Source organism: Aquarana catesbeiana, linkage group LG09 (genome assembly GCF_042186555.1).
Source record: "Aquarana catesbeiana isolate 2022-GZ linkage group LG09, ASM4218655v1, whole genome shotgun sequence".
NCBI classification, from domain to species: Eukaryota; Metazoa; Chordata; class Amphibia; order Anura; family Ranidae; genus Aquarana; species Aquarana catesbeiana.
In genome coordinates, this window is record NC_133332.1 from 321,695,041 (window position 1) to 321,767,129 (window position 72,089).

The 72,089-nt window shown below is 50.3% G+C and overlaps 2 protein-coding genes and 1 long non-coding RNA gene across 3 annotated transcripts in view; 1 reads left to right on the forward strand and 2 right to left on the reverse strand.

The window, feature by feature from the left end:
- Positions 1 to 1,329: 1,329 nt before the first annotated feature.
- On the reverse strand, positions 1,330 to 27,145 carry LOC141107328 (uncharacterized). Its single transcript, XR_012235868.1, has 3 exons — positions 27,047 to 27,145; positions 2,549 to 2,647; positions 1,330 to 1,406 (listed from the first exon to the last, which is right to left on the reverse strand). It is a non-coding gene; the product is annotated as an uncharacterized lncRNA (long non-coding RNA).
- A 10,416-nt stretch (positions 27,146 to 37,561) lies between these two features.
- LG09HXorf65 (linkage group 09 CXorf65 homolog) lies at positions 37,562 to 47,555 on the forward strand. Its single transcript, XM_073600994.1, has 5 exons — positions 37,562 to 37,586; positions 37,847 to 37,933; positions 38,654 to 38,788; positions 39,132 to 39,200; positions 47,464 to 47,555. Exons 1-5 carry the CDS (start codon positions 37,562 to 37,564, stop codon positions 47,553 to 47,555), a joined length of 408 nt encoding a protein of 135 aa, XP_073457095.1.
- A 15,435-nt stretch (positions 47,556 to 62,990) lies between these two features.
- Positions 62,991 to 72,089, reverse strand: part of FOXO4 (forkhead box O4) — an 18,508-nt gene continuing 9,409 nt past the window's right edge. The window contains 4 exon segments of the mRNA XM_073600806.1: positions 62,991 to 63,044; positions 63,046 to 63,330; positions 63,332 to 63,571; positions 63,573 to 64,028. Of these exon segments, the coding sequence (XP_073456907.1) occupies positions 62,991 to 63,044; positions 63,046 to 63,330; positions 63,332 to 63,571; positions 63,573 to 64,028 (1,035 nt within the window).

Here is a 72,089-nt window from a genome sequence, read left to right on the forward strand (position 1 = left end):
AGGCAGTGGTGGTCTTGGAGGTGTGTTTGGGGTGGTTATCATGTTGGAATACTGCCCTGCGGCCCAGTCTCTGAAGGGAGGGGATCATGCTCTGCTTCAGTATATCACAGTACATGTTGGCATTCATGGTTCCCTCAATGATCTGTAGCCCCCCAGTGCTGGCAGCACTCATGCAGCCCCAGACCATGACACCCCCACCACCATGCTTGACTGTAGACAAGACACACTTGTCTTTGTCCTCCTCACCTGGTTGCCCCCACACACGCTTGTCACCATCTGAACCAAATACGTTTATCTTGGTCTCATCAGACCACAGGACATGGTTCCAGTAATCCATGTCCTTAGTCTGCTTGTCTTCAGCAAACTGTTTGTGGACTTTCTTGTACATCATCTTTAGAAGAGGCTTCCTTCTGGGATGACAGCCATGCAGACCAATTTGATGCAGTGTGCGGCGTATGGTCTGAGCACTGACAGGCTGACCCCCCCACCCCTACAACCTCTGCAGCAATGCTGGCAGCACTCATACGTCTATTTCCCAAAGACAACCTCTGGATATGACGCTGAGCACGTGACCTCAACTCCTTTGGTGGACCATGGCGAGGCCTGTTCTGAGGGGAACCTGTCCTGTTATACCGCTGTATGGTCTTGGCCACCGTGCTGCAGATCAGTTTCAGGGTCTTGACAATCTTCTTATAGCCTAGGCCATCTTTATGTAGAACAACAATTCTTTTTTTCAGATCCTCAGAGAGTTCTTTGCCATGAGGTGCCATGTTGAACTCCCAGTGACCAGTATGAGAGAGTGAGAGCGATAACACCAAATTTAACACACCTGCTCCCCATTCACACCTGAGACCTTGTAACACTAACGAGTCACATGACACCGGGGAGGGAAAATGGCTAATTGGGCCCAATTTGGAGATTTTCACTTAGGGGTGTACTGACTTTTGTTGCCAGCGGTTTAGACATTAATGGCTGTGTGTTGAGTTATTTTGAGGGGACAGCAAATTTACACTGTTATACAAGCTGTACACTCACTACTTTACATTGTAGACAAGTGTCATTTCTTCAGTGTTGTCACATGAAAAGATAGAAGAAAAGATTTACACAAATGTCACTGAGGGGTGTACTTACTTTTGTCAGATACTGTAAATCCTTTGGAAGGATTTCAGCAATAAAAGCACAATAGCGTCCCCTCAATATTAGTGATGATGTCATAAGAGAAATACCTTTTTTTCCTCTGCTACAGTTGAATAAATCGGGCCCCACGGTGCCCCATAGTGATGACATCACAGAACATTGCGGTGAGAAGAGAATGGATTTCTGTCACTTACATTGTCACTTATTCCGGCCTGAGCCTGAAATCTTTGGTTGACATAGGTGGCGTACAGCGCGGCGCTCGCATCAGCCTAGAAATACAACCAATGAATAGGGATGAGCGAACGTGCCCGATCTGTCAAATCCTGTCTGAAAATTTCCTATTTAAAATTAGACATGTGCATGACGAAAAAATGTGTCTTGTTTCGTTTTGATTCGTTGATCTAGTCATTTCGCTTCGTTAAATTCGGTTGATTCGTTCAATTCGTATTCGGGATTCGTATTCAGAATTCGTGTTATCCATTTTCAAATTTTCTTCAAATTTACCGATTTTTTTTTTGTTTCGAAGCGTTCAAACCGATAAATTTTAAATCGGTTGAATCGAAAAAAAATATTTATTTTTTTTTAATCGAATGTGGCAAAATGAACAAATAGAACAATTTTTTTAATCAAATGATTACAATGACTCTTTGAATCACCTTTTGGCTTAACAAAAAACAGAAATTATTTCCAAATGGTCCTCTAATAACACACACAGCCTTTGATTTCAGAAATATGTTTACAGCTTTGAATTCAAATGGAATGCGATGTGAAATTCAATTCAAATTTCAATTTGAATTTTGGAAATTGCAGTGCCAGGTTTTAGACCATGGGCGGGTGCAGTGTCTAGTTTTGGACCATGGAGGGTGCTGTTCGTGGTTTTGGACCATGGAGGGGGGGGGTGCAGTGCCAGGTTTTAGACCATGGGCGGGTGCAGTGTCTAGTTTTAGACCATGGAAGGTGATGTTCCTGGTTTTGGACCATGGGGGAGTGCAGTGCCAGGTTTTGGACCATTGGGTGGGGGTGCAGTGCCAGGTTTTAGACCATGGGCGGGTGCAGTATCTAGTTTTGGACCATGGAGGGTGCTGTTCCTGGTTTTGGACCATGGGGGGGGGGGTGCAGTGCCAGATTTTAGACCATGAACGGGTGCAGTGTCTAGTTTTGGACCATGGAGGGTGCTGTTCCTGGTTTTGGACCATGGGGGGGGGTGCAGTGCCAGGTTTTAGACCATGAACGGGTGCAGTGTCTAGTTTTGGACCATGGAGGGTGCTGTTCCTGGTTTTGGACCATGGGGGGGGGAGTGCAGTGCCAGGTTTTGAACCATGGGGGGGGTGCAGTGCCAGGTTTTAGACCATGAACAGGTGCAGTGTCTAGTTTTGGACCATGGAGCTTTTGGGTTTCCACTCTTACTTACATTTTCTTGCCATTGAATATTGAATTCTGCAGCAATTTTCTGCAGATATTCGTCAACTAGGAATCTCGGCGGAGCCTCTACACCGAGCTTCTGTATTACCTGCAGATAACGCAAACACCAGCAGACATTTTATTACCATAATAGACAAGAATAAACACCAAAACATCCATATAAAACATTTAAAGCTTAGGTATGGATATGCTTGCAGCTTCCCCTGGGAGCCCAGAGGTGTGGCACATACAGTACATATATACATTAGTCCAAGCTGGTCCAATTTAGCTATGAAAAAATATCTCAACCATCACACGCATTTGCTTTTTTCCCCAGTGAAACCCCACCTCCAGCACACACATTGGACTTTCCTCAGTGAGATCTCACCATCAGCACACACATTGGTCCTTCGCCAGTGATATCCCACCTCCAGCACACACATTGGTCTTTCCCCAGTGAAACCCCACCTCCAGCACACACATTGGTCTGTCCCTAGTGAAACCCCACCTCCAGCACACACATTGGTCTTTCCCCAGTGAGATCCCACCTCCAGCACACACATTGGTCTTTCCCCAGTGAGATCTCACCACCAGCACACACATTGGTCTGTACCCAGTGAGATCCCACCTCCAGCACACACATTGATCTTTCCCCAGTAAAAAACCCACCTCCAGCACACACATTGGTCTTTCCTCAGTGAGACCTCACCACCAGCACACACATTGGTCCTTCCCCAGTGAAACCCCACCTCCAGCACACACATTGGTCTGTCCCTAGTGAAACCCCACCTCCAGCACACACATTGGTCTGTCCCTAGTGAAACCCCACCTCCAGCACACACATTGGTCTTTCCGCAGTGAGATCCCACCTCCAGCACACACATTGGTCTTTCCCCAATGAGATCCCACCTCCAGCACATACATTGGCTTTCCCCAGTGAGATTCCACCTCCAGCACACACATTGGTCTTTCCCCGGTGAGATCTCACCACCAGCACACACATTGGTCTGTATCCAGTGAGATCCAACCTTCAGCACACATATTGGTCTTTCCCTAGTGAAACCCCACCTCCAGCACACACATTGGTCTTTCCCCAGTGAAACCCCACCTCCAGCACACACATTGGTCTGTCCCTAGTGAAACCCCACCTCCAGCACACACAATGGTCTTTCCCCAGTGAGATACCACTTCCAGCACACACATTGGTCCTTCCGCAGTGAGATCCCGCCTCCAGCACACACATTGGTCTTTCCCTGGTAAGATCTCACCACCAGCACACACATTGGTCTGTCCCTAGTGAAACCCCACCTCCAGCACACACATTGGTCTTTCCCGAGTGAGATCCTGCCTCCAGCACACACATTGGTCCTTCCCCAGTGAGATCCTGCCTCCAGCACACACATTGGTCTTTCCCTAGTGAGATCCCACCTCCAGCACACACACTGGTCCTTCCCCAGTATGATCCCACCTCCAGCACACACATTGATCTTTCCCCAGTGAAACCCCACCTCCAGCACACACAATGGTCTTTCCCCAGTGAAACCCCACCTCCAGCACACACATTAGTCTTTCCTCAGTGAGACCTCACCACCAGCACACACACATTGGTCCTTCCCCAGTGAGATCCCACCTCCAGCATACAAATTTGCCTTTCCCCAGTGAGATCCCACCTCCAGCACACACATTGGACTTTCCTCAGTGAGACCTCACCACCAGCACACACATTGGTCCTTCCCCAGAGAGATCCCACCTCCAGCACACACATTGGTCTTTCCCCAGTGAGATCCCACCTCCAGCACACACATTGGTCTTTCCCAAGTGAGATCCCACCTCCAGCACACACATTGTTCTTTCCGCAGTGAGATCCCACCTCCAGCACACACATTGGTCTTTCCCCAGTGAGATCCCACCACCAGCACACACATTGGTCTTTACCTGGTAAGATCTCACCTCCAGCACACACATTGGTCTTTCCCCAGTGAGATCCCACCACCAGCACACACACTGGTCTTTCCCTAGTGAGATCTCACCTCCAGCACACACATTGGACTTTCCTCAGTAAGATCTCACCTCCAGCACACACATTGGTCTTTCCGCAGTGAGATCCCACCTCCAGCACACACATTGGTCTTTCCCCAGTGAGATCCCACCACCAGCACACACACTGGTCTTTCCCTGGTGAGATCTCACGTCCAGCACACACATTGGTCTTTCCCCAGTGAGATCCCACCACCAGCACACACATTGGTCTTTCCCTGGTGGGATCTCACCTCCAGCACACACATTGGTCTTTCCCCCAGTGAGATCCCACCACCAGCACACACATTGGTCTTTCCCCAGTGAGATCCCACCTCTAGCACACACATTGGTCTTTCCCAAGTGATATCTCACCTCCAGCACACACATTGGTCTTTCCCCAGTGAGATCCCACCACCAGCACACACATTGGTCTTTCTGCAGTGAGATCCCACCTCCAGCACACACATTGGCCTTTCCCCAGTGAGATCCCACCTCCAGCACACACATTGGTCTTTCCCCAGTGAGATCCCATCTCCAGCACACACATTGCTCTTTCCGCAGTGAGATCCCACCTCCAGCACATACATTGGTCTTTCCCAGGTGAGATCCCACCTCCAGCACACACATTGGTATTTCCCCAGTGAGATCCCACCTCCAGCACACACATTAGTCTTTCCCCAGTGAGATCTCACCTCCAGCACACACATTGGTCTTTCCCCAGTGAGATCTCACCTCCAGCACATACATTGACTTTCCCCAGTGAGATCCCACCTCCAGCACACACATTGGTCTTTCCGCAGTGAGATCCCACCTCCAGCACACATATTGGTCTATCCCCAGTGAGATCCCACCTCCAGCACACACATTGGTCTATCCTCAGTGAGATTCCACCTCCAGCACACACATTGATCTTTCCCCAGTGAAACCCCACCTCCAGCACACACATTGGTCTTTCCTCAGTGAGACCTCACCACCAGCACACACATTGGTCCTTCCCCAGTGAAACCCCACCTCCAGCACACACATTGGTCTGTCCCTAGTGAAACCCCACCTCCAGCACACACATTGGTCTTTCCCCAGTGAGATTCCACCTCTAGCACACACATTGGTCTTTCCCCGGTGAGATCTCACGACCAGCACACACATTGGTCTGAACCCAGTGAGATTCCACCTCCAGCACACACATTGGTCTTTCCCCAGTGAAACCCCACCTCCAGCACACACATTGGTCTTTCCCCAGTGAAACCCCACCTCCAGCACACACATTAGTCTTTCCTCAGTGAGACCTCACCACCAGCACACACATTGGTCCTTCCCCAGTGAGATCCCACCTCCAGCACACACATTGGCCTTTCCCCAGTGAGATCCCACCTCCAGCACACACATTGGTCTTTCCCCAGTGAAACCCCACCTCCAGCACACACATTGGTCCGTCCCCAGTGAGATCCCACCTCCAGCACACACATTGGTCTTTCCCCAGTGAAACCCCAACTCCAGCACACACATTGGTCTGTCCCTAGTGAAACCCCACCTCCAGCACACACAATGGTCTTTCCCCAGTGAAACCCCACCTCCAGCACACACATTGGTCTTTCCTCAGTGAGACCTCACCACCAGCAAACACATTGGTCCTTCCCCAGTGAAACCCCACCTCCAGCACACACATTGGTCTGTCCCTAGTGAAACCCCACCTCCAGCACACACATTGGTCTTTCCCCAGTGAGATTCCACCTCCAGCACACACATTGGTCTTTCCCCAGTGAGATCTCACCACCAGCACACACATTGGTCTGTACCCAGTGAGATCCCACCTCCAGCACACACATTGGTCTTTCCCCAGTGAAACCCCACCTCCAGGACACACATTGGTCTTTCCCCAGTGAAACCACACCTCCAGCACACACATTAGTCTTTCCTCAGTGAGATCCCACCTCCAGCACACACATTGGTCTTTCGCCAGTGGGATCCCACCACCAGCACACACACTGGTCTTTCCCTGGTGAGATCTCACCTCCAGCACACACATTGGTCTTTCCCCAGTGAGATCCCACCACCAGCACACACATTGGTCTTTCCCTGGTGGGATCTCACCTCCAGCACACACATTGGTCTTTCCCCCAGTGAGATCCCACCACCAGCACACACATTGGTCTTTCCCCAGTGAGATCCCACCTCTAGCACACACATTGGTCTTTCCCAAGTGATATCTCACCTCCAGCACACACATTGCTCTTTCCCCAGTGAGATCCCACCTCCAGCACACACATTGGTCTTTCCCCAGTGAGATCCCACCTCCAGCACACACATTGGTCTTTCCCCAGTGAGATCCCATCTCCAGCACACACATTGCTCTTTCCGCAGTGAGATCCCACCTCCAGCACATACATTGGTCTTTCCCAGGTGAGATCCCACCTCCAGCACACACATTGGTCTTTCCCCAGTGAGATCCCACCTCCAGCACACACATTAGTCTTTCCCCAGTGAGATCTCACCTCCAGCACACACATTGGTCTTTCCCCAGTGAGATCTCACCTCCAGCACATACATTGACTTTCCCCAGTGAGATCCCACCTCCAGCACACACATTGGTTTTCCCCAGTGAGATCTCACTTCCAGCACATACATTGGCTTTCCCCAGTGGGATCCCACCTCCAGCACACACATTGGTCTATCCTCAGTGAGATCCCACCTCCAGCACACACATTGGTCTTTCCGCAGTGAGATCCCACCTCCAGCACACATATTGGTCTATCCAAAGTGAGATCCCACCTCCAGCACACACATTGGTCTATCCTCAGTGAGATTCCACCTCCAGCACACACATTGATCTTTCCCCAGTGAAACCCCACCTCCAGCACACACATTGGTCTTTCCTCAGTGAGACCTCACCACCAGCACACACATTGGTCCTTCCCCAGTGAAACCCCACCTCCAGCACACACATTGGTCTGTCCCTAGTGAAACCCCACCTCCAGCACACACATTGGTCTTTCCCCAGTGAGATTCCACCTCTAGCACACACATTGGTCTTTCCCCGGTGAGATCTCACCACCAGCACACACATTGGTCTGAACCCAGTGAGATCCCACCTCCAGCACACACATTGGTCTTTCCCCAGTGAAACCCCACCTCCAGCACACACATTGGTCTTTCCCCAGTGAAACCCCACCTCCAGCACACACATTGGTCTTTCCTCAGTGAGACCTCATCACCAGCACACACATTGGTCCTTCCCCAGTGAGATCCCACCTCCAGCACACACATTGGCCTTTCCCCAGTGAGATCCCAGCTCCAGCACACACATTGGTCTTTCCCCAGTGAAACCCCACCTCCAGCACACACATTGGTCCGTCCCCAGTGAGATCCCACCTCCAGCACACACATTGGTCTTTCCCCAGTGAAACCCCACCGCCAGCACACACATTGGTCTGTCCCTAGTGAAACCCCACCTCCAGCACACACAATGGTCTTTCCCCAGTGAAACCCCACCTCCAGCACACACATTGGTCTTTCCTCAGTGAGACCTCACCACCAGCAAACACATTGGTCCTTCCCCAGTGAAACCCCACCTCCAGCACACACATTGGTCTTTCCCTAGTGAAACCCCACCTCCAGCACACACATTGGTCTTTCCCCAGTGAGATTCCACCTCTAGCACACACATTGGTCTTTCCCCGGTGAGATCTCACCACCAGCACACACATTGGTCTGAACCCAGTGAGATCCCACCTCCAGCACACACATTGGTCTTTCCCCAGTGAAACCCCACCTCCAGCACACACATTGGTCTTTCCCCAGTGAAACCCCACCTCCAGCACACACATTGGTCTTTCCCCAGTGAGATTCCACCTCCAGCACACACATTGGTCTTTCCCCAGTGAGATCTCACCACCAGCACACACATTGGTCTGTACCCAGTGAGATCCCACCTCCAGCACACACATTGGTCTTTCCCCAGTGAAACCCCACCTCCAGGACACACATTGGTCTTTCCCCAGTGAAACCCCACCTCCAGCACACACATTAGTCTTTCCTCAGTGAGATCCCACCTCCAGCACACACATTGGTCTTTCCCCAGTGAGATCCCACCACCAGCACACACACTGGTCTTTCCCTGGTGAGATCTCACCTCCAGCACACACATTGGTCTTTCCCCAGTGAGATCCCACCACCAGCACACACATTGGTCTTTCCCTGGTGGGATCTCACCTCCAGCACACACATTGGTCTTTCCCCCAGTGAGATCCCACCACCAGCACACACATTGGTCTTTCCCCAGTGAGATCCCACCTCTAGCACACACATTGGTCTTTCCCAAGTGATATCTCACCTCCAGCACACACATTGGTCTTTCCCCAGTGAGATCCCACCACCAGCACACACATTGGTCTTTCTGCAGTGAGATCCCACCTCCAGCACACACATTGGTCTTTCCCCAGTGAGATCCCACCTCCAGCACACACATTGGTCTTTCCCCAGTGAGATCCCATCTCCAGCACACACATTGCTCTTTCCGCAGTGAGATCCCACCTCCAGCACATACATTGGTCTTTCCCAGGTGAGATCCCACCTCCAGCACACACATTGGTCTTTCCCCAGTGAGATCCCACCTCCAGCACACACATTAGTCTTTCCCCAGTGAGATCTCACCTCCAGCACACACATTGGTCTTTCCCCAGTGAGATCTCACCTCCAGCACATACATTGACTTTCCCCAGTGAGATCCCACCTCCAGCACACACATTGGTTTTCCCCAGTGAGATCTCACTTCCAGCACATACATTGGCTTTCCCCAGTGGGATCCCACCTCCAGCACACACATTGGTCTATCCTCAGTGAGATCCCACCTCCAGCACACACATTGGTCTTTCCGCAGTGAGATCCCACCTCCAGCACACATATTGGTCTATCCCCAGTGAGATCCCACCTCCAGCACACATATTGGTCTATCCTCAGTGAGATTCCACCTCCAGCACACACATTGATCTTTCCCCAGTGAAACCCCACCTCCAGCACACACATTGGTCTTTCCTCAGTGAGACCTCACCACCAGCACACACATTGGTCCTTCCCCAGTGAAACCCCACCTCCAGCAAACACATTGGTCTGTCCCTAGTGAAACCCCACCTCCAGCACACACATTGGTCTTTCCCCAGTGAGATTCCACCTCTAGCACACACATTGGTCTTTCCCCGGTGAGATCTCACCACCAGCACACACATTGGTCTGAACCCAGTGAGATACCACCTCCAGCACACACATTGGTCTTTCCCCAGTGAAACCCCACCTCCAGCACACACATTGGTCTTTCCCCAGTGAAACCCCACCTCCAGCACACACATTGGTCTTTCCTCAGTGAGACCTCACCACCAGCACACACATTGGTCCTTCCCCAGTGAGATCCCACCTCCAGCACACACATTGGCCTTTCCCCAGTGAGATCCCACCTCCAGCACACACATTGGTCTTTCCCCAGTGAAACCCCACCTCCAGCACACACATTGGTCCGTCCCCAGTGAGATCCCACCTCCAGCACACACATTGGTCTTTCCCCAGTGAAACCCCACCGCCAGCACACACATTGGTCTGTCCCTAGTGAAACCCCACCTCCAGCACACACAATGGTCTTTCCCCAGTGAAACCCCACCTCCAGCACACACATTGGTCTTTCCTCAGTGAGACCTCACCACCAGCAAACACATTGGTCCTTCCCCAGTGAAACCCCACCTCCAGCACACACATTGGTCTGTCCCTAGTGAAACCCCACCTCCAGCACACACATTGGTCTTTCCCCAGTGAGATTCCACCTCTAGCACACACATTGGTCTTTCCCCGGTGAGATCTCACCACCAGCACACACATTGGTCTGAACCCAGTGAGATCCCACCTCCAGCACACACATTGGTCTTTCCCCAGTGAAACCCCACCTCCAGCACACACATTGGTCTTTCCCCAGTGAAACCCCACCTCCAGCACACACATTGGTCTTTCCCCAGTGAGATTCCACCTCCAGCACACACATTGGTCTTTCCCCAGTGAGATCTCACCACCAGCACACACATTGGTCTGTACCCAGTGAGATCCCACCTCCAGCACACACATTGGTCTTTCCCCAGTGAAACCCCACCTCCAGGACACACATTGGTCTTTCCCCAGTGAAACCCCACCTCCAGCACACACATTAGTCTTTCCTCAGTGAGATCCCACCTCCAGCACACACATTGGTCTTTCCCCAGTGAGATCCCACCACCAGCACACACACTGGTCTTTCCCTGGTGAGATCTCACCTCCAGCACACACATTGGTCTTTCCCCAGTGAGATCCCACCACCAGCACACACATTGGTCTTTCCCTGATGGGATCTCACCTCCAGCACACACATTGGTCTTTCCCCCAGTGAGATCCCACCACCAGCACACACATTGGTCTTTCCCCAGTGAGATCCCACCTCTAGCACACACATTGGTCTTTCCCAAGTGATATCTCACCTCCAGCACACACATTGGTCTTTCCCCAGTGAGATCCCACCACCAGCACACACATTGGTCTTTCTGCAGTGAGATCCCACCTCCAGCACACACATTGGTCTTTCCCCAGTGAGATCCCATCTCCAGCACACACATTGCTCTTTCCGCAGTGAGATCCCACCTCCAGCACATACATTGGTCTTTCCCAGGTGAGATCCCACCTCCAGCACACACATTGGTCTTTCCCCAGTGAGATCCCACCTCCAGCACACACATTAGTCTTTCCCCAGTGAGATCTCACCTCCAGCACACACATTGGTCTTTCCCCAGTGAGATCTCACCTCCAGCACATACATTGACTTTCCCCAGTGAGATCCCACCTCCAGCACACACATTGGTTTTCCCCAGTGAGATCTCACTTCCAGCACATACATTGGCTTTCCCCAGTGGGATCCCACCTCCAGCACACACATTGGTCTATCCTCAGTGAGATCCCACCTCCAGCACACACATTGGTCTTTCCGCAGTGAGATCCCACCTCCAGCACACATATTGGTCTATCCCCAGTGAGATCCCACCTCCAGCACACATATTGGTCTATCCTCAGTGAGATTCCACCTCCAGCACACACATTGATCTTTCCCCAGTGAAACCCCACCTCCAGCACACACATTGGTCTTTCCTCAGTGAGACCTCACCACCAGCACACACATTGGTCCTTCCCCAGTGAAACCCCACCTCCAGCAAACACATTGGTCTGTCCCTAGTGAAACCCCACCTCCAGCACACACATTGGTCTTTCCCCAGTGAGATTCCACCTCTAGCACACACATTGGTCTTTCCCCGGTGAGATCTCACCACCAGCACACACATTGGTCTGAACCCAGTGAGATACCACCTCCAGCACACACATTGGTCTTTCCCCAGTGAAACCCCACCTCCAGCACACACATTGGTCTTTCCCCAGTGAAACCCCACCTCCAGCACACACATTGGTCTTTCCTCAGTGAGACCTCACCACCAGCACACACATTGGTCCTTCCCCAGTGAGATCCCACCTCCAGCACACACATTGGCCTTTCCCCAGTGAGATCCCACCTCCAGCACACACATTGGTCTTTCCCCAGTGAAACCCCACCTCCAGCACACACATTGGTCCGTCCCCAGTGAGATCCCACCTCCAGCACACACATTGGTCTTTCCCCAGTGAAACCCCACCGCCAGCACACACATTGGTCTGTCCCTAGTGAAACCCCACCTCCAGCACACACAATGGTCTTTCCCCAGTGAAACCCCACCTCCAGCACACACATTGGTCTTTCCTCAGTGAGACCTCACCACCAGCAAACACATTGGTCCTTCCCCAGTGAAACCCCACCTCCAGCACACACATTGGTCTGTCCCTAGTGAAACCCCACCTCCAGCACACACATTGGTATTTCCCCAGTGAGATTCCACCTCCAGCACACACATTGGTCTTTCCCCAGTGAGATCTCACCACCAGCACACACATTGGTCTGTACCCAGTGAGATCTCACCTCCAGCACACACATTGGTCGTTCCCCAGTGAAACCCCACCTCCAGGACACACATTGGTCTTTCCCCAGTGAAACCCCACCTCCAGCACACACATTAGTCTTTCCTCAGTGAGACCTCACCACCAGCACACACAGTGGTCCCTCCCCAGTGAAACCCCACCTCCAGCACACACATTGGTCTTTCCCCAGTGAAACCCCACCTCCAGCACACACATTGGTCTTTCCCCGGTGAGATCTCACCACCAGCACACACATTGGTCTGTACCCAGTGAGATCCCACCTCCAGCACACACATTGGTCTTTCCCCAGTGAAACCCCACCTCCAGCACACACATTGGTCTTTCCCCAGTGAAACCCCACCTCCAGCACATACCTTGGTCTTTCCTCAGTGAGACCTCACCACCAGCACACACATTGGTCCTTCCCCAGTGAGATCCCACCTCCAGCACACACATTGGCCTTTCCCCAGTGAGATCCCACCTCCAGCACACACATTGGTCTTTCCCCAGTGAAACCCCACCTCCAGCACACACATTGGTCCTTCCCCAGTGAGATCCCACCTCCAGCACACACATTGGTCTTTCCCCAGTGAAACCCCACCTCCAGCACACACATTGGTCTGTCCCTAGTGAAACCCCACCTCCAGCACACACAATGGTCTTTCCCCAGTGAGATACCACTTCCAGCACACACATTGGTCCTTCCCCAGTGAGATCCCGCCTCCAGCACACACATTGGTCTTTCCCTGGTGAGACCTCACCACCAGCAAACACATTGGTCCTTCCCCAGTGAAACCCCACCTCCAGCACACACATTGGTCTGTCCCTAGTGAAACCCCACCTCCAGCACACACATTGGTATTTCCCCAGTGAGATTCCACCTCCAGCACACACATTGGTCTTTCCCCAGTGAGATCTCACCACCAGCACACACATTGGTCTGTACCCAGTGAGATCTCACCTCCAGCACACACATTGGTCTTTCCCCAGTGAAACCCCACCTCCAGGACACACATTGGTCTTTCCGCAGTGAAACCCCACCTCCAGCACACACATTAGTCTTTCCTCAGTGAGACCTCACCACCAGCACACACAGTGGTCCCTCCCCAGTGAAACCCCACCTCCAGCACACACATTGGTCTTTCCCCAGTGAGATTCCACCTCCAGCACACACATTGGTCTTTCCCCGGTGAGATCTCACCACCAGCACACACATTGGTCTGTACCCAGTGAGATCCCACCTCCAGCACACACATTGGTCTTTCCCCAGTGAAACCCCACCTCCAGCACACACATTGGTCTTTCCCCAGTGAAACCCCACCTCCAGCACATACCTTGGTCTTTCCTCAGTGAGACCTCACCACCAGCACACACATTGGTCCTTCCCCAGTGAGATCCCACCTCCAGCACACACATTGGCCTTTCCCCAGTGAGATCCCACCTCCAGCACACACATTGGTCTTTCCCCAGTGAAACCCCACCTCCAGCACACACATTGGTCCTTCCCCAGTGAGATCCCACCTCCAGCACACACATTGGTCTTTCCCCAGTGAAACCCCACCTCCAGCACACACATTGGTCTGTCCCTAGTGAAACCCCACCTCCAGCACACACAATGGTCTTTCCCCAGTGAGATACCACTTCCAGCACACACATTGGTCCTTCCCCAGTGAGATCCCGCCTCCAGCACACACATTGGTCTTTCCCTGGTGAGATCTCACCACCAGCACACACATTGGTCTGTCCCTTGTGAAACCCCACCTCCAGCACACACATTGGTCTTTCCCCAGTGAGATCCCACCTCCAGCACACACATTGGTCTTTCCGCAGTGAGATCCCACCTCCAGCACACACATTGGTCTTTCTCCAGTGAGATCCCACCTCCAGCACACACATTGGTCTTTCCCAAGTGAGATCCCACCTCCAGCACACACACTGGTCTTTCCGCAGTGAGATCCCACCTTCAGCACACACATTGGTCTTTCCCCAGTGAGATCCCACCACCAGCACACACATTGGTCTTTACCTGGTGAGATCTCACCTCCAGCACACACATTGGTCTTTCTCCAGTGAGATCCCACCACCAGCACACACACTGGTCTTTCCCTAGTGAGATCTCACCTCCAGCACACACATTGGACTTTCCTCAGTAAGATCTCACCTCCAGCACACACATTGGTCTTTCCGCAGTGAGATCCCACCTCCAGAACACACATTGGTCTTTCCCCAGTGAGATCCCACCACCAGCACACACACTGGTCTTTCCCTGGTGAGATCTCACCTCCAGCACACACATTGGTCTTTCCCCAGTGAGATCCCACCACCAGCACACACATTGGTCTTTCCCTGGTGGGATCTCAACTCCAGCACACACATTGGTCTTTCCCCAGTGAGATCCCAACACCAGCACACACATTGGTCTTTCCCCAGTGAGATCCCACCTCTAGCACACACATTGGTCTTTCCCAAGTGATATCTCACCTCCAGCACACACATTGGTCTTTCCCCAGTGAGATCCCACCACCAGCACACACATTGGTCTTTCCGCAGTGAGATCCCACCTCCAGCACACACATTGGTCTTTCCCCAGTGAGATCTCACCACCAGCACACACATTGGTCTTTCCCCAGTGAGATCTCACCTCCAGCACACACGTTGGTCTTTCCCCAGTGAGATCCCATCTCCAGCACACACATTGCTCTTTCCGCAGTGAGATCCCACCTCCAGCACATACATTGGTCTTTCCCAGGTGAGATCCAACCTCCAGCACACACATTGGTCTTTCCCCAGTGAGATCCCACCTCCAGCACACACATTAGTCTTTCCCCAGTGAGATCTCACCTCCAGCACATACATTGGTCTTTCCCCAGTGAGATCTCACCTCCAGCACATACATTGACTTTCCCCAGTGAGATCCCACCTCCAGCACACACATTGGTCTTTCCCCAGTGAGATCTCACCTCCAGCACATACATTGACTTTCCCCAGTGAGATCCCACCTCCAGCACACACATTGGTCTATCCTCAGTGAGATCCCACCTCCAGCACACACATTGGTCTTTCCCCAGGGAAACCCCACCTCCAGCACACACATTGATCTTTCCCCAGTCAAACCCCACCTTCAGCACACACATTGGTCTTTCCTCAGTGAGACCTCACCACCAGCACACACATTGGTCCTTCTCCAGTGAAACCCCACCTCCAGCACACACATTGGTCTGTCCCTAGTGAAACCCCACCTCCAGCACACACATTGGTCTTTCCCCAGTGAGATTCCACCTCCAGCACACACATTGGTCTTTCCCCGGTGAGATCTCACCACCAGCACACACATTGGTCTGTACCCAGTGAGATCCCACCTCCAGAACACACATTGGTCTTTCCCCAGTGAAACCCCACCTCCAGCACACACATTGGTCTTTCCCCAGTGAAACCCCACCTCCAGCACACACATTGGTCTTACCTCAGTGAGACCTCACAACCAGCACACACATTGGTCCTTCCCCAGTGAGATCCCACCTCCAGCACACACATTGGCCTTTCCCCAGTGAGATCCCACCTCCAGCACACACATTGGTCTTTCCCCAGTGAAACCCCACCTCCAGCACACACATTGGTCCTTCCCCAGTGAGATCCCACCTCCAGCACACACATTGGTCTTTCCCTAGTGAAACCCCACCTCCAGCACACACATTGGTCTGTCCCTAGTGAAACCCCACCTCCAGCACACACAATGGTCTTTCCCCAGTGAGATACCACTTCCAGCACACACATTGGTTCTTCCCCAGTGACATCCCGCCTCCAGCACACACATTGGTCTTTCCCTGGTGAGATCTCACCACCAGCACACACATTGGTCTGTCCCTAGTGAAACCCCGCCTCCAGCACACACATTGGTCTTTCCCCAGTGAGATCCAACCTCCAGCACACACATTGGTCCTCCCCCAGTGAGATCCCGTCTCCAGCACACACATTTGTCTTTCCCCAGTGAGATCCCACCTCCAGCACACACATTGGTCCTTCCCCAGTATGATCACACCTCCAGCACACACATTGGTCTTTCCCCAGTGAAACCCCACCTCCAGCACACACATTGGTCCTTCCCCAGTGAGATCCCACCTCCAGCACACACATTGGTCTTTCCCTAGTAAAACCCCACCTCCAGCACACACATTGGTCTGTCCCTAGTGAAACCCCACCTCCAGCACACACAATGGTCTTTCCCCGGTGAGATACCACTTCCAGCACACACATTGGCCTTTCCCCAGTGAGATCCCACCTCCAGCACACACATTGGTCTTTCCCCAGTGAAACCCCACCTCCAGCACACACATTGGTCCTTCCCCAGTGAGATCCCACCTCCAGCACACACATTGGTCTTTCCCTAGTGAAACCCCACCTCCAGCACACACATTGGTCTGTCCCTAGTGAAACCCCACCTCCAGCACACACAATGGTCTTTCCCCAGTGAGATACCACTTCCAGCACACACATTGGTTCTTCCCCAGTGACATCCCGCCTCCAGCACACACATTGGTCTTTCCCTGGTGAGATCTCACCACCAGCACACACATTGGTCTGTCCCTAGTGAAACCCCGCCTCCAGCACACACATTGGTCTTTCCCCAGTGAGATCCAACCTCCAGCACACACATTGGTCCTCCCCCAATGAGATCCCGTCTCCAGCACACACATTTGTCTTTCCCCAGTGAGATCCCACCTCCAGCACACACATTGGTCCTTCCCCAGTATGATCACACCTCCAGCACACACATTGGTCTTTCCCCAGTGAAACCCCACCTCCAGCACACACATTGGTCCTTCCCCAGTGAGATCCCACCTCCAGCACACACATTGGTCTTTCCCTAGTAAAACCCCACCTCCAGCACACACATTGGTCTGTCCCTAGTGAAACCCCACCTCCAGCACACACAATGGTCTTTCCCCGGTGAGATACCACTTCCAGCACACACATTGGTTCTTCCCCAGTGACATCCTGCCTCCAGCACACACATTGGTCTTTCCCTGGTGAGATCTCACCACCAGCACACACACTGGTCTGTCCCTAGTGAAACCCCGCCTCCAGCACACACATTGGTCTTTCCTCAGTGAGACCTTACCACCAGCACACACATTGGTCCTTCCCCAGTGAGATCCCACCTCCAGCACACACATTGGCCTTTCCCCAGTGAGATCCCACCTCCAGCACACACATTGGACTTTCCTCAGTGAGTCCTCACAACCAGCACACACATTGGTCCTTCCCCAGTGAGATCCCACCTCCAGCACACACATTGGTCTTTCCCAAGTGAGATCCCACCTCCAGCACACACATTGGTCTTTCCGCAGTGAGATCCCACCTCCAGCACACACATTGGTCTTTCCCCAGTGAGATCCCACCACCAGCACACACATTGGTCTTTCCCTGGTGAGATCTCACCTCCAGCACACACATTGGTATTTCCCCAGTGAGATCCCACCACCAGCACACACATTGGTCTTTCCCTGGTGAGATCTCACCTCCAGCACACACATTGGTCTTTCCCCAGTGAGATCCCACCACCAGCACACACATTGGTCTTTCCCTAGTGAGATCTCACCTCCAGGACACACATTGGACTTTCCTCAGTAAGATCTCACCTCCAGCACACACATTGGTCTTTCCGCAGTGAGATCCCACCTCCAGCACACACATTGGTCTTTCCCCAGTGAGATCCCACCACCAGCACACACACTGGTCTTTCCCTGGTGAGATCTCACCTCCAGCACACACATTGGTCTTTCCCCAGTGAGATCCCACCACCAGCACACACACTGGTCTTTCCCTGGTGAGAGCTCACCTCCAGCACACACATTGGTCTTTCCCCAGTGAGATCCAACCACCAGCACACACATTGGTCTTTCCCCAGTGAGATCCCAACACCAGCACACACATTGGTCTTTCCCCAGTGAGATCCCACCTCTAGCACACACATTGGTCTTTCCCAAGTGATATCTCACCTCCAGCACACACATTGGTCTTTCCCCAGTGAGATCCCACCACCAGCACACACATTGGTCTTTCCGCAGTGAGATCCCACCTCCAGCACACACATTGGTCTTTCCCCAGTGAGATCCCACCTCCAGCACACACATTGGTCTTTCCCCAGTGAGATCCCACCTCCAGCACACACATTGGTCTTTCCCAAGTGAGATCCCATCTCCAGCACACACATTGCTCTTTCCGCAGTGAGATCCCACCTCCAGCACATACATTGGTCTTTCCCCAGTGAGATCCCACCTCTAGCACACACATTGGTCTTTCCCAAGTGATATCTCACCTCCAGCACACACATTGGTCTTTCCCCAGTGAGATCCCACCACCAGCACACACATTGGTCTTTCCCAGGTGAGATCCCACCTCCAGCACACACATTGGTCTTTCCCCAGTGAGATCCCACCTCCAGAACACACATTAGTCTTTCCCCAGTGAGATCTCACCTCCAGCACACACATTGGTCTTTCCCCAGTGAGATCTCACCTCCAGCACATACATTGAATTTCCCCAGTGAGATCCCACCTCCAGCACACACATTAGTTTTCCCCAGTGAGATCTCACCTCCAGCACATACATTGGCTTTCCCCAGTGAGATCCCACCTCCAGCACACACATTGGTCTATCCTCAGTGAGATCCCACCTCCAGCACACACATTTGTCTTTCCGCAGTGAGATCCCACCTCCAGCACACATATTGGTCTATCCCCAGTGAGATCCCACCTCCAGCACACACATTGGTCTATCCTCAGTGAGATCCCACCTCCAGCACACACATTGGTCTTTCTGCAGTGAGATCCCACCTCCAGCACACACATTGGTCTTTCCCCAGTGAGATCCCACCTCCAGCACATACATTGGCTTTCCCCAGTGAGATCCCACCTCCAGCACACATATTGGTCTATCCCCAGTGAGATCCCACCTCCAGCACACACATAGGTCTATCCTCAGTGAGATCCCACCTCCAGCACACACATTGGTCTTTCTGCAGTGAGATCCCACCACCAGCACACACATTGGTCCTTCCCCAGTGAGATCCCACCTCCAGCACACACATTGGCCTTTCCCCACTGAGATCCCACCTCCAGCACACACATTGGACTTTCCTCAGTGAGACCTCACCACCAGCACACACATTGGTCCTTCCCCAGTGAGATCCCACCTCCAGCATACACATTGGTCTTTCCCAAGTGAGATCCCACCTCCAGCACACACATTGGTCTTTGAGATCCCACCTCCAGCACACACATTGGTCTTTCCCCAGTGAGATCCCACCACCAGCACACACATTGGTCTTTCCCTGGTGAGATCTCACCTCCAGTACACACATTGGTCTTTCCCCAGTGAGATCCCACCACCAGCACACACATTGGTCTTTCCCTGGTGAGATCTCACCTCCAGCACACACATTGGTCTTTCCCCAGTGAGATCCCACCACCAGCACACACATTGGTCTTTCCCTAGTGAGATCTCACCTCCAGGACACACATTGGACTTTCCTCAGTAAGATCTCACCTCCAGCACACACATTGGTCTTTCCGCAGTGAGATCCCACCTCCAGCACACACATTGGTCTTTCCCCAGTGAGATCCCACCACCAGCACACACACTGGTCTTTCCCTAGTGAGATCTCACCTCCAGCACACACATTGGTCTTTCCCCAGTGAGATCCCACCACCAGCACACACACTGGTCTTTCCCTGGTGAGAGCTCACCTCCAGCACACACATTGGTCTTTCCCCAGTGAGATCCCACCACCAGTACACACATTGGTCTTTCCCTGGTGGGATCTCACCTCCAGCACACACATTGGTCTTTCCCCAGTGAGATCCCACCACCAGCACACACATTGGTCTTTCCGCAGTGAGATCCCACCTCCAGCACACACATTGGTCTTTCCCCAGTGAGATCCCACCTCCAGCACACACATTGGTCTTTCCCAAGTGAGATCTCACCTCCAGCACACACATTGGTCTTTCCCCAGTGAGATCCCACCACCAGCACACACATTGGTCTTTCCGCAGTGAGATCCCACCTCCAGCACACACATTGGTCTTTCCCCAGTGAGATCCCACCTCCAGCACACACATTGGTCTTTCCCAAGTGAGATCCAATCTCCAGCACACACATTGCTCTTTGCGCAGTGAGATCCCACCTCCAGCACATACATTGGTCTTTCCCTGGTGAGATCCCACCTCCAGCACACACATTGGTCTTTCCCCAGTGAGATCCCACCTCCAGAACACACATTAGTCTTTCCCCAGTGAGATCTCACCTCCAGCACATACATTGAATTTCCCCAGTGAGATCCCACCTCCAGCACACACATTAGTTTTCCCCAGTGAGATCTCACCTCCAGCACATACATTGGCTTTCCCCAGTGAGATCCCACCTCCAGCACACACATTGGTCTATCCTCAGTGAGATCCCACCTCCAGCACACACATTTGTCTTTCCGCAGTGAGATCCCACCTCCAGCACACATATTGGTCTATCCCCAGTGAGATCCCACCTCCAGCACACACATTGGTCTGTCCTCAGTGAGATCCCACCTCCAGCACACACATTGGTCTTTCTGCAGTGAGATCCCACCTCCAGCACACACATTGGTCTTTCCCCAGTGAGATCCCACCTCCAGCACATACATTGGCTTTCCCCAGTGAGATCCCACCTCCAGCACACATATTGGTCTATCCCCAGTGAGATCCCACCTCCAGCACACACATTGGTCTATCCTCAGTGAGATCCCACCTCCAGCACACACATTGGTCTTTCTGCAGTGAGATCCCACCACCAGCACACACATTGGTCCTTCCCCAGTGAGATCCCACCTCCAGCACACACATTGGCCTTTCCCCACTGAGATCCCACCTCCAGCACACACATTGGACTTTCCTCAGTGAGACCTCACCACCAGCACACACATTGGTCCTTCCCCAGTGAGATCCCACCTCCAGCACACACATTGGTCTTTCCCAAGTGAGATCCCACCTCCAGCACACACATTGGTCTTTGAGATCCCACCTCCAGCACACACATTGGTCTTTCCCCAGTGAGATCCCACCACCAGCACACACATTGGTCTTTCCCTGGTGAGATCTCACCTCCAGTACACACATTGGTCTTTCCCCAGTGAGATCCCACCACCAGCACACACATTGGTCTTTCCCTGGTGAGATCTCACCTCCAGCACACACATTGGTCTTTCCCCAGTGAGATCCCACCACCAGCACACACATTGGTCTTTCCCTAGTGAGATCTCACCTCCAGGACACACATTGGACTTTCCTCAGTAAGATCTCACCTCCAGCACACACATTGGTCTTTCCGCAGTGAGATCCCACCTCCAGCACACACATTGGTCTTTCCCCAGTGAGATCCCACCACCAGCACACACACTGGTCTTTCCCTAGTGAGATCTCACCTCCAGCACACACATTGGTCTTTCCCCAGTGAGATCCCACCACCAGCACACACACTGGTCTTTCCCTGGTGAGAGCTCACCTCCAGCACACACATTGGTCTTTCCCCAGTGAGATCCCACCACCAGTACACACATTGGTCTTTCCCTGGTGGGATCTCACCTCCAGCACACACATTGGTCTTTCCCCAGTGAGATCCCACCACCAGCACACACATTGGTCTTTCCGCAGTGAGATCCCACCTCCAGCACACACATTGGTCTTTCCCCAGTGAGATCCCACCTCCAGCACACACATTGGTCTTTCCCAAGTGATATCTCACCTCCAGCACACACATTGGTCTTTCCCCAGTGAGATCCCACCACCAGCACACACATTGGTCTTTCCGCAGTGAGATCCCACCTCCAGCACACACATTGGTCTTTCCCCAGTGAGATCCCACCTCCAGCACACACATTGGTCTTTCCCAAGTGAGATCCAATCTCCAGCACACACATTGCTCTTTGCGCAGTGAGATCCCACCTCCAGCACATACATTGGTCTTTCCCAGGTGAGATCCCACCTCCAGCACACACATTGGTCTTTCCCCAGTGAGATCCCACCTCCAGAACACACATTAGTCTTTCCCCAGTGAGATCTCACCTCCAGCACACACATTGGTCTTTCCCCAGTGAGATCTCACCTCCAGCACATACATTGAATTTCCCCAGTGAGATCCCACCTCCAGCACACACATTAGTTTTCCCCAGTGAGATCTCACCTCCAGCACATACATTGGCTTTCCCCAGTGAGATCCCACCTCCAGCACACACATTGGTCTATCCTCAGTGAGATCCCACCTCCAGCACACACATTTGTCTTTCCGCAGTGAAATCCCACCTCCAGCACACATATTGGTCTATCCCCAGTGAGATCCCACCTCCAGCACACACATTGGTCTGTCCTCAGTGAGATCCCACCTCCAGCACACACATTGGTCTTTCTGCAGTGAGATCCCACCTCCAGCACACACATTGGTCTTTCCCCAGTGAGATCCCACCTCCAGCACATACATTGGCTTTCCCCAGTGAGATCCCACCTCCAGCACACATATTGGTCTATCCCCAGTGAGATCCCACCTCCAGCACACACATTGGTCTATCCTCAGTGAGATCCCACCTCCAGCACACACATTGGTCTTTCTGCAGTGAGATCCCACCACCAGCACACACATTGGTCCTTCCCCAGTGAGATCCCACCTCCAGCACACACATTGGCCTTTCCCCAGTGAGATCCCACCTCCAGCACACACATTGGACTTTCCTCAGTGAGACCTCACCACCAGCACACACATTGGTCCTTCCCCAGTGAGATCCCACCTCCAGCACACACATTGGTCTTTCCCAAGTGAGATCCCACCTCCAGCACACACATTGGTCTTTCCGCAGTGAGATCCCACCTCCAGCACACACATTGGTCTTTCCCCAGTGAGATCCCACCACCAGCACACACATTGGTCTTTCCCTGGTGAGATCTCACCTCCAGCACACACATTGGTCTTTCCCCATTGAGATCCCACCACCAGCACACACATTGGTCTTTCCCTGGTGAGATCTCACCTCCAGCACACACATTGGTCTTTCCCCAGTGAGATCCCACCACCAGCACACACATTGGTCTTTCCCTAGTGAGATCTCACCTCCAGGACACACATTGGACTTTCCTCAGTAAGATCTCACCTCCAGCACACACATTGGTCTTTCCGCAGTGAGATCCCACCTCCAGCACACACATTGGTCTTTCCCCAGTGAGATCCCACCACCAGCACACACACTGGTCTTTCCCTGGTGAGATCTCACCTCCAGCACACACATTGGTCTTTCCCCAGTGAGATCCCACCACCAGCACACACACTGGTCTTTCCCTGGTGAGATCTCACCTCCAGCACACACATTGGTCTTTCCCCATTGAGATCCCACCACCAGCACACACATTGGTCTTTCCCTGGTGAGATCTCACCTCCAGCACACATATTAGCCTTTCCCCAGTGAGATCCCACCTCCAGCACACACATTGGACTTTCCTCAGTGAGTCCTCACCACCAGCACACACATTGGTCCTTCCCCAGTGAGATCCCACCTCCAGCACACACATTGGTCTTTCCCAAGTGAGATCCCACCTCCAGCACACACATTGGTCTTTCCGCAGTGAGATCCCACCTCCAGCACACACATTGGTCTTTCCCTAGTGAGATCTCACCTCCAGGACACACATTGGACTTTCCTCAGTAAGATCTCACCTCCAGCACACACATTGGTCTTTCCGCAGTGAGATCCCACCTCCAGCACACACATTGGTCTTTCCCCAGTGAGATCCCACCACCAGCACACACACTGGTCTTTCCCTGGTGAGATCTCACCTCCAGCACACACATTGGTCTTTCCCCAGTGAGATCCCACCACCAGCACACACACTGGTCTTTCCCTGGTGAGATCTCACCTCCAGCACACACATTGGTCTTTCCCTGGTGGGATCTCACCTCCAGCACACACATTGGTCTTTCCCCAGTGAGATCCCACCACCAGCACACACATTGGTCTTTCCCCAGTGAGATCCCAACACCAGCACACACATTGGTCTTTCCCCAGTGAGATCCCACCTCTAGCACACACATTGGTCTTTCCCAAGTGATATCTCACCTCCAGCACACACATTGGTCTTTCCCCAGTGAGATCCCACCACCAGCACACACATTGGTCTGTCCGCAGTGAGATCCCACCTCCAGCACACACATTGGTCTTTCCCCAGTGAGATCCCACCTCCAGCACACACATTGGTCTTCCCCAAGTGAGATCCCATCTCCAGCACACACATTGCTCTTTCCGCAGTGAGATCCCACCTCCAGCACATACATTGGTCTTTCCCAGGTGAGATCCCACCTCCAGCACACACATTGGTCTTTCCCCAGTGAGATCCCACCTCCAGAACACACATTAGTCTTTCCCCAGTGAGATCTCACCTCCAGCACACACATTGGTCTTTCCCCAGTTAGATCTCACCTCCAGCACATACATTGAATTTCCCCAGTGAGATCCCACCTCCAGCACACACATTAGTTTTCCCCAGTGAGATCTCACCTCCAGCACATACATTGGCTTTCCCCAGTGAGATCCCACCTCCAGCACACACATTGGTCTATCCTCAGTGAGATCCCACCTCCAGCACACACATTTGTCTTTCCGCAGTGAGATCCCACCTCCAGCACACATATTGGTCTATCCTCAGTGAGATCCCACCTCCAGCACACACATTGGTCTTTCTGCAGTGAGATCCCACCTCCAGCACACACATTGGTCTTTCCCCAGTGAGATCCCACCTCCAGCACATACATTGGCTTTTCCCAGTGAGATCCCACCTCCAGCACACACGTTAGTCTTTCCCCAGTGAGATCTCCCCCCCAGCACACACATTGGTCTTTCCCCAGTGAGATCTCACCTCCAGAACATACATTGGCTTTCCCCAGTGAGATCCCTAGTGAGATTCCTAATTTCCCCAGTGAGATCCCACCTCCAGCACACACATTAGTGTGTGCTGGAGTAACACTGGTCTTTCCCCAGTGAGATCTCACCTCCAGCACACACTGGTCTTTCCGCATTGAGATCCCTCCTCCAGCACACACATTGGTCTTTCCCCAGTGAGATCTCACCTCCAGCACACACATTGGTCTTTCTCCAGTGAGATCCCACCTCCAGCACACATATTGGTCTTTCCGCAGTGAGATCCCACCTCCAGCACACACATTGGTCTTTCCGCAATGAGATCCCACCTCCAGCACACACATTGGTCTTTCCCCAGTGAGATCCCACCTCCAGCACACACATTGGTCTATCCTCAGTGAGATCCCACCTCCAGCACACACATTGGTCTTTCCGCAGTGAGATCCCACCTCCAGCACACACATTGGTTTTTCCCAAGTGAGATCCCACCTCCAGCACACACATTGGTCTTTCCCCAGTGAGATCCCACCTCCAGCGCATACATTGGCTTTTCCCAGTGAGATCCCACCTCCAGCACACACATTGGTCTTTCCCCAGTGAGATCCTACCTCCAGCACACACGTTAGTCTTTTCCCAGTGAGATCTCCCCTCCAGCACACACATTGGTCTTTCCCCAGTGAGATCTCACCTCCAGCACATACATTGGCTTTCCCCAGTGAGATCCCACCTCCTGCACACACATTGGTCTATCCTCAGTGAGATCCCACCTCCAGCACACACATTGGTCTTTCCGCAGTGAGATCCCACCTCCAGCACACATATTGGTCTATCCCCAGTGAGATCCCACCATCCAGCACACACATTGGTCTATCCTCAGTGAGATCCCACCTCCAGCACACACATTGGTCTTTCCGCAGTGAGATCCCACCTCCAGCACACACATTGGTCTTTCCCCAGTGAGATCCCACCTCCAGCACATACATTGGCTTTCCCAAGTGAGATCCCACCTCCAGCACACACATTGGTCTTTCCGCAGTGAGATCCCACCTCCAGCACACATATTGGTCTATCCCCAGTGAGATCCCACCATCCAGCACACACATTGGTCTATCCTCAGTGAGATCCCACCTCCAGCACCCACATTGGTCTTTCCGCAGTGAGATCCCACCTCCAGCACATACATTGGCTTTCCCAAGTGAGATCCCACCTCCAGCACACACATTGGTCTTTCCGCAATGAGATCCCACCTCCAGCACACACATTAGTCTTTCCCCAGTGAGATCTCACCTCCAGCACACACATTGGTCTTTCCCCAGTGAGATCCCACCTCCAGCACACACATTGGTCTTTCCGCAGTGAGATCCCACCTCCAGCACACACATTGGTTTTTCCCAAGTGAGATCTCACCTCCAGAACACACATTGGTCTTTCCCCAGTGAGATCCCACCTCAATGAGTGACAGGAGACGTGTTCCCCACAATCCATTTATAAAATACAGAGATCAGTCCCCTCCTCCACTCCCCAGGTTACCCCCAGGCACAGTCATACACTTACTGTTTGGTTGACTGTTCTAAGCGTATTCTCCTGGCATTTGTTTCTATATCCCTTTCCGTACTTGTTGGATAATTGATCGGCCACCTGGAACACAGGAAATCAGCTGATCTCATGATCTATCAGTCATACATATTGATTATTTTAATGATCTATCAAAACGATTGGAAACATCAGTAAATTCCTGTGATGGAGGAACTCAACTCTGGAAGCCATGCCCAAAAAAGACAAGAAGAGTGCAAATAACGAGTCCCCGGTGATGTCTGCTTGTACCCTGCAGCTGATCCTATTACCGGCTTCCTATGCTCTACACCAGGTGTCAGTGTGGAGGCGGACATGTTGGTAAAATCAGGGCTTTGCTTCCTCATAGAAGTGAACAGTGAGCAGTACTGTAGTGGCATCACCTAATTTCACTCTAATCTGGTAAGACAAAGGCAGCCGTGATCTCACACTGCAGATACATTACTATGAAGATAGAGAACAGGAGTACCCAGGCACAGGAGGTGCACTGATATCAGGAGTGCCCAGGCACAAGAGGTGCACTGATATCAGGAGTGCCCAGGCACAAGAGGTGCACTGATATCAGGAGTGCCTAGGCACAGGAGGTGCACTGATATCAGGAGTGCCCAGGCACAAGAGGTGCACTGATATCAGGAGTGCCCAGGCACAAGAGGTGCACTGATATCAGGAGTGCCCAGGCACAAGAGGTACACTGATATCAGGAGTGCCCAGGCACAAGAGGTGCACTGATATCAGCAGTGCCTAGGCACAGGCGTGCACTGATATCAGGAGTGCCTAGGCACAGGAGGTGCACTGATATCAGGAGTGCCTAGGCACTGATATCAGCAGTGCCTAGGCACAGGGGGTGCACTGATATCAGGAGTGCCTAGGCACAGGAGCTGCACTGATATCAGGAGTGCCTAGGCACTGATATCAGGAGTGCCTAGGCACAGGAGGTGCACTGATATCAGGAGTGCCTAGGCAGAGGAGGTGCACTGAAATTTTTTCAGGATACTGTTTGGGCACAATTAATATTTCTAATATTTCCCTATAACATGGCACATCCTGTATAATAATAATAATAGTTCTGCTTTAGGAGTCAAGCGGTTAATAATGTGTCGTGTCTATTTTCCGGCAATCAGATGGATTTCACTAAGACGGCTCATTCATCAGGTGCCACGCTTTCATGTGGGAGGGGGGGTGGAATTTATGGGGAGAGGATTTGTGCTAGGAGGGGTTGTTTGGGGGGGGGGGATTTGCTAGGATTGAGCATTTGGGGGGCAGATGATTTGAGCTCGGAGAGGGGATTGGGGGGGCAAAGATTTGTGCTGGAAGGGGGAATTTTAGCAGGGGGCGTATTTATACTGGGAGGAGTAGGAATTTTTATTTGGTGAGAATTTGGGCTTTTTCAAAGGGAATTTATGCTTGGGGGGGGAGGGGTAGATTAGTGTTTGATTTTCTGAGGTGGGATTTTCTTTGCCCTGGGGGATAGGTGACCTTGTCCCCGATCAGGAGATCACTGACATTTTCCTGTATACATTTGTTAAATTTTTTTCTTTTTGTAATCAGTGTTTTTTTTTTTGTTTGTAGTAAAGTTTTTCTTGTTACAGTAATAAAATTCATCTAGCACTTCATAGATAAGGAAAGAATATTATTGTTTTATATTATTATTACTATAATTATTATTAATATAGTCAGTGCCGTTCTCCAGCGCAGGGTTTAGCTCCGCCTACTCACCGTGCTGATTTCTGGGATTTCGGTCATCAGCCGGGGGGCAGCCCAGAGTACGGTGGACACGGCTTCAGCCAGACTCGGGTCCAGGTCTCTGTATCAAAAATAAAATATTTTTTTTACAGGCAATGTATATGTTTATTTATTATGGTCAATAGTTATTTTATTTGTATCCAGGTCATTTTATTGGATAATAATATTTAGTATTCTTTTTTTTTCTATTCCTGAAGGCTACGCTCCCACAGTGCTGCGCCCCCACAGTGCTGCGCTCACACAGTGCTGAGCCCCCACAGTGCTGCGCCCCCACAGTGCTGAGCCCCCACAGTGCTGCGCCCCCACATTGCTGCGCCCCCACATTGCTGTGCCCCCACATTGCTGCGCCCCCACAGTGCTACGCCCCCACAGTGCAGCACTCTCACAGTGCTGAGCCCCCACATTGCTGTGCCCCCACATTGCTGCGCCCCCACAGTGCTGCGCCCCCACATTGCTGCACTCCCACAGTGCAGCACTCTCACAGTGCTGCGCCCCCACATTGCTGTGCCCCCACATTGCTGTGCCCCCACAGTGCTGCACCCTCACGGTGAGGGTGCGCCCCGAGCTGAGCCCCGAGCCCCCACGGTGCTGAGCCCCCACAGTGCTGAGCCCCCATGGCGCTGCGCTCCCACAGTGCTGAGCCCCCACGGTGCTGAGCCCCCACAGTGCTGAGCCCCGAGCCCCCACGGTGCTGCGCTCCCACAGTGCTGCGTTCCCACAGTGCTGCGCTCCCACAGTGCTGCATTCCCATAGTGCTGGGCCCCCACAGTGCTGCGCTCTCATTAGTAACCAGTTTTAAATATTTAGGTTTTTCTTTAAGGTCGGTTTAGCTTTATGTATATATTATATGTGCAGAAAAGTAAAAGAAGTAGAACCCTTTTACTGTCAGAGCCGTTTTTGTATCTTTTTGCAAATGTTTAAAAAATAATAATTTTAGGCCTGAAGATGACCTAAAATCCTCAAAACATTAAAATTCTTCAGAAAGCAGAGAGTTTACATTTTTTATAGTCACATGATATTTGCACAAAATTTCAGTAAAAAACACATTAAAGTTTATTTTAAGGCACTCAAAGGCCACATGTTACCGGGCAGGGCCAATCACAGCCCATCTCTACCATGTGATTAGCTGGTGCCAATCACAGATCATCACAATCGTTTTCATTCAGAAAAAAAAAAGATTGCTTATAACTGTACAGATCACTTCCCTAGAGTAGTGCAGTGTTACTATGGTAAGAGAGTAGTGCAGTGTTACTATGGTAAGAGAGTAGTGCAGGGTTACTATGGTAACAGAGTAGTGCAGTGTTACTATGGTAACAGAGTAGTGCAGGGTTACTATGGTAACAGAGTAGTGCAGTGTTACTATGGTAAGAGAGTAGTGCAGTGTTACTATGGTAACAGAGTAGTGCAGTGTTACTATGGTAACAGAGTAGTGCAGGGTTACTATGGTAACAGAGTAGTGCAGTGTTACTATGGTAGCACTGTATTGCTCTGGTCACTGTATGCAAAAAATGGAATAAAGTATAAAAAAATATTTAAAGAATTGAAAAAAACCCACTACACCAGTTATATGATGACACTGTACTGCACTGCTGACAGTATGTAAAAATGTTTTTAAATCTTTTTTTTTTAACCACTTGATGACCGCCTTTCGTATAGATACGGCGGCTCGCCTGATGTACCTGTACCCTAAATCGATCCCCCAAATTTTCTAGACGCTATTACTTTTGCGCAAATCAATCAATATACCCCCAATCCCTTTTTTTTTTTTTTTTTACCAAAAATATGTAGAAGAATACATATCGGCCTAAACTGATGAATACATTTGTTTTTTTTTTTTATATATATTTTTTTGGGGGGGATATTTATTATAGCAGAGAGTACAAATTACGTTTTGTTTTTTTTCAAAACTGTTGCTCTTTTTTTTTTTTTTTTATAGCGCAAAAAATTATATACCGCCAAATACCGCCAAAAGAAAGCTCTATTTGTGGGGAAAAAAAAGGACATCAGTTGTATTTGTGTACAGCGTTGCACGATCGCGCAATTGTCAGTTAAAGCGTCGTATCGCCAAAAAAAATAAATGGCCTGGTCATTAAGGGGGGCAAATCCTTCCGGAGCTGAAGTGGTTAATTTCTTTATTTTCCAAAAAAAAATGTGACAAAAAGTGACAACTTCAAAAAAAACTCGCTGTGCCTCTTACTAAATACCTTGGACTGTCTACTTTCCTAAAAAGGGGCGATTTGGGGGGTATTTGTACCGTCAGTTTTCGGATATATATATATCCCATCGTTTGTATAACTTTCCTACAGATAAATAATATTCACGGATTTGGGGGATTTTCACCAAAGAAATGGAGCAGAATATATTTTGGCCGAAATTCATGAAGAAAGTTTTTTTATTTGCAAAATTATATAACAGAAAAGAAAAAAAAAGAAAAGATCTGTCTCAAAAAAATGATACAAATGTCCTGTGAGTACAGTGTCACGTGACTGCGTAATTGTCATTCAAAGTGTGAGAGCGCTGAGAGCGGAGATTGGCCTGGGCAGGAAGTGGGGGAGGGGGATGTGCCCGGTATTGAAGGGGTTAAACGGGTGTAAAAGAATGGAAAATCAGCTCTGGTAGTGAAAGGGTGAACACCAGACCCAGCCAGGCGATGTGCATTTCCTGGGAAGACACAATGATTGGCGATAATTCTTACTTCATCGAGTGAATTAATCCGATTTGTTCGATGATCAGGGTACAATAGATCTCCAGCAGATCCAGCGCCTGCACGCGGCTGTCCCCCCGGATGAGAACCTTCGCCTGTGTGCACGCGCGCTCCGTCTCTCCATCCGTTAGGAACTCTGCGATTTGCTCTTTGATCTTTTCTTTGGACTTTGCTGGGGGGGGGAGGAGAGCAAAGAGCCGGTCAGGTAAACTAATAACAAAAAAATAACTGCGCCCCCAACCAAGCCCCCCCCCCCCCCGGGCCACATCCGGCCCACTACATGATTTTATCTGGATCTGGCCCGCAGCTGGGATCGGTATCCTAGATGTGCCTCAACCCTCACCTGGACTCAGAAAGGGGGGACTCTAATGGTGACCCTGATGTAAGGGGGGGCTCTAATGGTGACCCTGATGTAAGGGGGGGCTCTAATGGTGACCCTGATGTAAGGGGGGGCTCTAATGGTGACCCTGATGTAAAGGTGGGCTTTGAAGTAAAGAGGACTCTGATGTAAGAAAGTCTCTGATGGGGATTCTTATGTAAGGGGGGAAGTTGATGGGGGTCCTGATGTAAGGTGGGACTCTGGTATAAGGGAAGACTCAAATGGCAACCCTGATGTAAAGGGATCTCTATTGAGGACCCTGATGTAAGAGTGGGCTTTGATATAAAAAGACTCTGATGTAAGGAGGTCTCTGATAGGGACTCTGATGTAAGAGGAAGAAGTTGATGATACAAGGGGGGAGTCTAATGAGGACCCTGATAAAAGGGGGAGTCTGATGGGGACCCTGATAAAAGGGGGGAGTCTGATGGGGACCCTGATATAAGGGGGGGTCTGATGGGGACCCTGATAAAAGGGGGGAGTCTGATGGGGACCCTGATATAAGGGGGAGTCTGATGGGGACCCTGATAAAAGGGGGGATCTGATGGGGACCCTGATATAAAGGGGAGTCTGATGGGGACCCTGATAAAAGGGGAAATCTAATGGGGACCCTGATAAAAGGGGGAATCTAATGGGGACCCTGATAAAAGGGGGGGTCTGATGGGGACCCTGATATAAGGGGGAGTCTGATGGGGACCCTGATGAAAGGGGAGTCTAATGGGGACCCTGATAAAAGGGGAGGTCTGATGGGGACCCTGATTAAAGGGGGGTCTGATGGGGACCTTGATATAAGGGGGAGTCTAATGGGGACCCTGGTAAAAGGGGGGTCTGATGGGGACCCTGATAAAAGGGGGAGTCTAATGGGGACCCTGATAAAAGGGGGGGTCTGATGGGGACCCTGATAAAAGGGGAATCTAATGGGGACCCTGATAAAAGGAGGGAGTCTGATGGGGACCCTGATAAAAGGGGGGGTCTGATGGGGACCCTGATTAAAGGGGGGGTCTGATGGGGACCCTGATATAAGGGGGAGTCTGATGGGGACCCTGATATAAGGGGGAGTCTGATGGGGACCCTGATATAAGGGGGAGTCTAATGGGGACCCTGATAAAAGGGGGTCTGATGGGGACCCTGATATAAGGGGGAGTCTGATGGGGACCCTGATAAAAGGGGGGGACTGAAGGGGAACCTGATAAAAGGGGGAATCTAATGGGGACCCTGATAAAAGGGGGGTCTGATGGGGATCCTGATAAAAGGGGGGGGACTGAAGGGGAACCTGATAAAAGGGGGAATCTAATGGGGACCCTGATAAAAGGGGGGTCTGATGGGGATCCTGATAAAAGGGGGGGGACTGAAGGGGAACCTGATAAAACGGGGAATCTAATGGGGACCCTGATAAAAGGGGGAGTCTGATGGGGACCCTGATAAAAGGGGGGGGTCTGATGGGGACCCTGAGAAAAGGGGGAATCTAATGGGGACCCTGATAAAAGGGGGAGTCTAATGGGGACCCTGTTAAAAGGGGGGGGTCTGATGGTGACCCTGATTAAAGGGGGGGGTCTGATGGGGACCCTGATATAAGGGGGAGTCTGATGGGGACCCTGATATAAGGGGGAGTTTAATGGGGACCCTGATAAAAGTGGTGAGTCTGATAGTGACCCTGTGCCACCCCAACCTGCCCTATACCACCCCAACCTTCCCTGTGCCACCCTAACGTGCCCTGTACCACCCTTACTTGCCCTATACCACCCTATACTATCATTTACAGGGGCCGGTTTGGGGTGCACCCCGTGACCGTGCACTGCCTGCAGGGTGCTGGGCAGCCTAGACGGGGGGGGGGGACACCAACCCTAGTGACGCCACTGGGCTGTGCGATGTTGTTTTTATTTTTTTGACAGCTCCAATTGCCAGGACCTTGTTTACATTTCAGCTGTCAACAGGGGAACCCCGCTGCCAGCTGAATGAGTCATCGGTTGTTAGGGACGTGGCAGCCCCGCTCCTTAACAACCGATAATTGACGGCTTTTTTTTTTTTTTTACGTTTCAGCTGAAATGCTCGGCATCAGCACATATCAGTACCGTTATCGGTGCAACTCGAGGCACTGTGCCCGTCTCTGTACACCACCACAGAGTAGGTCCTACTTACCTCCTGGTCCCTTATCTATAAACCAGAGGTAATCATTTGTTCATTCGGGGCACCAATATCGTCAAAAGTGCAGCAATTATCAACCCCCTGAATCAGCTGGTAAAGTTACCAAAACGGGATTTGTGAATCTGGCGCCGGCCCTTTTAATGGGCCAGAAAAGTGTTGGTAGTAAATAATTCCCTCCCCCCGATTGTAGTTCTCTTTTTCGTAGAATAATAACTGAAAATGACTTACTTATGTCCGTTTTCAACTTTCCCAGCTTCTTTAGAACAGCTATCATGCTGGAGACAATTACATCTTTTTTAAAACTCCTCTTAAACAGACCAGCCATTCCTAAAAGAAGATAGAAATTAACAAAAAAAAAATCAAAGCAAGGTCCATAAAGGCATGGAGGAGCGAGTTTGGGGTGGAGGAACTAAAGGTGTTCTATGGGGTTGAGGTCAGGACTCTGTGCAGGTCAGTCAAGTTCCTCCACCCCAAACTCCCTCATCCATGTCTTTATGGACCTTGCTTTGTGCACTGGTCCAAATCATTTGGTGGAGGGGGGATTATGGTGTGAGGGGGGATTATGGTGTGGGGGAGGGGGGATTATGGTGTGGGGGGAGGGGGGATTATGGTGTGGGGTTGTTTTTCAGGGGTTGGGTTTGGCCCCTTAGTTCCAGTGAAGGGAACTCTTAAGGCGTCAGCATACCAAGACATTTTGGACAATTTCATGCTCCCAACTTTGTGGGAACAATTTGGGGACGGCCCCTTTCCTGTTCCAACATGACTGCCCACAAGAGCACAAAGCAAGGTCCATAAAGACATGGATGAGCGAGTTTGGGGTGGAGGAACTTGACTGGCCTGCACAGAGTCCTGACCTCAACCCGATAGAACACCTTTGGGATGAATTAGAGGGGAGACTGTGAGCCAGGCCTTCTCATCCAACATCAGTGCCTGACCTCACAAATGCTCTTCTGGAAGAATGGTCAAACATTCCCATAGACACCCTCCTAAACTTTGTGGACGGCCTTCCCAGAAGAGGTGAAGCTGTTTTAGCTGCAAAGGGCGGAGCCAACTCAATATTGACCCCTCCGGACTAAGACTGGGATGTCATTAAAGGTCATGTGTGTGTAAAGGGGGGGACCAATACTTTTGGTAATATAGTGTATGTATAGAGGAGGATGGGGGAGGTGCATAGTATATATATATATATGTGTAAAGGCAGGCGTCCCAATACTTTTGGTAATATAGAGTATCTCTGGCTCAGGTTGTACATAGGACAGTGTAGTGCAGACAATCCCATACATTCCGGCTCTATAGTGTTATTATATATTGTGATCCGCAGGGACACTGTACTAATAATATATAAAATGTGTTAAACGTTATCATAGAGCTGCATTGGGATAACATTACAACCTGTAATTGCAGTAGGATCGGAAATATTTCCAATACTTTGGGTGATATAGTGTATGTATACAGGGGGGTGGGGAGGTGTATATATATATATATATATATATATATATATATATATATGTCAATGTATCTGATCATTAGTGGATGACAGACAGGATTCCTTCCCGTAGATTGGGTGTAATTTACACCTCGGGGGGTCTTCACACCCCTCCCCCCCACAGGTCACAATGCATTCTCCTAGACACATACCTCATTATATCCCATTGAGGACTTACCTGATCTGACGTCCGGCTCCTCCTAGAAGAGAGATCTGGGATCAGCACTCGGGTTGGACATTGTCCCCGGGTGTGTCCCGCCTATCAGGGTCATCACACCACATAATCGCAGACACAAATCTTTAACCAGAGAGACATAAAATACAGAAAAGAGGAGAACGGACTCCAATCCTTCACAATGTTACTATCAGCACCCGTCCTCTCTACACAATTCTGGTACCAGGCCGGAGCGGAGGTCCGCCATAACCCCTCCCCCCACCTCCCCTGTATAAAGTCTGTGAATCTAACGTCCCCGTCCTAGTCACTTCTCCTCAGGTGGACATCATACCACGTCCTGGAGTTTAGGCGGTTAAATCGAAATCAGTGGAGGTCGGTCCATGGGAGCGCACAGGCACCCCCCCCCCCCCCCCATCCCATCCATGCATCCAGCCCTGATGGGGACCCTGATATAAGGGGGGCTCTAATGTAAGGGGGGACTCTAATAAGGACCCTGATATAAGGGGGACTCTGATGTAAGGGGGGACTCTAATGGGGACCCTAATATAAGGGGGACACTGATGTAAGGGGGGACTCTGATGGGGACCAGATGTAAGGGGGACCTCTAATGGGGACACTGATGTAAGGGGGGACTCTGATGGGGACACTGATGTAAGGGGGAACTCTGATGGGAACACTGATGTAAGGGGGGACTCTGATGGGGACACTGATGTAAGGGGGGACTCTGATGGGGACACTGATGTAAGGGGGGACTCTGATGGTAACACTGATGTAAGGGGGGACTCCTAGGTAAGGGGGGGACTCTGATGGGGGCACTGATGTAAGGGGGGACTCTGATGGGAACACTGATGTAAGGGGGGACTCTGATGTAAGGGGGACTCTGATGGGAACACTGATGTAAGGGGGGACTCTGATGGGAACACTGATGTAAGGGGGGACTCTGATGGGGACTCTGATGTAAGGGGGGACTCTGATGTTAGGGGGGACTCTGATGGGGACCGGATGTAAGGGGGACCTCTAATGGGGACACTGATGTAAGGGGGACCTCTAATGGGGACACTGATGTAAGGGGGGACTCTGATGGGGACACTGATGTAAGGGGGACACTGATGTAAGGGGGGACTCCTAGGTAAGGGGGGGACTCTGATGGGAACACTGATGTAAGGGGGGACTCTGATGGGGACTCTGATGTAAGGGGGACTCTGATGTAAAGGGGGGATTCTGATGTTGGGGGGACTGTGATGTAAAGGGGGATTCTGATGTAAAGGGGGGAGGGGGCGGTGCCATGGAATGGACTCTTCCTGGAGTTGTCAGATTTTTCCAGCAGTCATGGAAAGGAAAACACGACATTTATGCCCCTCCCTATTAGATTGTGAGCTCCTCTGATCCTCTTGTATTTTATTGTATTGTCTCCTTTTATATTGTAAAGTGCTGAGAAATCTGTTGGCACCGAATAAATCCTGTATAATAATAATAATAATAATAATAATTTATAATAATAATAATAATAATTTATAATAGAGGATCGCTCTGTGCTCTGATTGGCTGATGACTCTTTCAAGGAGCATAAATAGAGGCGGAGCTTACCTGCAGCACAGACATGACAGTTGAGCCCCCGTGTGGTGAGAAGAGGTACTGGACACTGAAATGGCAGTTGGAAGGGTTATGAAGTCAGAGGAAGGCTCGGCTCTGGTAAGGGAAGGCAGATCAGAGGGGGGCACTGGGGGGGTATTGGGGGGTAATAAAGTGAACGGGGGGCATTGTACTGTAATATATAACACTGAGTAAAGCCCGCTCTCATGCAGGAGGGGTCGGCGGTCAGCGAGGAGGTCGGGGTGAAGGATCAGCGACTCCGGAATTCACTAAACATGTTCATCTACATCATCCATGGAGGTACCAAAGTATTGTCTCCAGACTAGTGATAGGGGTCCCCGGGGGCCCAACCTGCATCCTGGGGGGCCACATGTGGCGGTGTGGCCCCTCACAGACCCCGGACAGTCAGTAGACAACATTCTATGGGGGATCTCTAGCAGTCTCATGTTTCATGTCCTCTGATATCTCCTGTCATATACTCAGTATAATGTGTGGCCCTTGGGGGCTCTCAGGGGCCCCAGTACTGCCGACTCAGCAAATACAATGTTTCTATATTGCAGATAATCAGCAATTTCTGGTCAATATTCATTGCCGGGTGATCCACCTATTACATCTCCTCCGGGGGAGGGTACACCTACCCCACACAGGTAAGTAGTGCTATTATTATTGATCAGGACTGATATTAGGTATGGAGTGATGTGTATTAGTAAAGAAATCCTGATCAATAATTATATTAAGTATGGAGCAATGTGTATTACTATTATTATTGATCAGGATTGATATTAGATATGGAGTGATGTGAATTCCTATTATTATTGATTAGGGCTGATATTAGGTATGCAGTGATGTGTATTATTATAATTATTGATCAGGATTTTGTACTAATACACATCACTCCATATCTAATATCAATCCTGATAGTAATACACATTGCTCCATACTTAGTAAACAATCCTGATCAATAATTATATTATATTAAGTATGGAGCAATGTGTATTTCTATTATTATTGATCAGGATTGATATTAGATCTGGAGTGATGTGTATTCTTATTATTATTGATTAGGGCTGATATTAGGTATGGAGTGATGTATATTAGTAAAAAATCCTGATCAATAATAATTATAATACACATCACTCCATACCTAATATTAATCCTGATCAATAATAATAGTAATACACATTGCTCCATACTTAGTAAACAATCCTGATCAATAATTATATTAAGTATGGAGAAATGTGTATTACTATTATTATTGATCAAGATTGATATTAGGTATGGAGTGATGTGTATTATTAATCCTCATTATTATTGATCAGGATTGATATTGATCAGGATTGATCTCAGACTATTATTCCCTCTTACAGACGTCATTGATCTGTGTGATGAAAGCGGACGTCTAAATTTTCTTTTTTTGATCACAAATTACAACGATCGTGCTGAAAAATATCTGACTCCAGGCGGGGCGTATTACGTGTGTAAGGTGGAGAAGGGGGAGCCAGGTAGAGTACAGGAATTCTCACTCCTTGTTGATGAAGATTTTGTGTAGTAAATGTGCGTCCAGCCAAAATGTTTTTTTTTGTACTTTACTTTTGAATATTATAGGGAAGGATTGGAACCTTTGTTTTTGTTTTTTTTTGCTATCTGGAGCTCAATTTGGGAGATTTACCATCACTTCCTGTCCCTGTGACAACAGATGCAGCAGACAGGAAGTGAGGGGAATGCTCCAATAGCAACACAGACAGAAATACAATTTGTATTGCTGTCTGTGTCCCTGTTAGATAGCAGCTGGGAAAACTCTGTGTAAAAATCCACTTTGACAACATCTACTTCTCTGTGTTACAGGGACCACAAGTGAAAAATGCTACAAACAGATCACTGTCATGTTATCCAACCCGGACCCCAAGATCACAGGTACAAACACTGCAGTCTCTGATCACCTCCTGTATTATGTCCGCAGTCTCTGATCATCTCCTGTATTATGTCTGCAGTCTCTGACCATCTCCTGTATTATGTCTGCAGTCTCTGATCGTCTCCTGTACTATGTCTGCAGTCTCTGATCATCTCCTGTATTATGTCTGCAGTCTCTGATCATCTCCTGTATTATGTCTGCAGTCTCTGATCATCTCCTGCACTATGTCTGCAGTCTCTGATCGTCTCCTGTACTATGTCTGCAGTCTCTGATCATCTCCTGTACTATGTCTGCAGTCTCTGATCATCTCCTGTATTATGTCTGCAGTCTCTGATCATCTCCTGCACTATGTCTGCAGTCTCTGATCATCTCCTGTACTATGTCTGCAGTCTCTGATCATCTCCTGTATTATGTCTGCAGACTCTGATCATCTCCTGTATTATGTCCGCAGTCTCTGATCATCTCCTGTACTATGTCTGCAGTCTCTGATCATCTCCTGTACTATGTCTGCAGTCACTGACAGTCTCTTGTATCATGTCTGCAGTCTCTGATCATCTCCTGTACTATGTCTGCAGTCTCTGATCATCTCCTGTACTATGTCTGCAGTCTCTGATCATCTCCTGTATTATGTCTGCAGTCTCTGATCATCTCCTGTATTATGTCTGCAGTCTCTGATCATCTCCTGTATTATGTCTGCAGTCTCTGATCATCTCCTGCACTATGTCTGCAGTCTCTGATCGCCTCCTGTACTATGTCTGCAGTCACTGACAGTCTCTTGTATCATGTCTGCAGTCTCTGATCATCTCCTGTACTATGTCTGCAGTCTCTGATCATCTCCTGTACTATGTCTGCAGTCTCTGACAGTCTCTTGTATCATGTCTGCAGTCTCTGATCATCTCCTGTATTATGTCCGCAGTCTCTGATCATCTCCTGTACTATGTCTGCAGTCTCTGACAGTCTCTTGTATCATGTCTGCAGTCTCTGATCATCTCCTGTACTATGTCTGCAGTCTCTGATCATCTCCTGTACTATGTCTGCAGTCTCTGATCATCTCCTGTACTATGTCTGCAGTCTCTGATCATCTCCTGTACTATGTCTGCAGTCTCTGATCATCTCCTGTATTATGTCTGCAGTCTCTGATCATCTCCTGTATTATGTCTGCAGTCTCTGATCATCTCCTGCACTATGTCTGCAGTCTCTGATCATCTCCTGTACTATGTCTGCAGTCTCTGATCATCTCCTCTATTATGTCTGCAGTCTCTGACCATCTCCTGTACTATGTCTGCAGTCTCTGATCATCTCCTGTACTATGTCTGCAGTCTCTGATCATCTCCTGTACTATGTCTGCAGTCTCTGACCATCTCCTGTACTATGTCTGCAGTCTCTGATCATCTCCTGTATTATGTCTGCAGTCTCTGATCATCTCCTGTACTATGTCTGCAGTCTCTGATCATCTCCTGTACTATGTCTGCAGTCTCTGACCATCTCCTGTACTATGTCTGCAGTCTCTGATCATCTCCTGTATTATGTCTGCAGTCTCTGATCATCTCCTCTATTATGTCTGCAGTCTCTGACCATCTCCTGTACTATGTCTGCAGTCTCTGATCATCTCCTGTACTATGTCTGCAGTCTCTGATCATCTCCTGTACTATGTCTGCAGTCTCTGATCATCTCCTGTATTATGTCTGCAGTCTCTGATCATCTCCTGTACTATGTCTGCAGTCTCTGATCATCTCCTGTATTATGTCTGCAGTCTCTGATCATCTCCTGTATTATGTCTGCAGTCTCTGATCATCTCCTGTACCATGTCTGCAGTCTCTGATCATCTCCTGTATTATGTCTGCAGTCTCTGACCATCTCCTGTACTATGTCTGCAGTCTCTGATCATCTCCTGTACTATGTCTGCAGTCTCTGATCATCTCCTGTACTATGTCTGCAGTCTCTGATCATCTCCTGTATTATGTCTGCAGTCTCTGATCATCTCCTGTACTATGTCTGCAGTCTCTGATCATCTCCTGTATTATGTCTGCAGTTTCTGATCATCTCCTGTACTATGTCTGCAGTCTCTGATCATCTCCTGTATTATGTCTGCAGTCTCTGATCACCTCCTGTATTATGTCTGCAGTCTCTGATCATCTCCTGTATTATGTCTGCAGTCTCTGATCATCTCCTGTATTATGTCTGCAGTCTCTGATCATCTCCTGTACCATGTCTGCAGTCTCTGATCATCTCCTGTATTATGTCTGCAGTCTCTGATCATCTCCTGTATTATGTCTGCAGTCTCTGATCATCTCCTGTATTATGTCTGCAGTCTCTGATCATCTCCTGTATTATGTCTGCAGTCTCTGATCATCTCCTGTATTATGTCTGCAGACTCTGATCATCTCCTGTATTATGTCTGCAGTTTCTGATCATCTCCTGTATTATGTCTGCAGTCTCTGATCATCTCCTGCACTATGTCTGCAGTCTCTGATCGTCTCCTGTACTATGTCTGCAGTCTCTGATCATCTCCTGTATTATGTCTGCAGTCTCTGACCATCTCCTGTACTATGTCTGCAGTCTCTGATCATCTCCTGTACTATGTCTGCAGTCTCTGATCATCTCCTGTATTATGTCTGCAGTCTCTGATCATCTCCTGTATTATGTCTGCAGTCTCTGATCATCTCCTGTATTATGTCTGCAGTCTCTGATCATCTCCTGCACTATGTCTGCAGTCTCTGATCGTCTCCTGTACTATGTCTGCAGTCTCTGATCATCTCCTGTACTATGTCTGCAGTCTCTGATCATCTCCTGTATTATGTCTGCAGACTCTGATCATCTCCTGTATTATGTCTGCAGTCTCTGATCATCTCCTGCACTATGTCTGCAGTCTCTGATTGTCTCCTGTACTATGTCTGCAGTCTCTGATCATCTCCTGTACTATGTCTGCAGTCTCTGATCATCTCCTGTATTATGTCTGCAGACTCTGATCATCTCCTGTATTATGTCCGCAGTCTCTGATCATCTCCTGTACTATGTCTGCAGTCTCTGATCATCTCCTGTACTATGTCTGCAGTCACTGACAGTCTCTTGTATCATGTCTGCAGTCTCTGATCATCTCCTGTACTATGTCTGCAGTCTCTGATCATCTCCTGTACTATGTCTGCAGTCTCTGATCATCTCCTGTATTATGTCTGCAGTCTCTGATCATCTCCTGTATTATGTCTGCAGTCTCTGATCATCTCCTGTATTATGTCTGCAGTCTCTGATCATCTCCTGCACTATGTCTGCAGTCTCTGATCGCCTCCTGTACTATGTCTGCAGTCACTGACAGTCTCTTGTATCATGTCTGCAGTCTCTGATCATCTCCTGTACTATGTCTGCAGTCTCTGATCATCTCCTGTACTATGTCTGCAGTCTCTGATCATCTCCTGTACTATGTCTGCAGTCTCTGATCATCTCCTGTACTATGTCTGCAGTCTCTGACAGTCTCTTGTATCATGTCTGCAGTCTCTGATCATCTCCTGTATTATGTCCGCAGTCTCTGATCATCTCCTGTACTATGTCTGCAGTCTCTGACAGTCTCTTGTATCATGTCTGCAGTCTCTGATCATCTCCTGTACTATGTCTGCAGTCTCTGATCATCTCCTGTACTATGTCTGCAGTCTCTGATCATCTCCTGTACTATGTCTGCAGTCTCTGATCATCTCCTGTACTATGTCTGCAGTCTCTGATCATCTCCTGTATTATGTCTGCAGTCTCTGATCATCTCCTGTATTATGTCTGCAGTCTCTGATCATCTCCTGCACTATGTCTGCAGTCTCTGATCATCTCCTGTACTATGTCTGCAGTCTCTGATCATCTCCTCTATTATGTCTGCAGTCTCTGACCATCTCCTGTACTATGTCTGCAGTCTCTGATCATCTCCTGTACTATGTCTGCAGTCTCTGATCATCTCCTGTACTATGTCTGCAGTCTCTGACCATCTCCTGTACTATGTCTGCAGTCTCTGATCATCTCCTGTATTATGTCTGCAGTCTCTGATCATCTCCTGTACTATGTCTGCAGTCTCTGATCATCTCCTGTACTATGTCTGCAGTCTCTGACCATCTCCTGTACTATGTCTGCAGTCTCTGATCATCTCCTGTATTATGTCTGCAGTCTTTGATCATCTCCTGTATTATGTCTGCAGTCTCTGATCATCTCCTGTATTATGTCTGCAGTCTCTGATCATCTCCTGTATTATGTCTGCAGTCTCTGATCATCTCCTGCACTATGTCTGCAGTCTCTGATCGTCTCCTGTACTATGTCTGCAGTCTCTGATCATCTCCTCTATTATGTCTGCAGTCTCTGATCATCTCCTCTATTATGTCTGCAGTCTCTGACCATCTCCTGTACTATGTCTGCAGTCTCTGATCATCTCCTGTACTATGTCTGCAGTCTCTGATCATCTCCTGTACTATGTCTGCAGTCTCTGATCATCTCCTGTATTATGTCTGCAGTCTCTGATCATCTCCTGTACTATGTCTGCAGTCTCTGATCATCTCCTGTATTATGTCTGCAGTCTCTGATCATCTCCTGTATTATGTCTGCAGTCTCTGATCATCTCCTGTACCATGTCTGCAGTCTCTGATCATCTCCTGTATTATGTCTGCAGTCTCTGACCATCTCCTGTACTATGTCTGCAGTCTCTGATCATCTCCTGTACTATGTCTGCAGTCTCTGATCATCTCCTGTACTATGTCTGCAGTCTCTGATCATCTCCTGTATTATGTCTGCAGTCTCTGATCATCTCCTGTACTATGTCTGCAGTCTCTGATCATCTCCTGTATTATGTCTGCAGTCTCTGATCATCTCCTGTACTATGTCTGCAGTCTCTGATCATCTCCTGTATTATGTCTGCAGTCTCTGATCACCTCCTGTATTATGTCTGCAGTCTCTGATCATCTCCTGTATTATGTCTGCAGTCTCTGATCATCTCCTGTATTATGTCTGCAGTCTCTGATCATCTCCTGTACCATGTCTGCAGTCTCTGATCATCTCCTGTATTATGTCCGCAGTCTCTGATCATCTCCTGTATTATGTCTGCAGTCTCTGATCATCTCCTGTATTATGTCTGCAGACTCTGATCATCTCCTGTATTATGTCTGCAGTTTCTGATCATCTCCTGTATTATGTCTGCAGTCTCTGATCATCTCCTGCACTATGTCTGCAGTCTCTGATCGTCTCCTGTACTATGTCTGCAGTCTCTGATCATCTCCTGTATTATGTCTGCAGTCTCTGATCATCTCCTGTACTATGTCTGCAGTCTCTGATCATCTCCTGTATTATGTCTGCAGTCTCTGATCATCTCCTGTACTATGTCTGCAGTCTCTGATCATCTCCTGTATTATGTCTGCAGTCTCTGATCATCTCCTGTATTATGTCTGCAGACTCTGATCATCTCCTGTATTATGTCCGCAGTCTCTGATCATCTCCTGTACTATGTCTGCAGTCTCTGATCATCTCCTGTATTATGTCTGCAGTCTCTGACAGTCTCTTGTATCATGTCTGCAGTCTCTGATCATCTCCTGTATTATGTCTGCAGTCTCTGATCATCTCCTGTATTATGTCTGCAGTCTCTGATCATCTCCTGTACTATGTCTGCAGTCTCTGATCATCTCCTGTATTATGTCCGCAGTCTCTGATCATCTCCTGTATTATGTCTGCAGTCTCTGATCATCTCCTGTATTATGTCTGCAGACTCTGATCATCTCCTGTATTATGTCCGCAGTCTCTGATCATCTCCTGTACTATGTCTGCAGTCTCTGATCATCTCCTGTATTATGTCTGCAGTCTCTGACAGTCTCTTGTATCATGTCTGCAGTCTCTGATCATCTCCTGTATTATGTCTGCAGACTCTGATCATCTCCTGTATTATGTCCGCAGTCTCTGATCATCTCCTGTACTATGTCTGCAGTCTCTGATCATCTCCTGTATTATGTCTGCAGTCTCTGACAGTCTCTTGTATCATGTCTGCAGTCTCTGATCATCTCCTGTATTATGTCTGCAGTCTCTGATCATCTCCTGTACTATGTCTGCAGTCTCTGATCATCTCCTGTATTATGTCTGCAGTCTCTGATCATCTCCTGTATTATGTCTGCAGTCTCTGACCATCTCCTGTATTATGTCTGCAGTCTCTGATCACCTCCTGTATTATGTCTGCAGTCTCTGATCATCTCCTGTACTATGTCTGCAGTCTCTGATCATCTCCTGTACTGTCTCCAGTCTCTGATCACCTCCTGTATTATGTCTGCAGTCTCTGATCATCTCCTGTACTATATCTGCAGTCTCTGATCATCTCCTGTACTATGTCTGCAGTCTCTGATCATCTCCTGTACTATGTCTGCAGTCTCTGATCATCTCCTCTATTATGTCTGCAGTCTCTGACCATCTCCTGTACTATGTCTGCAGTCTCTGATCATCTCCTGTACTATGTCTGCAGTCTCTGATCATCTCCTGTACTATGTCTGCAGTCTCTGACCATCTCCTGTACTATGTCTGCAGTCTCTGATCATCTCCTGTATTATGTCTGCAGTCTCTGATCATCTCCTGTATTATGTCTGCAGTCTCTGATCATCTCCTGTATTATGTCTGCAGTCTCTGATCATCTCCTGTACTATGTCTGCAGTCTCTGATCATCTCCTGTATTATGTCTGCAGTCTCTGATCATCTCCTGTATTATGTCTGCAGTCTCTGATCATCTCCTGTATTATGTCCGCAGTCTCTGATCATCTCCTGTATTATGTCCGCAGTCTCTGATCATCTCCTGTATTATGTCCGCAGACTCTGATCATCTCCTGTATTATGTCTGCAGTCTCTGATCATCTCCTGTACTATGTCTGCAGTCTCTGATCATCTCCTGTATTATGTCTGCAGTCTCTGATCATCTCCTGTATTATGTCTGCAGTCTCTGATCATCTTCTGCACTATGTCTGCAGTCTCTGATCATCTCCTGCACTATGTCTGCAGTCTCTGATCGTCTCCTGTACTATGTCTGCAGTCTCTGATCATCTCCTCTATTATGAATGCAGTCTCTGACCATCTCCTGTACTATGTCTGCAGTCTCTGATCATCTCCTGTACTATGTCTGCAGTCTCTGATCATCTCCTGTATTATGTCTGCAGTCTCTGATCATCTCCTGTATTATGTCTGCAGTCTCTGATCATCTCCTGTACTATGTCTGCAGTCTCTGATCATCTCCTGTATTATGTCCGCAGTCTCTGATCATCTCCTGTACTATGTCTGCAGTCTCTGATCATCTCCTGTATTATGTCTGCAGTCTCTGATCATCTCCTGTACTATGTCTGCAGTCTCTGATCATCTCCTGTATTATGTCCGCAGTCTCTGATCATCTCCTGTATTATGTCTGCAGTCTCTGATCATCTCCTGTATTATGTCCGCAGTCTCTGATCATCTCCTGTACTATGTCTGCAGTCTCTGATCATCTCCTGTACTATGTCTGCAGTCTCTGACAGTCTCTTGTATCATGTCTGCAGTCTCTGATCATCTCCTGTATTATGTCTGCAGTCTCTGATCATCTCCTGTATTATGTCTGCAGTCTCTGATCATCTCCTGTACTATGTCTGCAGTCTCTGATCATCTCCTGTATTATGTCTGCAGTCTCTGATCATCTCCTGTATTATGTCTGCAGTCTCTGATCATCTCCTGTATTATGTCTGCAGTCTCTGACCATCTCCTGTATTATGTCTGCAGTCTCTGATCACCTCCTGTATTATGTCTGCAGTCTCTGATCATCTCCTGTACTATGTCTGCAGTCTCTGATCATCTCCTGTACTATGTCTGCAGTCTCTGATCACCTCCTGTATTATGTCTGCAGTCTCTGATCATCTCCTGTACGATATCTGCAGTCTCTGATCATCTCCTGTACTATGTCTGCAGTCTCTGATCATCTCCTGTATTATGTCTGCAGTCTCTGATCATCTCCTGTCACATGATGTCAAAGCTCCTCTTCTTTGGAAACATGATGTCACGGCTCTTGTTCTTCGGTCACATGATGGCTCTTCTTCTTCCACTGCAGTCTCTGACAGCTTTCTCCAGCTTTTTACATTCACTAAATATTATGTTTATCCCTTCGGTAATGTCAGGGGTGGCACTTGAGTCTCCCTATATCTGATCCCCACCCTTGATCTAGAGGGAGGCCCCCATGAGCCGTAGAACAAGTTGCTGTTGGTGATGGTGTATTATGGTATGCAGGTCCAAACAAACTCTTCTTCTTTCTCACAGACTTTCTGAAGGTCCAGTGCAAGTCCATAGAGAAAAGTCGTCAGGAGCGTCTCAAGACCCGCAAGGCCAAGTTTTTGGCAGCTCACAACTGAGCACATCTCCCCTCCATTACTTCATAGCGGGGGAGTGAGTCTCTGGAACGTTCTTTGATCGCGGTAAGGTGTAAAATATTAATATAAAATTCATTCCATCAACAAAACTCAGAAAAGTCCCGCAGATCACAAAACACTTCATGGAAACACACCGAGGAACCATGTTGGCTTCTAAAACTGCTACTTGCCTGGCTGAATCAATGGTTTCCATACTCTCATCAGCCCAGAACAGGCACACGTGACCATCACACCTGCAAGATTTTAGCTTGTTTGGCATCTCATTCCAAAACCATTGTATAAACCAAACACATACCATGTAGGCCTTATTGACCAGCTCCATAAAGACATGGTGTGACCAGTCTGGTGTGGGGGGAATTTGAGTGTCCTGCACAGAGCCCTGACCTCAACTCTACTTTTGGAAGACCTTTGGTATAAGGTCTTCTCATCCAACATCAGTACCTGACCTCACAAATGGGCACAAATTCCCATAGACACCCTCCAAAATCTTGTGTAAAGTCCTCCCAGAAGAGTGCATCCAGCTCCATAAAGACATGGTGTGACCAGTTTGGTGTGGAGGAACTCGAGTGTCCTGTACAGAGCCCTGACCTCAACCCTACTGATCACCTTTGGGATAAATTGGAACCCCGATTGTGACCAAGGGATGTTTTTTTGGCACCCAACGTTGGGCCCAACATGTGAGCCAGGTCTTCCCATCCAACATTAGTACCTGACCTCAAAAATGGGTACAAATTCCAACAAACACCCTCCAAAATTGTGTAGGAAGCCATCCAAGAAGAGTGGATCCAGCTCCATAAGAACATGGTGTGACCAGTCTGGTGTGGGGGGAATTCGAGTGTCCTGCACAGAGCCCTGAGCTCAACTCTACTTTTGGAAGACCTTTGTTATAAGGATTTCTCATCCAACATCAGTACCTGACCTCACAAATGGGCACAAATTCCCAGACACCCTCCGAAATCTTGTGTAATGTCTTCCCAGAAGAGTGGAAACAGCTCCATAAAGACATGGTGTTACCAGTTTGGTGTGGAGGAACTCGAGTGTCCTGTACAGAGCCCTGACCTCATCCCTACTGATCACCTTTGGGATGAAATGCTGATGGTGAGTCAGGTCTTCTCATCCAACATCAGTACCTGACCTCACAAATGGGTAAAAATATCCAGACACCCTCCAAAATCTTGTTTCTCTTCCAAGAAAAGTGGAGGAGGGTACAGCTTCGATGGGGGGGAAACTCACTATTAATGGCCATGGCGGGGGGGCTCCCTATTATTGGCCTGGTGGGTGGTCCGGGGGCAACGCCATAAAAATGGTCGTGGTTTTCGAATGGGATGCCCAACAAACTCATATAAGTGTGATGATGGCCCGGTGGCCATATACATTGTATGTAAATCAGAATTTGGGTCTTGGCTCCCTGATCCACAAGCTTGTTGTCAGCATCTAAATTTCTCTTTCCAGGTTTCCTTCAAAACCTACCCCCACCCCCACCCCCACCCTCAATGATAAAACGGATTTCAAGTCTGAAAGCTTTACTAGTACAGAGTTTATATGTATTATGGCATTTTTAAAAAGCATGAGAGAAGACTTTAATATCTGATATCTTTTTGCAGGAAAATTTATTGATGATGGGAACTTACTTCTGATCACTTCAAAAACCCCGAATTTATTTCACATGGAGGATGTGATGGAAGATAATGTGAGGATGATGGCACTTCACGTTATATGGCTGGATGAAGATGGCCAATAAAGACACACGAATACACCTCATAATGAATGGTGGTCTTGTATGTTTAATACACATTCTGCTCTCACATCCTTCTCTCCACAATCCGTACCCACCGACTCCTCTCTCTCCTCCCTGGTCCACAATATACTCAATATACTCTCTTTGCCCCCTCTCCCCCCACCTCTGGGCCACAATCTTCTCCCAATGCCTCCTCTCTCTCATCCCCAGGCCATGACCTACTCTCCCTTCCTCTTTTTTACCCCTTCCAGACCACAATCTGCTCCCACGGCCTCCTCTCTCTCATCCCCAGGCCACAATCCAAACCCACTGCCACCTTTCTCCTTCCTCCAGGTCACAAAGTTTGCTCCCACGGCCTCCTCTCTCCTCTGGCCTACAATCTGCTTCTACAGCCTCCTTTCTCTCCCCTCTGGGCGACAATCTGCTCTCACTGCTTCTTCTCTCCTGTGGGCCACAACATGCTCCCACGGCCTTCTCCCTCTCCCCTCTGGGCTACAATCTGCTCCCATTGCCTCCTCTGGGGCACAACATGCTCCCACGGCCTTCTCCCTCTCCCCTCTGGGCTACAATCTGCTTCCATGGCCTCCTCTCTCCTGTGGGCCACAATATGCTTCCATTGCCTCCTCTGGGGCACAACATGCTCCTACGGCCTCCTCCCTCTCCCCTCTGGGCTACAATCTGCTCCCATGGCCTTCTCTCTCCTCTGGGCCACAATCTGCTCCCATGGCCTCCTCTGGGCCACAATCTGCTCCCCACAGCCTCCTCTCTCTCCCCTCTGCACTACAATCTGCTTCCACTGCCTCCTTTTTCTCCCCTCTCGGTGACAATGTGCTCCCACTGCCTCTTCTCTCCTGTGGGCCACAATATGCTCCCATGATCTCCTCTCTCCCCTCTGGGCTACAATCTGCTCCCACAGCCTCCTCTCTCTCCCATGGCCTCCTTTTTCTCCCCTCTGGGCTACAATTTGCTCCCATGGCTTCCTCTCTCTCCTGTGGGACACAATATGCTCCCACAGCCTCCTCTGGGCCACAATATGCTCCCACAGCCTCCTCTCTCCTCTGGGCCACAATATGCTTCCATGGCCTCCTCTGGGCCACAATCTGCTCCCACAGCCTCCTCCCTCTCCCCCCTGGGCTACAATCTGCTCCCACGGCTTCCTCTCTCCTGTGGGCCACAATATGTTCCCACGGCCTCCTCCCTCTCCCCCCTGGGCTACAATCTGCTCCCACGGCTTCCTCTCTCCTGTGGGCCACAATATGTTCCCACGGCCTCCTCCCTCTTCCCCCCGGGCTACAATCTGCTCCCACAGCTTCCTCTTTCCAGTGGGCCACAATATGCTCCATGGCATCCTCCAGGCTACAATCTGCTCCCTCTCTCTCTCGTGGCCACAATTTGCCCCAACAGCCTCCTCTCTCCCCTCTGGGAAAAATCTGCTCCCACGCCCTCCTCTCTCTCCCCTCTGGGCCACAATCTGCTCCAGTGGCCTCCTTTATCCTGTGGACCACATTATGCTCCCACAGCCTCCTCTCTCCTGTGGGCTACAATCTGCTCCCAAGGCCTCCTCTCTGGGCTACAATCTGGGTTTTTACCCCCCTATTTGTTTTCAATGGCACCTAAAACACTGTGCAGTTTTGCCAGGCGATTTAATGTGGCAAATCGCACTGTTTGAAGATTGTTGCCGGAAAGCAGCTCCTTCTCATTTTCGAATAACAAGCTTCACGCAATGCGATTTGCCATAATAAACCGTGCGACAATCGCTGCAAAATCAGCACCTGAAACCCGCGTTCTACAATTGTAGTGCATTTTGAGATCGTGGGCAGAATTCACAGCTATTGTAAATGGGGCCTTATGAGAAGAGAGCAACAATAACGATTGTGTATCTTTATATTCCTTAAAAAAGAAAAACCAATGGAGACGGAATAAAGAGGCGTCCTGGGTCCGTGCTCAGATTGAACACAATTATTTAATGGAATACCTTCTCTTACAATGTAAAAATTCACACCTTTAAAATAAAATAAAAAAATCATGCCTTACCGATAAAGCACAAACTAAATTGGATATTCTCTTTAATTGAGCTAGCACATGCTGTAAGAGCATTAATATCATTCGGAAAGATAAGATACGTTATCCTGCTGTGTCCCCCGGGAGCCCTTTATTCTCTGTCTGTCTTTGGGGGACACGTAAGGCGCTATGTATAGAAGAAGGTTAGAGAGGAAAGAGAATGAAAGCTGAACTCCGGGAGGAAATGTCTGTTCCTTCCTATACCAGATCTCATCTTCCATTATCAAAGTGACGTCCGCGGCTGAATATTTCATGAAAAGCAGCATTTCCAGGGCTCAGTGACTATGCTGTATGTATGAGGGGTGGCCGCTGTGCCCTTCCCTGGGCTGCCCGTCATGTGACTTGTAATTTGATTCCAACAGCAGCGGCGCCATTCCATCACCACTCACTGTAGAGGGAGGATTCAGGAGCCTTGGAATCCTGGTTTGTCCTGACCACTCCCACTGCCTAACTGAATGTTTGCCCCACCCACCATTACATCATAGCCTGACTGACAGGCCAGGAGCCTCTTGATTTGCCCCACCCACCATTACATCATAGTAAGACTGACAGGCCAGGAGCCTCTTGATTTGTCCCACCCACCATTACATCATAGTAAGACTGACAGGCCAGGAGAGTCTTGACTTGTCCCGCCCACCATTACATCTTAACTTGACAGGCCAGGAGCCTCTTCATTTGTCCCGCCCACCATTACATCATAGTAAGACTGACAGGCCAGGAGCCTCTTGGTTTGTCCCGCCCACCACTGCATCATAGCATGAATGACAGGCCAGGAGCCTCTTGCCTTGTCCCACCAACCAATGTATCATAGTAAGACTGACAGGCCAGGAGAGTCGTGATTTGTCCCGCCCACCATTACATGATAGTAAGACTGACAGGCCAGGGGAGTCTTGACTTGTCCCGCCCACCATTACATCATAGTAGGACTGACAGGCCAGGGGAGTCTTGACTTGTCCCGCCCACCATTACATCATAGTAAGACTGACAGGCCAGGAGAGTCTTGACTTGTCCCGCCCACCATTACATCATAGCAAGACTGACAGGCCAGGAGACTTTTGATTTGCCCACTATTACATAATAGTATAACTGACAGACCATGGGATTCGTGGTTTGTCCCGCCCACCATTACATCATAGTAAGACTGACAGGCCAGGAGAGTCTTGATTTGTCTCGCCCCCCATTTCATAATAGTAAGAATGACAGACCAGGGGACTCTTTGTTCATCCCGCCCACCATTACATCTTAACTTGACTGACAGGCCAGGAGCCTCTTCATTTGTCCCGCCCACCAATGCATCATAGTAAGACTGACAGGCCAGAAGAGTCTTGATTTGTCCCGCCCACCAAAAGATCATAGCTTGACTGACAGGTCATTGGTCTTTTGGTTAGTCCTGCCCACTATTACATCATAGCTTGTCTGATAGGCCGCTAGATTCTTGGTCTACCCCACCCACCATTACATCATAGCTTGTCTGATAGGCCAGTAGACTCTTGGCCTATCACACACACCCACGCCTGCAGGAATGTGTGCCCGGCCCTCTGCACACCAACTTAATTCTACAACTCCCATCAACTCCCTGCACAAGCAACTGTAGCCTGATAAAGCAATGTCATCGCTCCCTCAATCCCTCCTCATGGTACCCGGGCATAGCCGCAGTCTCCTGTATACAGTGACGACATTATGGAAGAATTTAGCGAAAAGTATGCAAATGTGGAAAGGAGAACAACGCGCTCGCTTTTCACTGTGACAACGGACAGGAAGTATTGATGAAATCTGTAAAGGAGTCTGGAGTTCAGCTTTAAGAGTGAGGTGTTTAGTCTGGTGTCACTGAACATTCCATGAGAATACAATTCTATCTCCTCTACCTAAGAATACAAAACAGGTACAAAAATATCCCTCTTCAGGCTGCACAGAGCCGCCATTCCAAGAAAATACAAAATACAATGTGCGCCATTTCCTCCAAATGTAAAAATAGAATATGTCATTATAGTAATTCAAAAGGGGGGTTCCCTAGAGCAGCCTTCCCCAACCGGGGTTCCTCCGCAGGTTTCTATGGTTCACCAAAACCGGGGTCCTTCCTGTGACAGACTGGACTTCCACCTACTATGGCATCCAATGAGAGGGCGGCATTCACCCACAGACTACCAATGCCTCCAATGAGAGGGCGGCATTCACCCACGGACTACCAATGCCTCCAATGACCGCCAATGAGAGGGCGGCATTCACCCACGGACTACCAATGCCTCCAATGACCGCCAATGAGAGGGCGGCATTCACCCACGGACTACCAATGTAAGACCTTCACTGCTGACCCACAATGTGAGAGGGCATTCCGCCAATGTGAGGGGGAATTCTCCCACTGACCACCAATGTAAAGGGATATTTATAGAGGAGAAAAGGGGCCATGGGGGGGGGGGGGGGGGGGTACCACATCCATATAAAGCTATATTAAAAAGATTAGGACTATTGGAGTGGACTTTATGGGTATCAGAAAGTATTACAATTTAATTGAAAAATAGTTAAATTTATTAAACATATATATATATATAAAAATATATATATATATATATATATATATATATATATATATATATATATATATATATATATATATATATATATATTTATTAAAAGACAATGAACATATAAAAATATTTTGGTAATCGGCTTTCAATCATAAAAGCTGTATATGATGTGTATACAGTCCCTATTGCTGCTTAGCGTTTCGCTTTCGCTTCCTCAGGACCCACTATCCATATGGCACGTGGGTCCTGAGGAAGCAAAAGGTTGACCATCCTTGTCCGAGTAGCAATAGGGACTGTATATACATCATATGCGGCTTTTATAATTGAAAGCTGATTACCAAAATATTTTTATATGTTCATTGTCTTTTAATAAATATATATGTTTAATAAATTAACTATTTTTCAATTAAATTGTATTCCTTTCTGGTACCTATAAGGTCCACTCCAATAGTCCTAATCTTTTTAGTAAAGGGATACTTCTCTACTGACATCCAATACAAGCAGAACCTATAAAATTGGTGGTCAATAGAAGAGCACCATCTATAGAGAAGGTCTCTTTACATTGGTGGTCAGTGGAAGAATACCATCGATGTTAGAGAAGGTCCTCCTTACATTGGTGGTCAGTAGAAGAACACCATCTACATTAGAGAAGGTCCTCCTTACATTGGTGGTCAGTAGAAGAACACCATCTACATTAGAGAAGGTCCTCCTTACATTGGTGGTCAGAGGAAGAACACCATCTACTTTAGTGCAGGTCCTCCTTACATTGGTGGTCAGTAGAAGAACACCATCTATGTTAGAGAAGGTCCTCCTTACATTGGTGGTCAGTGGAAAAACACCATCTACTTTAGCGCAGGTCCTCCTTACATTGGTGGTCAGTGGAAGAACACCATCTATGTTAGAGAAGGTCCTCCTTACATTGGTGGTCAGTGGAGGAACACCATCTACTTTAGCGCAGGTCCTCCTTACATTGGTGGCCAGTGGAGGAACACCATCTATGTTAGAGAAGGTCCTCCTTACATTGGTGGTCAGTGGAGGAACACCATCTACATTAGAGAAGGTCCTCTTTACATTGGTGGTCAGTGGAGGAACACCATCTACATTAGAGAAAGTCCTCCTTACATTGGTGGCCAGTGGAAGAACACCATCTACGTTAGAGAAGGTCCTCCTTACATTGGTGGTCAGAGGAAGAACACCATCTATGTTAGAAAAGGTCCTCCTTACATTGGTGGTCAGTGGAAAAACACCATATACTTTAGCGCAGGTCCTCCTTACATTGGTGGTCAGTGGAAGAACACCATCTATGTTAGAGAAGGTCCTCCTTACATTGGTGGTCAGTGGAAGAACACCATCCATGTTAGAGAAGGTCCTCCTTACATTGGTGGTCAGTGGAGACATACGATTTACGTTAGAGAAGGTCCTCTTTACATTGGAGGTCAGTAGAGGAACACCATCCAGGTTAGAGAAGGTCCTCTTTACAATAGTGGTCAGTAAAAGAATACCATCTACATTAGAGAAGAATCTCTTTACATTGGTGGTCAGTGGAAGAATACCATCTGTGACGGGAGTCACTTTGGACGGGGGGCTTTTGGAACCCAGCTTACCTTAGAGAGGTCAGGAAACTCCTTGTCCGGTTTCCCTGACCCTTCCTATGTGTAAGTGATCCTGTGTCTATTAGGGGCACAGGGTGACCGAGAACCCCAGTCAGGTCTGTCCTAACCAGACTCCCAGTACAACCAGACTTAGCATTTCCCTTTACCCGTTATCCCGGGTTTTATATGTGTGGTTTGTGTTGAAAGAATGGAGGGGCTCTTTCACTTGGGACATTAATATTTAGGAACAATCTCCCTCCAGAAATATATGAAGATAAATAATTCCACCTTTCACACGGGCTAGAGTAGTGTGGGGGTGTCTCATAGACCATGGTTAGATAGTGTGAGGTGGAGTGGGCTTGTTATGTGTTTATTGTTAAGTGGCTTTATCCCATTGTTCTATTGTTTCTGTCTGCCTTGGGAGCAGCCTATTATGGGATGTGTATGTGGATTAGCTGCTAGAGGGGAGGGGGGATTTCTCCTGCAGCCCTTCCTAAAGGCTGTCTGTGCGTCTCTTGCTACTGAATGTTGTTTACCCCGCCCTCGGTCATTATGCAAAGAATGGGGGATTGTCCCCTGAGTTTATATCTCTTTGAGCCTGTGTTTGAACAGTCTTAGGTTTCCTACCACCCTACACTCTCGACAAGTGACCGGGTGGGCTAAGGGATCTTGGATCGTGCTGGTACCGGGGAACGGAAGATTATACGGCGGACATACTCCTTTTGAGTACGGGGTCCTTCACACTATCTACGTTAGAGAAGGTCCTCCTTACACTGGTGGTCAGTGGAAGAACACCATCTACATTAGAGAAGGTCCTCCTTACATTGGTGGTCTGAGGAAGAACACCATCTACATTAGAGAAGGTCCTCCTTACATTGGTGGTCTGAGGAAGAACACCATCTACATTAGAGAAGGTCCTCCTTACATTGGTGGTCAGAAGAACACCATTTATGTTAGAGAAGGTCCTTCTTACATTAGTGGTCAGTGGAAAAACACCATCTATATTAGAGAAGGTCCTCTTTACATTGGTGGTCAGTGGCCTTCTCCAGTGACCACCACCACCGTTAGGGGGTAAATCACAAAATGTATGGGGACACTTTTCCATTGACCTCTGATAAACATGGACATTTCTCGAATGACCACCAAAGCAAGAGGTATATATCCACCGACCGCCAACGTAGGAGGTATATTTCCACCGACCACCAACGTAGGAGGTATATCTCCACCGACCGCCAACGTAGGAGGTATATCTCCACCGACCGCCAACGTAGGAGGTATATCTCCACCGACCGCCAACGTAGGAGGTATATCTCCACCGATCACCAATGTAGGAGGGTATATCTCCACCGATCACCAATATAGGAGGTATATCTCTACCGATCACTAATGTAGGAGGGTATATCTCCACCGATCGCCAATGTAGGAGGTATATCTCCACCGATCGCCAATGTAGGAGGTATATCTCCACCGATCGCCAATGTAGGAGGTATATCTCCACCGACCGCCAATGTAGGAGGTATATCTCCACCGATCACCAATGTAGGAGGGTATATCTCCACCGATCACCAATATAGGAGGTATATCTCTACCGATCACCAATGTAGGAGGGTATTATCTCCACCGATCGCCAATGTAGGAGGTATATCTCCACCGATCGCCAATGTAGGAGGTATATCTCCACCGATCGCCAATGTAGGAGGTATATCTCCACCGACCGCCAACGTAGGAGGTATATCTCCACCGATCACCAATGTAGGAGGGTATATCTCCACCGATCACCAATATAGGAGGTATATCTCTACCGATCACCAATGTAGGAGGGTATTATCTCCACCGATCGCCAATGTAGGAGGTATATCTCCACCGATCGCCATGTAGGAGGTATATCTCCACCGACGCCAATGTAGGAGGTATATCTCCACCGACCGCCAATGTAGGAGGTATATCTCCACCGACCGCCAATGTAGGAGGTATATCTCCACCGACCGCCAATGTAGGAGGTATATCTCCACCGACCGCCAATGTAGGAGGTATATCTCCACCGACCGCCAATGTAGGAGGTATATCTCCACCGACCACCAATATAGGAGGTATATCTCCACCGATCACCAATGTAGGAGGTATATCTCCACCGATCACCAATGTAGGAGGTATATCTCACCGACCATCAATGTAGGAGGTATATCTCCACCGACCACCAATGTAGGAGGTATATCTCCACGGACCACCAATGTAGGAGGTATATCTCCACCGACCACCAATGTAGGAGGTATATCTCCACCGATCACCAATATAGGAGGTATATCTCCACCGATCACCAATGTAGGTAGGAGGTATATCTCCACCGACCATCAATGTAGGAGGTATATCTCCACCGACCACCAATGTAGGAGGTATATCTCCACCGACCACCAATGTAGGAGGTATATCTCCACCGACCACCAATGTAGGGAGGTATATCTCCACCGACCACCAATGTAGGGAGGGTATATCTCCACCGACCACCAATGTAGGGAGGGTATATCTCCACCGACCACCAATGTAGGGAGGGTATATCTCCACCGACCACCAATGTAGGGAGGGTATATCTCCACCGATCGCCAATGTAGGAGGTATATCTCCACCGATCACCAATGTAGGAGGTATATCTCCACCGATCGCCAATGTAGGAGGTATATCTCCACCGACCACCAATGTAGGGAGGGTATATCTCCACCGATCACCAATGTAGGAGGTATATCTCCACCGATCACCAATGTAGGAGGTATATCTCCACCGATCACCAATGTAGGAGGTATATCTCCACCGACCACTAATGTAGGGAAGGTATATTTCTGCTGACCACCAATGTAGGAGGTATATCTCCACCGATCACCAATGTAGGAGGTATATCTCCACCGACCACTAATGTAGGGAAGGTATATTTCTGCTGACCATGCATGTAAAGAAAAAAAAAAAACTAAAAAAACGAAATAAATACATATAAAACTTTAGAAGTTATAATCTAGAATAATTTTATAGATATGTATAACTTTCATCAGCTTAGCGATCCTCCTCCTCCTACTTCACCATGACATGTAAATATGATGTTATAGCGGGGGGGTTCCCTGAGACATTACAATAATTCTGGGGGTTCCTCCGGGGGAGGGGGTTGGGAAAGGCTGCTCCAGGCGTTTGGCTAAAAAAGAGGATTTTAAGAAGTATAGGAAAGAATATAAATGATTGGATTAGAGGGGGGGGGGGGGGGGGGGGCACACAAGTCCATCAATCCCCGATTTAGAGCTTTTAGTGTTTTAGCAGATCAGTAAGTACCGAGTCCTCTCCTCCGAGAACTAGAAATACAAATTAGTATAAAAAAACGAGTTAAACTCCTAAAATCTTTGTAATAAAATATGAAATGGAGGGGGGGGGAGGGGTTCATCGGGTGAGCGGGGGGAGGGGTTAGTGTTGGTGCCTGCACCTCTCTGTATACAATTTAATATAAACCATATGAAAAAAAATTCTTACAGCAGGAGGGCGACTGCCGGGGGAATTGTAGGGATAAAGGTGAAATGGTTCGATCGATGGGTGCTGGTGAGATCGTAGTGACAGGGACCGCCGTCCTCTGACGCTATCTGAGGTCGCAGGAAAAAAAAATGTAAAAAATGGCCTGCGTTGGTATGAAAGCGCGGTCACCTCCTGTACTCTGCTGCGACTTGATGAATGGCACTGCCGGAGGTCTCTTTCTGGCATGCAGGACACGGTGAGAAGTGGAAACGATCGCTCCCTCCATGGCATGTGGAACACTTGGGAGCTTTGTGTTTGGCTGCAGCTAAGGTGACCCCGTATGCCGTGTTCTGATAGGACGCCGTACTTTGGGGGGTCAGGTGACCCCGTGTATTCTCCTAGGATGGCATCCTGCAAGGGATCCCTCGTTTTAGCCGGAGTCCCCCGTCGTAGCTGATGTAGGGATCCGCCTTCCATGAAATCTGTTCAAAAGAATGGAGAGAAATCAAAGCTGAACCCCAGGCAGGTATATAAAAAATACACAAATCCTCCACCATGGAAGCGACTACCACAATGTGACTTGGTATCGGCCTCGTACAGCAGAGCTCACACTTGGAGAGGGACAAGGAGACATGCTCATAGGTGGAGAGAGCAGAGTGATAGAGTAATGAGCTCATCAGTCCGTTTCTCCTTTCACTGTCCTATCACAAGCTGGGGAGGGGATAAGACCCGTAAAAGTTCCTGAAGCCCCTAGTGCCGCCTCCTGCTGGTCTTTGTGACTGCCCAATACTTGTGTGGTGGCAACTCCTCCCCCTCCTGTCCTGCAGCTCCGCCCATCTAGAGTCCCTGCTAGCACACTCCTCCCCCTCCTGTCCTGCAGCTCCGCCCATCTACAGTCCCTGCTAGCACACTCCTCCCCCTCCTGTCCTGCAGCTCCGCCCATCTACAGTCCCTGCTAGCCAACTCCTCCCCCTCCTGTCCTGCAGCTCCACCCATCTACAGTCCCTGCTGGCCAACTCCTCCCCCTCCTGTCCTGCAGCTCCGCCCATCTACAGTCCCTGCTGGCCAACTCCTCCCCCTCCTGTCCTGCAGCTCCGCCCATCTACAGTCCCTGCTGGCCAACTCCTCCCCCTCCTATCCCGCAGCTCCGCCCATCTACAGTCCCCTGATGGCCAACTCCTCCCCCTCCTATCCCGCAGCTCCGCCCATCTACAGTCCCTGCTGGCCGACTCCTCCCCCTCCTGTCCTGCAGCTCCGCCCATCTACAGTCCCCTGCTGGCCAACTCCCCCCCTCCTATCCCGCAGCTCCGCCCATCTATAGTCCCCTGCTGGCAAACTCTCCCCCTCCTTCCTGCAGCTCCACCCATTTACAGTCCCTGTTAGCCAACTCTTCCCGCCTCCTGTCCTGCAGCTTCGCCCATCTACAGTCCCTGCTAGCAGACTCCTCCCCCTCCTGTCCTGCAGCTCCGCCCATCTACAGTCCCTGCTGGCCAACTCCTCCCCCTCCTGTCCCACAGCTCCGCCCATCTACAGTCCCTGCTGGCCAACTCCCCCCCTCCTATCCCGCAGCTCCGCCCATCTACAGTCCCTGCTGGCAAACTCTCCCCCCCCTTCCTGCAGCTCCGCCCATCTACAGTCCCTGCTGGCAAACTCTCCCCCCCCCCTTCCTGCAGCTCCACCCATTTACAGTCCCTGTTAGCCAACTCTTCCCGCCTCCTGTCCTGCAGCTCCGCCCATCTACAGTCCCTGCTAGCCAACTCCCCCCCTCCTATCCTGCAGCTCCGCCCATCTATAGTCCCTGCTGGCAAACTCTCCCCCCCCTTCCTGCAGCTCCACCCATTTACAGTCCCTGTTAGCCAACTCTTCCCGCCTCCTGTCCTGCAGCTCCGCCCATCTACAGTCCCTGCTAGCCAACTCCCCCCTCCTATCCTGCAGCTCCACCCTTCTACAGTCCCTGCTAGCAAAATCCCCCCTCCTATCCTGCAGCTCTGCCCATCTACAGTCCCTGCTAGCCAACTCCTTCCCCTTCTATCGTGCAGCTCCGCCCATCTACAGTCCCTGCTAGCCAACTCCTCCCCCTTCTATCGTGCAGCTCCGCCCATCTACAGTCCCTATTAGCCAACTCCTCCCCCTCCTGTCCTGCAGCTCAGCCCATCTGCAATCCCTGCTAGCCAACTCCTCTCCCCTCCTGTAGCTCTCACCACCTACAGTCCCTGCTGGCTGACTCCTCTCCCCTCCTGTCCTGTAGCTCTCACCACCTACAGTCCCTGCTGGCCGACTCCTCTCCCCCTCCTGTCCTGTAGCTCTCACCACCTACAGTCCCTGCTGGCCAACTCCTCTCCCCTCCTGCAGCTCCGCCCATCTACAGTATGGTTGCCACCTTATCCCTTTAAACCCGAACACACATTAAAGGGGTTGTAAAGGTAAAAATGTTTTCCCCTTAATGCATTCTATGCATTAAGGTGAAAAAACTACTACAATACCACCGCCCCCAGCCCCCCCGTTTTACTTACCTGACTCCTCGAAAGTCGGCTGCTCGTTCCCGACATCCATTCCGCTGCTCAGCCTGGCCGCTGATTGCCTACAGTGGATGGATTGGAAGCAGCGCAGCCATTGGCTCACGCTGCTGTCAATCACATCCAATGACGCGGCGCGCTGGGGGGCGGGGCCGAGTGATGCAGCGAGCGGCTATAGCCGCCGGCTGTATCACGGGAGCGCGCCCGCAACAACTAACCACCATGCGAGGGAGCTCACATTGAGGTGGTTAGTTCTTGCGGGGAGGAGCTGAAACAGCCGCCGAGGGACCCCAGAAAAGCAGGTTCGGGGCCACTCTGTGCAGAACGAGCTGCACAGTGAAGTATAACATGTTTGTTATTTTTAAAAAATAAAAAAATTACCTTTACAGCCCCTTTAATTACACGGGTTCTGTGACTGATTAAGGTGGTAATTAAACTCACTTGGTGCCTTATCTGCATTTAATCAGCCTCAGAACCCGAGTAATTCATATGTGTTCGGGTTTAAAGGGATGAGGTGGCAACTCTAATCTACAGTCCCTACTGGCCAACTCCCCCCTCCCCCCCCCCCCCGCTGCTCCGCCCATCTACAGTCCCTGCTGGCCGACTCCTTTCCCCTCCTGTCCTGCAGCTCCGCCCATCTACAGTCCCTGCTGGCCAACTCCTTTCCCCTCCTGTCCTGCAGCTCCGCCCATCTACAGTCCCTGCTGGCCGACTCCTCTCCCCTCCTGCAGTTCTCCCAATCTACAGTCCCTGCTGGCCAACTCCTCCCCCCTCCTGTCCTGCAGCTCCACCCATCTACAGTCCCTGCTGGCCAACTCCTCTCAGCTGCAGGGACTGTAGATGGGGGAGAGCTGCAAGAAAGGAGGGGAGAGGAGCCGGGCAGCAGGGACTGTAGCTTGGGGGGTGCAGGACAGGAGGGGAGAGGAGCCGGGCAGCAGGGACTGTAGCTTGGGGGGTGCAGGAAAGGAGGGGAGAGGAGTCGGGCAGCAGGGACTGTAGATGGGGGAGAGCTGCAGGAAAGGAGGGGAGAGGAGCCGGGCAGCAGGGACTGTAGCTTGGGGGGTGCAGGAAAGGAGGGGAGAGGAGCCGGGCAGCAGGGGCTGTAGATGGGGGAGAGCTGCAGGAAAGGAGGGGAGAGGAACCGGCCAGCAGGGACTGTAGCTTGGGGGGGTGCAGGACAGGAGGGGAGAGGAGCGGGCAGCAGGGACTGTAGCTTGGGGGGGTGCAGGACAGGAGGGGAGAGGAGCCAGGCAGCAGGGACTGTAGATGGGGGAGAGCTGCAGGAAAGGAGGGGAGAGGAACCGGCCAGCAGGGACTGTAGCTTGGGGGGGTGCAGGGCAGGAGGGGAGAGGAACCAGTAGGACACACCCCCTCTATGATGAGAGGGGACTGAAGGAGGGCTATGCAGTCACATGATATCACGGTGATAAAATGTCTATTTTTTCACATAACTTTATACGTTCTGTTAGTGGGAAGTGTGAAGACAAACATACCCGGGTCTAACTGGGAAGCCAGCTGTGGTTGTTGCTCGGGGTGTTGCCGGGGGTGTAAGGGTTCGAAGTTGAAGTCCAGTCCCCCCTCGTCCATCAGATCGTTGTTGATGATGTAGTCCACGTCACATTCCAGGTTCTCCAGGAACATGTCAATGTCCAGGTCTGTAGGAAGACGTTCGGAGACGGTAGGAAAGGAGTGTGGCCTGGGGAGTGGCATAGACAACAATGGAGGGAGCCCCAACAACGGCAGACTATTTGGGGGTGCTGGAGGGACTCTGGGGTGCTCGGGGCTTCGGATTTTGTTCTGCCCGCCCAGTAGAAGTAAATTCTGCCCGCCGCTCTGCCCCCAGCACCGGGTCCACCTGACTCATCAGCACATTGCTGGGGGGAGGAGAGTCCGAGGTCAGGAGGGCTTCCAGAGTCTGAGGTCGGGGGAAATGGCTGGACACCGGAGAGATGGGACTGAACAGAGAGTTACCGAAGGACAGAGACTGGGCCGGGCGCATGGAGAACCCGGGGGGTGTCTGTAACATGGACTGCGGAGCGGGTAAGGGAGCCGCCCCCGGGGACAGCATGGTCAGGCCGTCCAATAAGTTCCAATTCCTCGGAGACGGTTGGAGGGACGTTATCTGAGAAGCTGAGAGAGGAGTGGAGGTCGTCGTCCGGAGCGTCGTCCTGCTCTGTCAGTATGGGGGACAGCCGAAGACTGAGATTGCTGGCGTTGGAACCCGTGCGGGACCGAAAACTGGTCCACACCTCGGGATCGTCCGTGCTTTGTGAGGGGCTGCCGGGCCACTTGGAGGACTGGGAGCCGGGACTTCCGGCGGGAGGCTCTCCGGGACCCTGGGCCTTCTTCTTCGATGCTTTGTTGTTCCGGGCTTTAGCCAGTTTGCTGCTGTTGTCCATAGACGCGGCTCTGCGGCGCGGAGCTTTGCCGCTCTTCCCGCCCTCCGGGTTCAGCATCCACCAGGAGCTCTTCCCGGTCGCCTCGTTGTGCACCTTGATGAACTTGCTGTGCAGGGACAGGTTGTGACGGATCGAGTTCTGCATCGAGATGAAAAAAAAAAAAAAAAAAAAAAAAAAAAAAACAATAAATATATAAATAAAATGAATGAAAAAAAATACAATAAAATGAATGAATAAAAAGAAAATACAATAAATAAATAAAATGAATTAAAAAAATACAATAAAATAAATAAATAAATAAATAAAATGAATGGAAAAAAAAATACAATAAAATAAATAAATAAAATGAATGGAAAAAAAAAAAATACAATAAATAAAATGAATTAAAAAAATACAATAAATTACAAAAAAAAAAAAAAAATCAAACCTTAGAAGACAATCAAAAAACCTGCAAACGTTCTAAACGAACCGCTCGCTGACTCCGCCTTTTCTGACAAGTTCTGTTTACAAGTATAAATCGGTATCTTTTGCTAGAAAAGTTATTTAGAACCTCCAAACATTAAACCTTTTTTTTTTTTTTAGCAGAGCCCCTAGAGACTAAAATGGCGATCGTTGCAATTTTTTATGTCACACGGTTTTGCAAACACAATTTTTTTTTTGTTGAAAAAACACATTTGAATGAATTTAAAAAAACAAAAAAAACACAATATATACCCCGATGTTTTTTGTATAATGTGAAAGAAGACATTACGCCGAGTAAATAGATACCAAACATGTCACGCTTCAATACTGCGCACACTTGTGGAATGGGGACAAACTGCGGTACCTGAAAATCGCCATAGGAGACGCTTTAAACGCCTTTACAGGTTCCCAGTTTGGAGGTCTGGTGATAGAATTATTACCCTTCCTGTGCCGAGGTCAGATCAGATCAGGGCGCTTCCTGTGCCGAGGCCCTCCAGAGATCAGGCCACTTCCTGTGCCGAGGCCCTCCAGAGATCAGGCCACTTCCTGTGCCGAGGCCCTCCAGAGATCAGGCCACTTCCTGTGCCGAGGCCCTCCAGAGATCAGGCCACTTCCTGTGCCGAGGCTCTCCAGAGATCAGGGCCCTTCCTGTGCCGAGGCTCTCCAGAGATCAGGGCCCTTCCTGTGCCGAGGCCCTCCAGAGATCAGGGCCCTTCCTGTGCCGAGGCCCTCCAGAGATCAGGCCACTTCCTGTGCCGAGGCCCTCCAGAGATCAGGCCACTTCCTGTGCCGAGGCCCTCCAGAGATCAGGCCACTTCCTGTGCCGAGGCTCTCCAGAGATCAGGGCCCTTCCTGTGCCGAGGCTCTCCAGAGATCAGGGCCCTTCCTGTGCCGAGGCCCTCCAGAGATCAACAGGCCCTTCCTGTGCCGAGGCCCTCCAGAGATCAGGCCACTTCCTGTGCCGAGGCTCTCCAGAGATCAGGGCGCTTCCTGTGCCGAGGCTCTCCAGAGATCAGGGCGCTTCCTGTGCCGAGGCTCTCCAGAGATCAGGGCGCTTCCTGTGCCGAGGCTCGTCCAGAGATCAGGGCGCTTCCTGTGCCGAGGCCCTCCAGAGATCAGGGCACTTCCTGTGTCTAGGCCCTCCAGAGATCAGGGCACTTCCTGTGTCTAGGCCCTCCAGGGATCAGGGCACTTCCTGTGCCGAGGCTCTCCAGAGATCAGGGCACTTCCTGTGCCGAGGCTCTCCAGAGATCAGGGCACTTCCTGTGCCCGAGGCTCTCCAGAGATCAGGGCACTTCCTGTGCCGAGGCTCTCCAGAGATCAGGGCACTTCCTGTGCCGAGGCTCTCCAGAGATCAGGGCACTTCCTGTGCCGAGGCTCTCCAGAGATCAGGGCACTTCCTGTGCCGAGGCTCTCCAGAGATCAGGGCACTTCCTGTGCCGAGGCTCTCCAGAGATCAGGGCCCTTCCTGTGCCTAGGTTCTCCAGAGATCAGGGCACTTCCTGTGCCTAGGTTCTCCAGAGATCAGGGCACTTCCTGTGCCGAGGCTCTCCAGAGATCAGGGCACTTCCTGTGCCAAGGCTCTCCAGAGATCAGGGCACTTCCCTGTGCCTAGGTTCTCCAGAGATCAGGGCACTTCCTGTGCCTAGGCTCTCCAGAGATCAGGGCACTTCCTGTGCCGAGGCTCTCCAGAGATCAGGGCACTTCCTGTGCCGAGGCTCTCCAGAGATCAGGGCACTTCCTGTGCCGAGGCTCTCCAGAGATCAGGGCACTTCCTGTGCCGAGGCTCTCCAGAGATCAGGGCACTTCCTGTGCCGAGGCTCTCCAGAGATCAGGGCACTTCCTGTGCCGAGGCTCTCCAGAGATCAGGGCACTTCCTGTGCCGAGGCTCTCCAGAGATCAGGGCACTTCCTGTGCCGAGGCTCTCCAGAGATCAGGGCACTTCCTGTGCCGAGGCTCTCCAGAGATCAGGGCACTTCCTGTGCCGAGGCTCTCCAGAGATCAGGGCACTTCCTGTGCCTAGGTTCTCCAGAGATCAGGGCAGGTGCATTATTACAGCGGTCTCCCAGGAAATGGCGTGTAATTTGCATGGTTACAGTTATCACCAGGACAGGAAGTGAAGGGTAATTACAATGTAATAGTTGTCAACAGAACAGGAAGTAGAAATAAATCTAGGGCACAGCGGTCACCAGGAGAGGAATACAAAGTGCTCTCTCTCTTCTGGTGAGATTCTCCTCATGTTGCCTCCCTAGGACAGGCAGTGAAAAGATATCTACTGTTGTGGTGGAGGAAGTGGAGGGAACTCTAAACTGCCCCAATTATCACAGGACAGGAAGTGGAGGGAACTCTACACTGCTCCAATTATCACAGGACAGGAAGTGGAGGGAACTCTACACTGCTCCAATTATCACAGGACAGGAAGTGGAGGGAACTCTACACTGCTCCAATTATCACAGGACAGGAAGTGGAGGGAACTCTACACTGCTCCAATTATCACAGGACAGGAAGTGGAGGGAACTCTACACTGCTCCAATTATCACAGGACAGGAAGTGGAGGGAACTCTACACTGCTCCCAATCATCACAGGACAGGAAGTGGAGGGAACTCTACACTGCTCTAAATTATCACAGGACAGGAAGTGGAGGGAACTCTACACTGCTCTAAATTATCACAGGACAGGAAGTGGAGGGAACTCTACACTGCTCCAATCATCACAGGACAGGAAGTGGAGGGAACTCTACACTGCTCTAAATTATCACAGGACAGGAAGTGGAGGGAACTCTACACTGCTCTAAATTATCACAGGACAGGAAGTGGAGGGAACGCTACACTGCTCCAATTATCACAGGACAGGAAGTGGAGGGAACTCTACACTGCTCCAATTATCACAGGACAGGAAGTGGAGGAACGCTACACTGCTACAATTATCACAGGACAGGAAGTGGAGGGAACTCTACACTGCTCCAATTATCACAGGACAGGAAGTGGAGGGAACTCTACACTGCTCCAATTATCACAGGACAGGAAGTGGCGGTGAAGATACGTTTCCCTCTCCTGGTGATTTCTCTTCATGTTGACTCTCTATGAGAGGAAGTGAGGTGAAATCTCCCCAGCGGGGACACAAACAGTAATGAAAACCTGACAAGGGTTCTGACCCTGATATATGTCTTACAGAGTGTAAGCTCTCTGGGCGAGGTATGTGCCATATCAGCTCTGTGGGTGCTGCATGTATGGTGCCGGTCAGCAGGTGGAGCTGGTAGTTGTCCTTGAAGTTTGGTATGCCCTATATTAGTGTCAGCTCTGTGGACGAGGTATTTATTGGAGTGTGAGCTTTGTGGGTGCAGTATATTGAAGTGTCAGCTCTTAGGACGAGGTGTGTATATTGAAGTGTCAGCTCTTAGGACGAGGTGTGTATATTGAAGTGTCAGCTCTTGGGACGAGGTGTATGGGGGTGTAGGACTGGTATGGAGTGTCAGCTCTTGGGACGAGGTGTGTATGGGGGGGGTGGGGTATATTGGAGTGTCAGCTCTTGGGACGAGGTGTGTATGGGGGGGTGGGGTATATTGGAGTGTCAGCTCTTGGGACGAGGTGTGTATGGGGGGTGTAGGACTAGTACGGAGTGTCAGCTCTTGGGACGAGGTGTGTATGGGGGGGTGCGGTATATTGGAGTGTCAGCTCTTGGGACGAGGTGTATGGGGGGGGGGGGTATATTGGAGTGTCAGCTCTTGGGACGAGGTGTGTATATTGAAGTGTCAGCTCTTGGGACGAGGTGTATGGGGGTGTAGGACTGGTATGGAGTGTCAGCTCTTGGGACGAGGTGTGTATGGGGGGGTGCAGTATAATGGAGTGTCAGCTCTTGAGAGAAGGTGTGTATGGGGGGGGTGGGGTATATTGGAGTGTCAGCTCTTGGGACGAGGTGTGTATGGGGGGGGTGGGGTATATCGGAGTGTCAGCTCTTGGGACGAGGTGTGTATAGTGGGGGCGGTATATCGGAGTGTCAGCTCTTGGGACGAGGTGTGTATGGGGGGTGCGGTATATTGGAGTGTCAGCTCTTGGGACGAGGTGTGTATGGGGGGGTGCGGTATATTGGAGTGTCAGCTCTTGGGACGAGGTGTGTATAGGGGGGAGGTGTTGTATATTGGAGTGTCAGCTCTTGGGACGAGGTGTGTATAGGGGGGAGGTGTTGTATATTGGAGTGTCAGCTCTTGGGACGAGGTGTGTATGGGGGGGGGGATATATCAGAGTGTCAGCTCTTGGGACGAGGTGTGTATAGGGGGGGAGGTGTTGTATATTGGAGTGTCAGCTCTTGGGACGAGGTGTGTATGGGGGGGGGGGGGGGGGATATATCAGAGTGTCAGCTCTTGGGACGAGGTGTGTATGGGGGGTGTAGGACTAGTACGGAGTGTCAGCTCTTGGGATGAGGTGTATATGGGGGGGGCGGTATATCGGAGTGTCAGCTCTTGGGACGAGGTATATATTGGCGGGGAGGGTGGTATATTGGACTGTCAGCTCTTGGGACGAGGTGTGTATGGGGGGTGCGGTATATTGGAGTATCAGCTCTTGGGACGAGGTGTATATGGGGGGGGGTATATTGGAGTGTCAGCTCTTGGGACGAGGTGTGTATGGGGGGGAGGTGTTGTATATTGGAGTGTCAGCTCTTGGGACGAGGCGTGTATGGGGGGGTGCGGTATATTGGAGTGTCAGCTCTTGGGACGAGGTGTGTATGGTGGGGGTGCGGTATATTGGAGTGTCAGCTCTTGGGACGAGGTGTGTATAGTGGGGGGTGCGGTATATTGGAGTGTCAGCTCATGGGACGAGGTGTGTATGGGGGGGTGTGGGTTCAGTACGGAGTGTCAGCTCTTGGGACGAGGTGTGTATAGTGGGGGGTGCGGTATATTGGAGTGTCAGCTCATGGGACGAGGTGTGTATGGGGGGGTGTGGGTTCAGTACGGAGTGTCAGCTCTTGGGACGAGGCTCTTACCTTCCATCCGGCGGAGCTGTTGGAGTCGCCCTTGTCCTTGAAGTAGGGAATGCTCCTCACCATCCAGTCGTAGATCTGGGCCAGGGTCAGTCTCTTCTCCGGGGAGCTCTGTGGGTGCGGTGTGTTGTATATTGGAGTGTCAGCTCTTGGGACGAGGTGTGTATAATGGGGGTGCGGTATATTGGAGTGTCAGCTCTTGGGACGAGGTGTGTATAATGGGGGTGCGGTATATTGGAGTGTCAGCTCTTGGGACGAGGTGTGTATAATGGGGGTGCGGTATATTGGAGTGTCAGCTCTTGGGACGAGGTGTGTATGGGGGGGGGAGTGGTATATCGGAGTGTCAGCTCTTGGGACGAGGTGTGTATAGTGGGGGTGGTATATTGGAGTGTCAGCTCTTGGGACGAGGTGTGTATAGTGGGGGTGCGGTATATTGGAGTGTCAGCTCTTGGGACGAGGCGTTATGGGGGGGTGCGGTATATTGGAGTGTCAGCTCTTGGGACGAGGTGTGTATGGGGGGGGTGTAGGACCAGTACGGAGTGTCAGCTCTTGGGACGAGGTGTGTATGGGGGGAGGTGCGGTATATTGGAGTGTCAGCTCTTGGGACGAGGTGTGTATGGGGGGGTGCGGTATATTGGAGTGTCAGCTCTTGGGACGAGGTGTGTATAGTGGGGGTGTAGGACCAGTACGGAGTGTCAGCTCTTGGGACGAGGTGTGTATAGTGGGGGTGGGGTATATCGGAGTGTCAGCTCTTGGGACGAGGCTCTTACCTTCCATCCGGCGGAGCTGTTGGAGTCGCCCTTGTCCTTGAAGTAGGGAATGCTCCTCACCATCCAGTCGTAGATCTGGGCCAGGGTCAGTCTCTTCTCCGGGGAGCTCTGTGGGTGCGATGTGTTGTATATTGGAGTGTCAGCTCTTGGGACGAGGTGTGTATGGAGGGGGTGCGGTATATTGGAGTGTCAGCTCTTGGGACGAGGTGTGTATAATGGGGGTGCGGTATATTGGAGTGTCAGCTCTTGGGACGAGGTGTGTATAATGGGGGTGCGGTATATTGGAGTGTCAGCTCTTGGGACGAGGTGTGTATAGTGGAGGTGGGGTATATTGGAGTGTCAGCTCTTGGGACGAGGTGTGTATGGGGGGGGGTGGTATATTGGAGTGTCAGCTCTTGGGACGAGGTGTGTATGGGGGGGGGTGGTATATTGGAGTGTCAGCTCTTGGGACGAGGTGTGTATAGTGGGGGTGGGGTATATTGGAGTGTCAGCTCTTGGGACGAGGTGTGTATAGTGGGGGGTGCGGTATATTGGAGTGTCAGCTCTTGGGACGAGGCTCTTACCTTCCATCCGGCGGAGCTGTTGGAGTCGCCCTTGTCCTTGAAGTAGGGAATGCTCCTCACCATCCAGTCGTAGATCTGGGCCAGGGTCAGTCTCTTCTCCGGGGAGCTCTGTGGGTGCGGTGTGTTGTATTGTGGAGTGTCAGCTCTTGGGACGAGGTGTGTATGGGGGGGTGCGGTATATCGGAGTGTCAGCTCTTGGGACGAGGTGTGTATGGGGGGTGTGGGTTCAGTACGGAGTGTCAGCTCTTGGGACGAGGTGTGTATGGGGGGGTGCGGTATATCGGAGTGTCAGCTCTTGGGACGAGGTGTGTATGGGGGGGTGCGGTATATCGGAGTGTCAGCTCTTGGGACGAGGTGTGTATAGTGGGGGTGGGGTATATTGGAGTGTCAGCTCTTGGGACGAGGTGTGTATAGTGGGGGTGGGGTATATCGGAGTGTCAGCTCTTGGGACGAGGCTCTTACCTTCCATCCGGCGGAGCTGTTGGAGTCGCCCTTGTCCTTGAAGTAGGGAATGCTCCTCACCATCCAGTCGTAGATCTGGGCCAGGGTCAGTCTCTTCTCCGGGGAGCTCTGTGGGTGCGGTGTGTTGTATTGTGGAGTGTCAGCTCTTGGGACGAGGTGTGTATGGGGGGGTGCGGTATATCGGAGTGTCAGCTCTTGGGACGAGGTGTGTATAGTGGGGGTGCGGTATATTGGAGTGTCAGCTCTTGGGACGAGGTGTGTATAGTGGGGGTGGGGTATATTGGAGTGTCAGCTCTTGGGACGAGGTGTGTATAGTGGGGGTGGGGTATATTGGAGTGTCAGCTCTTGGGACGAGGTGTGTATGGGGGGGTGTGGGTTCAGTACGGAGTGTCAGCTCTTGGGACGAGGTGTGTATGGGGGGGTGCGGTATATCGGAGTGTCAGCTCTTGGGACGAGGTGTGTATAATGGGGGTGCGGTATATTGGAGTGTCAGCTCTTGGGACGAGGTGTGTATAATGGGGGTGCGGTATATTGGAGTGTCAGCTCTTGGGACGAGGTGTGTATAATGGGGGTGCGGTATATTGGAGTGTCAGCTCTTGGGACGAGGTGTGTATAGTGGGGGGTGGGGTATATCGGAGTGTCAGCTCTTGGGACGAGGCTCTTACCTTCCATCCGGCGGAGCTGTTGGAGTCGCCCTTGTCCTTGAAGTAGGGAATGCTCCTCACCATCCAGTCGTAGATCTGGGCCAGGGTCAGTCTCTTCTCCGGGGAGCTCTGTGGGTGCGGTGTGTTGTATATCGGAGTGTCAGCTCTTGGGACGAGGTGTGTATGGGGGGTGCGGTATATCAGAGTGTCAGCTCTTGGGACGAGGTGTGTATGGGGGGGGGTGCAGTATATTGGAGTGTCAGCTCTTGGGACGAGGTGTGTATGGGGGGGGGGTGCGGTATATTGGAGTGTCAGCTCTT

What these genes read in the sequence shown, in the direction of transcription:
- LG09HXorf65 (XM_073600994.1), top strand. Translation starts at nt 37,562, where the DNA reads ATGTTCATCTACATCATCCATGGAG. An exon ending in GGTACACCTACCCCACACAG is followed by an intron (nt 37,934 to 38,653) that starts GTAAGTAGTGCT and finishes TCCCTCTTACAG; the next exon opens with ACGTCATTGATCTGTGTGAT. An exon ending in GGTGGAGAAGGGGGAGCCAG is followed by an intron (nt 38,789 to 39,131) that starts GTAGAGTACAGG and finishes TCTGTGTTACAG; the next exon opens with GGACCACAAGTGAAAAATGC.